The sequence below is a fragment of the Manacus candei genome, unplaced genomic scaffold (assembly GCF_025592945.1).
Source record: "Manacus candei isolate 608988 ecotype Guabito, Panama unplaced genomic scaffold, ASM2559294v1 h1tg000017l, whole genome shotgun sequence".
Lineage (NCBI taxonomy): Eukaryota > Metazoa > Chordata > Aves > Passeriformes > Pipridae > Manacus > Manacus candei.
The window spans coordinates 27,540,764-27,605,011 of NW_026138065.1; the positions used below are offsets into that span (position 1 = coordinate 27,540,764).

Below are 64,248 nucleotides of genomic sequence, written 5' to 3' on the forward strand. Positions count from 1 at the left end.
TGTTCGGTCATAGGTTGCACTTGATTATCTCCGAGATCCTTTCCAACCTTACTGAGCCTGTGATTCTGAGATTAAGGAAGCGCCGCCTCCGGCGCTGCCCCCCCGGCCCAGCCCGAGCCCCGCGGGCTCGCCGTTGCCATGGCGGCGGCGGGGGCGGGCCCTTCGCTCTCCGGCAACGCGCGCGCACCCGCCATTTAGGGGCGGGGCGAGCGTTACGCGCGGCGCGGACCCCGCAGCGATTGGGCGGGGCGGGGCGGGGCGGGCGTGACGCGCGGCGCGGACCCCGCAGCGATTGGGCGCCGCCGCTGGCGCGCGCGCGGCGCTGTTGGCGGGAGGCGGTGGCTGCGGGAGCACCGGCGGCGGCGGCGGCGGCGGCAGCGCAAGATGGCGGTGGAGCCGCAGCGAGAGGCCGTGTGGCCCGAGGGCGCGGGGGCCGACGCGGGCTTCGTGCGCGCCGTGCTCTCGCTGCCCGAGAAGCCCGAAACCACTGTGCGCTTCTTCGAGCGCGGAGACTACTACACGGTGCACGGCGCCGACGCGCGGCTGGCGGCCCGCGAGCTCTTCCGCACCCGCGCCGTCATCCGGCAGCTGGCGGGGGCACCGGGTGGGTGGGGGCGCGGGGGAGCCCCGGGGGCGCGACTCGCCTCCCCCGGGGCTGGCTGCGGCGGGGCGGGACCCGGGTGGCCGGAGGGGAGCGGCGGGCATGGTGGTGGCAGCTGCCCCTGGTAGCCCCAGGTAGCCCCTGGAAGCCCCGGTAGCCGGTGCAGCGGTGCCCCGTTCCCAAGGGCAAGGCCTGCGGGGTGTCACAGGGATCTGGTGGTGTCTTGGGCAATATGATTGCACGATATTTTCTGTACTAACTGAGGATGGGCCTCATAGCGTTCCATGGTGCAGGTGATGGGTAAATAATGGTTTATTATTTACCATTGAATAACGATGGCCTGCAGAAGTAAGTAACATTTTATTATGAATTGCAGAAGGCTTTCTCTGCCATCCACCCACTGATGCTTTTCATTTATCTCCTGGTGTATGACAGAGCTTGCAGATGTCGGATGTAAGAGCATCAAGATAAATTATCTTGTCAGAAGAGACAAACCTTAGTATTAGCCTTAATCTCGAGGAACACATGTTGCTAAATTATTGGCTTGTACTTTGCAAAATAAACCTCTTTGTAATGAATGAAGTTTTCTTGTGTGTGAGCAATGGCACTAAAACCAGAATGACGTTCTCATGCTCTTCACTTTTTATTGTGATGAGCTCACATTTAAAAAAAAATAAACCAAAGAAACTCCAACCCTTCCCCAAAACCACTAAGCTTGATGTGTCTTTCAGACTAGAAACACATGCATCAGTATTATTTTTGTATTCCATTCGAAAGTGATAATTTTGTAGGTATAATCATGTGGCTGTGAGCTCAAGTTTTAAACCCTTTAAAGTCTTATCCACCATATCCAGTTTAAAGTCAGAATAAAACTAGACTTTTTACTTTCAGAATGATTTCAAAGCACACATGAACATCAGCTGCCCCCCTGCTAGTGTATTATGCTGTCTCAACTGAAAAAATAAGAAAAATTGTGGGGTTTTGGATAGTTCTGCACTGTGAAAGAAAACCTAATTATGTAGAATTAGGTTTTTTACCTGTTTCAAAAAAAAAGTCTTACTAGATGTTTGAGGAAAGAAGAGGAAAGAAAATGAAAAAATCCTGTGTAAAATAAAACCATAAGATCCTATGGGTATGGAAAGTCACTATTTAACATCTTAAGGAAGGGCCTCAAATGTGAGGAAGGCATGCTACTAAAAAGAGAGATGTGATATTCAGTATCTATTGCTTGTACTTGGTATGTCATCCAGCTCTCATGTATCTGACACCAGTCTGAGTTAATTCCACTTCCCAATCTGGCAGAAAACTTAATGTGCTCACCTGAAATCCCAATTTGTTCAATAGTGGAACTACCTAATTCTGTGAGTAGGCTGCTGCTGGAGGTGGGGTGGTAGAAGTTGTGTTTCTCCTCTGGGCAGCTGTGTGGAAGTAAATTTGTTCAGCTGCATCATCTGCCTGGACACCTCAAGGAACAGAAGCAAGAAGGTTTTAAATTAAGCACTTCCTAAGTTAGATGTTCATGTAAAATATGAATGGTTTAGGTTTTTTTGAGAATATATTGTTTTTACAGGATATATTGTGATAAAAGGGAAGTGTCTTGCTGTCTTCTGAGTGTGATTAGGGTGACAGTCTGTTCTGTCAACAGAAGCTGCTTATCCAGGAAAGAAAAGATATTATCCAGAAGGAAAACCTGTAGCAGGCTTCTATCACTCATTAGATCAAAATGTGTAAACCAAGTCAAGAATATCATAATGAGAGGGGAAGGGTGAGGAGAACAGATCTCTTTGTATATATTACCATACAGATTTAGTGAAATTTGGAAGTGAACGCTGTTTTTATTTGGAGTTGGAGTATGCTTTCTTCATTAATTTTAACCAGCTGATTGTTTTGGGGTTTTGTCGTTTCATGGATTCTACGTGTTTGCTTGTTTGATATTAGAATAGTGGCTTTCCTGAAGGCCGTTCTCGGGGGTTTTGATTACAGAAAATAATTTTTATGAACAATTAATAAGTATCTTCTTTTTTATTTTCTTTTAGGAACTCAGAAACTTGAGAGTGTTGTGCTTAGTAAAATGAACTTTGAATCTTTTGTGAGAGATCTGCTTCTGGTCCGTCATTACAGAGTTGAAGTTTACAAGAACAAAGCGGGGAGCAAATCTGTCAAAGAAAATGACTGGTATTTAGCTTACAAGGTATACTGTTCAACCTTTCTTTGTAACTATGAGATGAAAGAAAAAAACCCCATTAATCTTTCCTAAGTTTCTCTGCTTGGAGTTTTGGGATTTTAACGGACCGACATGGGTGGTATGATGGTAAATCACTCATGTTTTTAATATGTTGGTTATATATCTGTTATATATCACTGTATTTTCTACTGATATAAGGCTGAAAGAGCTTGTTCTGTGTCTTTGCCATAGGTTGGGAAATAAAGGAAACACAAAGTACTTTGCTCTGTGTAGATGATACGTAAAATTTGAATAGTTAAAAAATAGAACAGCTATATATATTATATTAGTGGACTGTTCAGTACTTAGTTTTATGATTTGTTGTTCTTCTTAAAGACAAAAAAGAAAGTATGTGTATATACACACTCTTAAAAAAGTATTTTTCTTTTTCTAAATAGGGTTCTCCAGGAAATCTTGCCCAGTTTGAGGAAGTTCTCTTTGCCAACAATGACATGTCCACGGCCGTTGGGGTTGTGGGGGTTAAGCTGTCTACTGCTGATGGACAAAGAGTAGTAGGAGCGGGCTTTGTTGACACCACGCTGAGAAAATTGAGTGTTTGTGAGTTTCCAGATAACGATCAGTTCTCAAACCTTGAAGCTCTGCTGGTTCAACTGGGACCGAAGGAGTGTGTCCTACCAGGAGGAGACACTGCAGGAGAGATGGGAAAACTGCGACAAGTAAGAGAACCATGGTGGCTTACAGTCATACAAAACTTTGTCTAAAAGCCCATATTCTAATTTATTAGCTAGGCTCTATGGTTTGTGGGAAAATTAAGGACCAGCATGTTAACTTGAGGAAGTTTTGATTTACGCAAATGAAATGTATCATGTGTCTGTTGACTCACTTGATTTTGATCAGGAAAAGTTGTTCTAAAATCTTGTCTGTCATTCCTCTCTCTGCAGCCTAGCAGGAAATAAATATGTCTTCAGGGTTTGCTCCCATCCGTCCCCTGAATATTGAAGGTAATCGATAACTCTGTGTGTTTGTGAGCAACAGGTCGTTCAGAGGGGAGGAATCCTGATTACAGACAGGAAGAAGGCGGATTTCACAACAAAGGATATTGTTCAGGATCTCAATCGCTTGTTAAAATCAAAAAAAGAAGAACAAAAGAATAGTGCAGCACTGCCAGAGATGGAAAAGCAGGTGAGCACAGAGTAATGTTTAATGTTCCTTTGTTTTTTAGAAGTGGAGTGGTATGTGCACCTGATGTGACCTGATCTCCTCTACACTCTTGCTGAAGTGTTTAGCAATTCTGCTCAGCCTGAGTCTGTGTCAAAGCTGGATACCAGGTGGTCCTGGAAAAAATTGAGAAAACCCTTCACTTATCTCTTTAAAGTAGTAAGCTCTGGTAAGCAAATAGACTGCATAAGAGGTGCCTCCTGTTCACAATCCATCTAGCCTAAGGACTGAAATACAATTTGCATGATAGGAAAATTGGTATTTGAAAACAAAGTGATGTTTATGATAATATTTTTGTGTTGTCTTGTGGCTTAAGTATGTGATTTAATGCCTGCATATTTGTTCTTAGCTGCAAACAAGAGGCAGTTTGTTGAGATAAACATGCTATAAAATGCCCTTCACTGCAGATGCTCACTGCAGGTGTAAGGTTCACAGTTATACTCCCTTAATGTGTCATTTCACAGCAGATTAAAATTTTTTCAAGTGTGTTGCAGCTGAACAAGTCAGTCATGCTGCTGCCTTTCTTTTGTAGTGGCACTAGAGTTTGTAATGCCATGCAGCAAGTCAGATCAGATCCTTGTTCTGGCTGAAAAGTAACCCTGAGACTATGCCCTGAGATGATCCATGATATCTCATTTATCTGCAGCAACTTGTTTGTGTTCCTGAGCTGGAAACGTCCTGATAACAGCTTTGGAAAGCTGGCAAGGTGTGCACTTCACATTTTGTTTATCAGATTATGCAAATGTGGTCGTTGTTCTTGCACCTACCTAGAAAGACGCTGCAGTGCCATGGAACGACACTATGGAAATGAAGTCTTGTCAAACAGGATGAGTCTTTCATAGCCCTGCCAGAATTCACATGGCTCAAAGTCTTCCCCAGCTGTAATTTTCTAGGATCATTGATCAAATACTCTCAGATTCAGGAGTATTTCTAACTAGAATGTGGTGTGTTTTTTTAAAAAAACTCCAGGTTGCTGTTTCGTCCTTGTCAGCCGTTATCAAGTTTTTAGAGTTGCTGTCAGACGAGTCTAATTTTGGACAGTTTGAACTGACTACTTTTGATCTCAGTCAGTATATGGTTCTAGATAATTCAGCTGTTCAAGCCCTCAACCTTTTTCAGGTAAGAAATACATACTTGAGTTAGTAACTGTTGTACAGTTCCTTAGCTGCTTGCTAACTAACCTAAATGCCCAATTGCAACTCCCCAGATCCTGATTAATGGCAACTTGTGCATCTTAACTTCATTTTCATTTACTCCTGCTCAGTGTGTGATTTAAACATTTAGCTACTGTTACCACCTTTTTTTTGTTTTTGTTTCCTGTTAGTTTGTGTTAAATGTAGAAGTGAAGAACATCCAGGATGTACGAAGTGGCCACAGTGTACAGTGCAGTGGGAAAAGCCATAGCAGTACCTCATGGTTGTAGCTGCTGAGGTTAAGCAGTTGGGGGAATGCTGTGTCTTTCCTGGGGTTTAGTCAGAGAAGTTCACATCTCCAGTGGCAGGAGCAGATTTGGGGTGTGGGAGGGTAAGAGAGTTGTGTACTTTTGTGGTATGATAGGAAGTGCCAAAGCACAGTTGCTTTATACAGTAGTGCTGTTTGGGGAAGGGAACACAAGCTTGAATTAGATGGTTATAGAGGAACATGTAGCATATGGCAGGAACACTGCTGGTGGTGACAGGAAGGGAGGGCTGGCTGCAGGGCAATGAAGAGGACAGTACTTGAGAACATTCTGAAAACACCTTGTCATGCTAACTGGATGATGTCAATTTTACTTTTTTACACACATTTTCTACAAATCCAAACAGATTACCAGGCTCTTTCATACCTCCCACCATGTCTGTTTTTCTGCTTTGCCCCTTTTTATAGTTGTAGGAAAATGTGATGTGTTGTATCAGCTTTTCTCTTTTGTTTCCACATTAGTAAGGCTTGGTTAGTGATCTTTGCTTGGACCTAATCCACTTGTGTTTCAGATTTATAGGAAGAAATCACAGATAATGGTCCCCTGTTTACCTTAGAGTAATTTCTAGATGAAAACAGGGCATATATTCAGCATCTGAGCTGGCTAACCCTGGAGAGAGAAGTTCTGAGTTTTATTTGGGTTTTGTTCTTTATTTCCTGGTGCTGTGCCACCGTCTAGGGAATGAAGCGAAAATCATATCTCTTCTCCATATTTGGGAAGGTGTTCCAGGAAGTTCTGTTTTAGCTGCATTCCTTTACAAGTCCTTGCAGGTGTTACACATTTTGTGACAGGAAATCCAGTGCCATGTCTATCTCTAGGAGCTTTGGAGCCAACGGTTTGCCATTTAGCAGGAAGCTGCCTGTGGGGAGGTTTTTGGACAGTTTGAGTTGCCCTGTGAGGTGTGTAGGTAAATATCTTATGGTGCAGCAGATGCAGTTGGTTATATGGAACTGTACCTTGCAAATGGAATGTGCTGAAATAGGTAATTTGTGTATAATGTCTGTACTCTGTGACACCGTCTTATGTTCAGAAATTTTTCATGTGCAGTACTGTTCAGAAAACTGAAAATGGGCACATCCACTTTAGATATTAGATACTCCAGGGGCTAAATGTGTCAGTATTCCTTCTCACTGTGTTCATTTCCTGTTGTCAGGCTTCTAGTTCTACATCCAAATTGTTCACAGGCATCCAGACCTGCTCCTGGTTGAATACTTGCCTGCTATTTTAATTGCAGCTGTTCTTGTGTGGAGAGGGTTGAGATTTTAATTTCAAGTCAAGAGTTGAAACAACCTTGATCTTTTTCAATAATAAACAAAATTTTTCCTTCCTAGCTGTTTGTGCAAAAACCAAACAAAACCTCGAGAAAAATGCCCAAAACTCTGTCTTAGGTCCAGCTAATATTAAACCTAAACTATAGATAGTAAACTATGGCCTGAACAGAGCAAGTTTAGAAATGTTTTGTAGTACTCTGAAGATGATCTGGGGAAGCATGATAGTTGAATAGAAAAAAATCCACTGATCTGTTCCTAAGTAACAAGGTTGTGTGCCATTCATTGGGTGTCAATAAGCTTCACTAACTTTCTTTTTTTCTTTTCAGAGTTCTGTGGAAAATGGGAATACTACACAATCTCTAGTTGGTTTACTCAATAAATGCAGAACCCCTCAAGGACAAAGACTAGTTAATCAGTGGATCAAACAACCGCTTATGGACAAGAACAGAATTGAAGAAAGGTAACAGTATTATGTGTTTGATAGACTTACACAACTTAGTAACTATTTTATATAAGGCTCTTTCTTTTTAAGCACAAAATACTACAACCAAAGAACAATAGTGGTTGGAGGCTTTGGTGTGCTATCCTGTAATGCGTCGTAGTCAGAGCAGAATATATTTTTCCTTGAGATGCAAAGTGACAGGTTACTGTTAGATTAAATGCTTTTTACAATTATGTATTTTAAAGAGGAGGTACAATATGTTTAGATGATCGAAATGATTCAAATGATTCTGTGCCACAGGCTAAGGCAGTGTAGCAACTGCTTCCTAACTGTTGTTAATACTGCAAGTGCTCAGTCTGTGTAATAATATTTTGATGTCACTTCAAGTTTACCACTTAAAAAAAGAAACAAAACAGCAAAACACCCAAACAATTAAGCAGTAGTAATATCTTCCTATTTCCAGAAAAGAACCTACTTTTGGTTTGGCAGTAGGTCACTCTTATCATATCTTGCCTAGATATTGTGAGCCCAAGTACAAGGGGTCTTTTTCTTTCTTGCTCTTTGATCCTGCTGTCACTGTGTGGCTGCCCTACCAGTAGATAGCAGTATCAGTTGATAAGAAGCCTTAGAGAATCTGGCAAATCTCAGTCCTTCAGAAAGGAAAACTGCAAAGGTTCTATTCCTACTGTGTATGTTTGTCTTGGTTATGTTCACCATGCAAGTACAAGATTTTTGAACTCCTGCTAAATATAGCTGCATTCTTATGATCTAAAACCAAACTTCATGCAACTCTAGTGATCAGCAGGTTAATGCATTGCAAAAAGTGTATTAAAATGTATCTTGACAAAGCAGAAGAGGCTGGAAGACTGGATTTAACTTTGATAGCTTCTCTAACACTCATATTTTAAATGAGGCATTGCAGGTATGTCTGTGTATGCTGTTGGGCTTTGGCACAGATCCCTACTACCGAAAAAGAAATTTTGGCTTGGACGTGCTGATATTTAAATAAACTGTGTAGTAGTTGTTGTGGTTTAAGTCCAGCTGGCAACTAAGCACAGCCACTTGCTCATTAACATCAGAATGATAGTTTTCTCTCTAGATTTCTGGAGACTGAGTTATTCTGCTTGTCTTCAGCAAGTTTTTCTATTTTTCCTAATTGTTTGCAGAATGAAGTGTAGTAACTTGATCAGAACCCACTTAGAAATGTTGTTAATGTGACACTGAAATATTTGTTCCCGGGTTTATTGAATGCTACATCTTACCTCCTGCATGTGTTACAAAAGCTTTTATTGTTCTTGACTAAGTACCCAGGATCTTCTGCATCTGTCAGTTTTGGATCCTAAGATCTGATCCAAGTTTAATTTTAACCAATTTTTTGTTGGTTTTAAGATTTTGAAAGTTATAGCTCCCATTTTGTAATTTTCTTATGTCAAAGTAAACGTTGGAAATTTTAACTTTTGTGTCAGACATGTTTGCTCATTACTGTGCATCAGAAGTCTTACAAGTTTGGAAGAGATACACTATTTTCTTTATAAAGCTGGGGTTGAGTTGTAGCAGAAAATGTAACTTGACCTGTTCTGTAGAGTTAAGATCATCTCCACGTTTTGTGCTGCGATTCTGTATGGCTAATGTTGACTGTGTTTAGGAAAAGCTATATTTAAAGGAGGAGGGGAGTAATTAAATGGAGTTCAGTTCTTAGTGAAGCTTGGAAAGGTCAGTGTATCCAAGTGTTACGAAGTTGAAAGAAGTCCATTGATAACCTCCTGTATGTTGTCCAGCCATAGAGTCATTTGAGCTGTGATTTGTTAAAGGTTGTTTGCTTTAACCTTTACTTATGGGCACTGAGATACCATAGTCATACTTTTTCATTTTATTCTGCTGCATAGCTAAACTTGTCTGAATGCATCTTGCTTTGAGGTACTACTTTGAGAAATTTAAATCTTTGGGATAAAAGCAATGTCATTTAGTCATAAGCTGTTTGTTTGCCATCTTCCCAAACTTCATGTTTTTCAAAGTGAAAAACTGTTGGACTGTTCCTTTTTAAATCCAAAGGAAACAAGCATAAGAGAAGTTGTTAATGAGGCTGATGAGATGTATTGACAGATTGAAATATCTTCTGATAGATTTGCAGTTGCCAAGTTGTTTTCTAAAGGCTTTACAGTATATTGTGGCTGTTTTAAGGATTGCAAACCATAGTGGTGTTTTGAGAAGGAAATACCTGGACTGCTCTTCCTTTATGTTAACTTTGTAGTCAAGGGAAGCTACTGATGATTTCTTGGCTTGAAGTGTGCCATGCTGAAGGACCCCATTTAACTCTAACCAGTGCAAAACTTCTCAAAATAAGCAGAACTGCCCAAGCTGGACTGATGTTTGGTGACAGTGTTTTGAAGGAAGCTTCTTGTTTTGGTTGTATAGGAGGTATTTTAACTTGCCAATTCTACACTACTGGGATTTTCTGAAAGTTTAACTTTTTAAAAGAAGTTAGGCTGTTGTATTACTCCACTAAGACCTCCAGGTGGTGCAAGTCATCTTTTGGAGCTAAAGGAATCAACTTCTTTCTGTAGTTTGTAATCTGCAGTGTATTGTTAACCTCTATGGATAAGTGGAACACAGTGTTGCATCAGTAGTATGTATTAACCACTGATACAGTAACAACACAAATTAAAGTACATAGTGCACATGCTTCAGATAAAATGATATTTACTGGAACAACTCCTAATGAGAACTGAGAAAATTGGGGCTCCTGATACTTGCCTGTCTTGTAAGACTTGGAGTTCTGCCCTTGTCCACCTGGTTTTCCTTGATTAAGGAAATAATTATTAGTCATAAGTATACAAGATACAGCCCTATATCTTCCATGTGGTGTTCAGAAGGCAGGTACATGAAGTTCTTATTCCTTGTCTTGTAGTCAGCATATTTCTGAAATTAAAATGTAGTTGCAGAGACAGGAAGTGCAAATACATGTATTAATTACATAACACAGTTGACTGTAATACAGCAAGCAGCTTCAGTATGTAGTGTTTATTCTTCAGATACTGGAAAGTCTGAGAAATGTGGCACAGTGTAAAAGAGTACTTGTTCTGTTATGTCTTGAGGAGAGAGTTCATGCTGAATATATTTTATTTTTTTTCTGTTTTTTGGAAAAACTCTGACATTTATACACAGCATAAATAAAAGATTTCAGCTCACCTTTTTAGTCCTATATATATACTGTGGTTGAACCTCTTATATGCCTGTGTCCCATGGTAGAAGAGATGCAGGGGTCTCAGAGGAGTTAAAGGCTGTACTCAAACATCACTTGTTCTAATTCAAGCCTATTTTGAGCTTTTCTCCGGTGTTCCTAAATATCATGCTGCATGGGGGCCACATTGTGGAAATGGGCCCTGTCTCTAGCAGAGTCAGAAAGTAACATATTTGGGAAGCTTGAGGTGAATAAATAGCTAACAGGGTAAAAATTCAAATTTACAGGATGTTACCATGAATCAGTCTTGATTGATAATTAAAGTAACAGGTTGTTTAAAAACGAAAAAAGTTCCCCTAACTTGTTCCCTTGAGATGAGAAGAAGAAACATAACCAAAGGCCCTGGCTCTCTTGGAGGACTCAAGTCAGCCCCAGCACCTTCTGGGGTGGAATGTGATACTTGGATCTTTGCACAGGCTGGCAGAGTCGGCTGAGCTCTGGGAGGGGTCAGCAGTGCCCTGGCAGGAGTCAAGGGTGACCCTCCACTGGGCTCCACTGGTAAGAACAGCTCAAGGAACCTGATTGTTCACATCTACTTGGAAGCTGTGAGGCTGCATCTGGAGTAGTGTATCCAGCGTAGGGCTTTGCAGGACAGGATAGACAAAAGGAACAGGTCCAGCAGAGAGCCACTGAGCAGGTCCGTGAGCTGCTGCACGTGCGGTGAGTGGGGAGAGGCTGAGGGAGCTGGGTTTGTAGTCTGGTGAGGAGAAGACTAAGGGGCAGCTCTAACTGCTTGTTTCAGCTGCTGAGAGAGTGGGAGTCAGAGAGAAGGCAAAGCCAGGTGCTTCTTGCAAAGGCACAGCAAAACCATGAGACAAAACAGACACCAACTTCACCAGAGGACTCTCCAAGCTGAATAGAAAGAAAAAAGTCTCCCCCATGAGGATAGTCAGTCTCTCTCAGAGAGATGGAGGTATCTCTGTTCTTGTTCAGTGTTCAATTGAAATTAGCCTTGTTTTGAGCAAGGGCTGGACCTAGAGGCCTTGAGTTCAAGGGTAAATTGTTCTGCGATAGGTCTTCACTGCTTTTGTGTTCCTTTCTAACCTGTAGTTGTCCCTGCAAAGCATTGCAGACAGACTTTGTTGCTTTTTTCATTGTGGTTAGCAGCTCTGGAAGGACCTTCAGTACTTTTCTGAGTACAGGTCAGTACTTCTCCACAGCCACAGACTGATTTCAGGCAGCTGAATTAGTATGTGGTGGCCTGTGTCCTCAGTAAGGGAGGGGAAAATGTGACCAGCTTGGAGGTTTGTCTAAATGACCTGATTCAAATGCATTTTAGATGCTCAGAGTGCTCCTAATGCCTTTAAAGAAGCTTCTGAAATACAGGTTGAATCTGAACCAACTGGAAGACAGAAGTATGATTTCTTATTGTCATGGAGATCGTGATGCAATAAATACTTCGCATAAAAGAAGTTGTCATTCCAGTGACATGAAAATGGTGTTGGCTTCCAATAAGCCTCTAGAAATGTTAGAAAAATGTCACCTTTGTCATTCCAAAAGTTATCATTGCTAAGTTCCCTACAGAAATGTTTGGAGCTTGAAGCTCTCCGTGCTTCTCCTTTAACCCTCTCCCCTCCTTTCACCTGTGTTTACTATTTTCAAAACTGCCAGTTTACCTGTGTTTTCATTCGGGTCTGCTTGTGAAACTGAGGTTGACATTGAGTGCTGTCTAGAGACATTAAACAAAAGCTCTACTAGTCAGGCACGTGTCACACAGGCCATGTCTCTAGGAAGGAACTTCCATTAAAATGCCAGGCATTTGAAACCTTTTAAAAAGCTTAGGTTCTTGTGTTGCAAAAGACTTATTTTTAGTTTTCTTGTCTGACAAGCTGAAAAAAAGACTCCGAATTTCATGACACCTTCAGGTGTGGGAAAGACAAGGTTGGTGTTTGTATTCTGTACATTGACCAAATAATTTGTCTTCTAGGTCAGGGATCAGCAATCAGTGTTGCAAATCAGTAAATTACAGGTGGCATTCAGTGGTGCAGCACTGGAGCAGGTAGTCACAGTATCTTCTAGTCTCACCCACTTCTTCCTGACAAGTCCTCACTTGGTGCAAAATGAATAGAAGGATTAAGCTTTTAGTCAGTGTCTTTTGCATCTGAATTTTGAGGCTCGACAGAAATGAAAATTAAAATTTGATTGAAATGTCAAATTGGTTTTCGGACTTGTAAGACATAATCAAATTGCTATTTATTTAGGGAAATGTGAATCTGTAGCTGCCATACTGTTCTTTGTCTCTCAGCCTGCCATTAGAGGTGGATGGCATTTACTGCCATTGTTAACTTTTGCTTAGAATCTGTGTTTAAGTGTTCAGGACTGTATGAAAACTTTTACTGTGTACAGGTGCAAAGCTCTCAGGTTGGTAACAGTGTCCTTGGTAGTCACTATTTTGAACATTGTATACAGGAATATGGTATATTCTCTGTGAAAGAACAGTGGACACATTATTGTTTCTGCTCTGTTTAATTTATATGCAAAAACAGTAGGAAGGTGGATCTTAGGACACTGCAGTGGAAGCTCTTGGCAAGATAATTTTGTCTTGACTTGCAATTTAATTTCATTTCTCATGTATGAATCTTGTAGAAGTCTTTAATGTTTTGTTGACATACAGTTTTGAGTTTCTTCTGTACAGAATAAATGCAAATGAAGAAATATTTGGGTTTTTACAACTAAGAAATAGAACTTGTTCAGTATACTCTTAGTCTGCACAAGATTAAAGAAATGCACAGGTTAGCAATTCAAAAGAGTATTAGTGTTGATGGAGTAGTGTAATAAACTTAACCTCTTAATTTTAATAGTGTATGGCAACTTGTAAGGAATAAAGCACAAAAAAATAATAATAGAAACACCTTTCCTCAGCTGTCTCTAGTCTTTGAAGAGCATGCAGTAATATAGTTTTATCACGGGATTCAAAAATGCCATATTTAATTAAAAGGGAAGACTGGCAGAAAACCTCTGCAGCTTTAGGCAGTAGGCTGAGAAGCAGCCCCTGCTGCTTTTCATCCTGGGTTTCTCTGGAAGGTTTTGGGTGGAGCAGTTTCTCTATATGGAGCTTACAAACATGCCCATGACTGTATACTACTTGATGGGTTCTTGCTCTGTTGTCTTCACTGTTCTTTGTTATCATATAAGAAATGGAGGTTTATTAATAATTCTTAAAAGATGGGCATTTGTTTTCTAGAAGCCTAAATACTGTGTTGATTGAATGACAATGTTCAAAAAAAGAAAAACTGGTTGTTCTTGTCTTTATTCAAATTAGGATCTTTTTGCCCTCACGTCCTTGACACTTGCTCACACCAGCTGTTCTGTATGTAGGTTTCTTTGGTCTTCAGTGGTCAAGATTTGGTGTGAAGGTTTTTTTATTTCTTTTTGACTCCTATGCACTGTGCAGCAGCCTGTGGTACCGAGTTGTTTTGTAGATGGCTGACTGTCTGTAAGCACTTCAAATCAAAAGGTGCAGTCATACACCCCTGAGTGTGGATTGTCACCAGTTCCCTTGTTATTGGCACTGGCACTGGTGTTCCTGTAGCCACCTCATTTATCTTTTGATGGGGAGTTTATCATTCTTAAATAATCAAGGATATCATGCTGTATAGCATCTAATCCAATAAAACCAGGCAGTTGCCAAAAGGGGCAATCTGTACCTCCTCCTTGCTTTTTTTTTGGTCTCATATCTCCAGATTAATGTGATTTGGCTTGTTCATGTGATGAAAACTAATCCATGAAAAAGTGAGGGAAGTTGTCATCTAAAATAATCCTTTTGCTCCTCTGCAGCTGGTCCATGACCTGCTATCATCATAAACATGAGAAGATTAACATCTTCTTAAGTGCAGGTCAACTAATACCAAAAGCCTGTTGTTCAGATTTAATAACCTGACTTGTAAGTGTTTGCTTTCTCTTGGTATTTTGACTTTTTAGAGCCTATACTAATTAATTTATGTTGTGAGTTGGATTACCGAACTTGCTACAGGAGGATAGAATGGATATCTGCCTATCCTTGGACTGGAAAAGTGTCTGAATCTGTGAAATAGAGCTGTGCACTGGCATTGCTTAATAAACCTGCTGCTTTCCTGACAGATTCGCTCTGAAGATGCTATTCGACTATTTTTAGCTCCTACAGAAAGCAGACTATGAAAATTTTATGGAAAATAACATATGCATGGAAATAAATAAATAAAATCTTTGCTAACATTGGAAAGACAAAAACCATGTCTCTGACGAGTTTTTAGGTGATACTTGGAGAACCTTGGTTTATAAGTTATCCTCTTATCACTTCTGTCTGTGCAGTTCCTTGAGGGCAGGAGACTGTTTAGTCCAGCAGGATTGTGATGGGTTTTTGAAATTGGAAAGGATTTGCTGTGTAAAACATCTTGTATTCAAAATTCAACTTTGCTGATGGATCTTCTGGTTTTTTTTCTTGTATAAACGTGCATGTCTAAAGGTTGGTAACACTTTGGCATTCTGTGCAGTATTCCCCCTCTGTATTGCTGAGAAACACAGTTCGCAGCCTGTGAAGGGACAGATCTGTCCCAGTGTGAAGGGACAGATCTGTATTGGTACCATCAGGAGCACTGCCAGCCTTGCCCCATAAATGAAGGAAAGTGATTACTTTCTGCTTCTCTTACTTTTTGTTGTAGGGAATTTGTGTGCATGCCTCAAGAGTCCTGCAGTTCCTCACTTTGAGGTGTGTCCTGGATACAGGGGGCAAAGTGAAGCTCTGCTTGTTGTGTGATGCTGCTTTATTTGCATGTTCTTCAGCATGATGCCAGATACTCCTTTTCTTCAGAGTCTAAAAATACTGCTGTTGCAGCAGTCTGCTTCAGGAGCAAGGTCTTAATTGCATCAAGTGGTACCTTGCTGGCAAGAATTAGACCAAAGATTTTGTTTTTCTGCTGAAGAATTGTTTTCTTCTTTACCTTGCCTCATCTCCTGGGTTTAGCAAGTGTTTAAATGCTCATGCAAGAACAATGAATTATTGTTAACTTATTTCAGCGTACATAAGTATCTTGGGAGGAAAAAAACCCCAGTGTTACATTGGAGTTCACTGGTTTTCCTGACAATCCTGTTTTATATTTTTAATCTGAGTTTATTAGCTTGCCTCACAGTCGATTCATACAGCTTCCAAAGCTTTGCTTGGTTGTCACAGAAAATAGTTACTTTGTGCCTGGTACCCCTGTGATAATCTCAGGGCTTTAATTTACTATCTCTAAGCTTTGACATAATACTCAAATGGTACATTCAAGAATTCATGTAGGGTGGGAAAAAGTCTGTTGCTTCTCTAATAAATATTAATTTTATGTTATATGAGTATAACTGTTGTAGAGGAGTGTGAACTCTTGATTATTTGGAAGAATGCATTTATTTGAGTTAAAAGTTTGTCTTTAAATGAACTATCCTGAGGTTAGAAGTATCTAGTATTGTTGGTTTGGGGACTAATTAGGAAAACTAGAAAAGGCAGGAGACTGATATTTGGATGTGGCTTTCTCTTATATTACTTAATCTTTCAGGTTAAACAGCAGGGAGCCTGATCTGTCCAGCTGCTTAGTAGCATGCTCTGTGTACCCAGAGCTCTGGAAAGTGTGTACAATTTGATTTCTGTGGCTTTCGTAGGGTCTAAAGCTGCTCTTCAAGGGCTCTGTATTGCAAGGGATTACTTCAAAAGAGCTGCAAGAGCAGTCATCATATTTATGGCTGCTTCAACTTATATTTAAGATTAAAAGATGATAGTAGTGGCTTCAATTTGAAGAGATGCCCTGTTATAATGGAGTGAAGACCAATTTTTAATGCTTAATACGTCCTGAGGGCATCAGATGTGCCTTGAGATCCCTTGATTTAGTTAATTTAAAACTTGAGGGAGAAAGTAGGGCAGGTAGAAGAACAATGGGCAGCACTATTATCTCACACTTTTCATGGTGGCAGTACCAGTTTCTGCCATCTTAGAAGTGTTGGTGGAACTGTGGCTTGAGGGCATATTTTCTTAGACATCTTGAGACAACATCAGGATACAACTGGGCTTGTCCACAGCTGACAGGGCCACCCCAGGGCAAGGTGGTTCAGGGGAGCCAGAGGTGGAAAGCAAACACAGCCACAGCAAATGAAGATGTGTGTTTAAGGAGGGAACTGCAACTGGGAACATCACCCTCAGTGTTAACCTGAGGTGTCCACAGTTCCCTTTTCCAGACTACCATCTTTTCTTCGTCCATGCTCCGTGGCTTGCCTGTGTAAAGAGCAGGACAGCTTTCAAGCTCTACCACTGAGCCAGGTCTCTGTGACTGTTTTGTTCCTACAGGGAAGAAGTTTTGAAACTGTTTGGGTTTAGAACTGTGAATCATTGCAAAATCTTTTTAGAAGCTAGGGAGGTCATCAGAGTACAGGGATTGCTATAATCTTACTGGGATGACAGCATTGTCTTTGGAAGAACACAGACATTACAGGTAAACTGTGACATGCATCACTGTGGGGCTCTTTGTTCCTGGTTTGCTGTTGCTGTTAATGTATTATACAATTTCTTTTCATTGTTAGGAGCCTGTAATTTCACATCCCTCACATAAAACAGTAATGCACTTTGAATTCTGCATGGAGGATGTATGTGCACTGTTGTACTTCACTGTCATCTTCAAAGTTTTGTTGTGTAGGCAAGGTATATCTTTTAGTTTAGGGGTTTTTTTTGTTGTTTTTAGGTTGTAACAAGTTTTCAGGGAGGGAAGCTGTGAAGTGATTGGATAACAAAGAGGCATTTATAGCATGTTAACTGAGGAAACAAAACCAACTTTTTGCTATCATACCAGGAAGAAACAATAACAGGTCACACAATTTGGGCAAGAGCAGGTGGGAAACAAGAACAACTTGAGCCATTTAGCATGGAGGGGAATAGCATGAATGTGCAGGCTGCTCTTTTGGCAGACAGAGTAGGGAGAAGCCTTCCTTACTGGGGCACAAGCCTCTCTCCCCAGCCTGTTGGAATTGCCTGTGTTGTCTGCTTCTGAACTACAGGCACTTGTGCATACAAATTTGGGAGAGCTGAAAGAGATCTTGGGACACTCGCTCAGATGTCAGATTTTGGACCCTAATGATATTTTAGGGCCAAATTGGTACAATTTTGTTAGAACAACAGGAAGATTTTGACCCCTTGTTTGGGATGTTCTGTCTCATATGTAAGAAGTGCTGGAGAGGTGTGTATACAGCTCAGCCAGAGAGCAATGTTCTCAAAAGCCTGGATTCAAGTCTTGTGTTGTCGAAGTGCTGGAAGAACTGGTGCCTGTGGTGAGCCCCCTGCAAGGCTGTTCCTGTGGCTTGGGTAAAAGTTACTACCAGCTGGATGCTCACTGCCAGAAACCAGGGCAACTTCTCTCTATGCAGTTTCCAGTGTGAGCTGAGTGGGGATTGAGCAGATCACTGATCCTAAGCCTATGGTGTATGAGTAAAATAAAATGGCTTTTGATGGTATTAGTCTCTCTAAAGCTGCTGGTTCCTCATTCCTCAGGTTTTGTGTTATTTCAAATTGTTTACAGAGATTGCTCCAGTTTCATAAAAAAAGTCTTTTGTGCCTAACTTAGCACTTCAAAAAGCACGTGTGAGTTGCCTAAATATTTTGCATTGTTACTTCTTTGTGCTTGTCTGAGAAACTTGGAATGTTATTTTTATAAATGCATGCAGCAGCTCTGACTGTATTGGGCAAAGTGACTCAGGATGGTCAGTGTGATTTTTATGCTGCTAAGACGTGAGCTGGACTAAAGTACTTCTCTGTATCAGGCTTCAGAGATCTGATTTAGGTTCCCATGTGCCCATCTTAGGTGTCTGTCAATACTTCAAAGGCCTGTAAAACACACTGAGGTTCTCTGGCATGAAAAGAGAGCTTTGCAAATTTAAGGTGATATCTACTGCTTACCTGAGGCAGTGAACTGGACTTTGACTGATTTTTGTGAGAGAGATGATTGTCTAGGGAATGACTGGGTCACCAGGAGAAGTTTATAAAGGGGGCTTAGGATAGTGCATTGCTTTTTTCTGGCTGGAAAACACAAATGCTGTTATTAATCAACTACAGCAACTCGCTCTGGTATGGGCTTCCTCCAGGGTGTCAAAATCCCAAATGCTTTGTGTGGAAAAGAAAACCCAATTAGAACAGGTAGGATGGTGTTTTATATGTCTAGGTTAAGTATGTCCAGGGAGGATTTGCCTTGGCTACATTGGATTAAGAAGAGATCTGGGTTTGAAAGAAACCCGAGGGAAAACAAAGTAGTGGTACATAAAGTGTTTTTCCACTTTCCTTTGTATAAAGAAAATATGAAATTAAACTGATAGAACTGTGCATATTCTGAAATTTGTGGTGAGATGAAAGGCTCAGTATATCTTAAAGCACTCCTTAATATGTTGCTTTTGTAAGTGGTGTTTCTCGATTAAAATTTGCTATAATCAAGTTGAACAGGAAAGTTGATCTTAATCTGCTGTCAAGAAACCCTTTAGCAGGCAGAGAATACACATATGCACTCTTCAGAAGATGCAGCTGTTACATAAGGGAGTTACAACTTTAAAATCTTCTTAAAAGTCAGCTTCTCCTGTAAAAGAGTACATTCTTAATTTGATTTCAGTGTTAACAATTTTTTTTCCTTGTGTCACGTGGAGTTTTTAGTTAGTACATTTTTTTCCCCATGAAAACATCTACGAGTATTTGGGATTTTAAGTCACTACCCCTGTAGTAGTAATTAAATATATATTACTCATTATTAAATATATATTACTGATTTTTTATGGATCCAAGTTTCATGAAATGATAAAAAAACCTCAGAGTCCTTTTTCTGAGCAGAGGTGCTTGAGGGAAGTGTTCTTCCTCCTGCATGCACAGAGAGGCATGGAACTACCCAGGGTTTTGCAGGATGGTGGTGGAGGAGAAGTTTACATCTTAGATGCTTTATAAATGAGTGTATTGTACAGCTTATTGATTTGTTAGATTTTCTTTTTTGTGCTGGCTGATCCTGCTCAGGCATTAAAAATATTCTGTTCATTCAAACTGGTCTTTTATTTTCATATCTTAGTTTAGTTATTGTTTCTGCAAACTGACTTCTTTTCATCCTTCTATGAAATCTGTATACAAATCAGTCTTGATTAATGTTTCCCTATTAACTTAAACTTCTATATCTAGCTCTGTAAAAGTCTAGAAATATAATTAAGCCCTCCTGACAGTCTCTGTGTTGAGGCAGTATTGAGTGCAATTATCTTAAGATGGTGATGAAAAATGCTGCACAGCTGTAGCAAAAGAAGAAGGAATCTCTTCCAATGTCAAATGTGATGTCAACCTCGGTGGAACAGAAGCATTGTGTTGAGACTTGGGAAAGTGTGTGACATTTATTAGATTGAAAACAGATTTTTGTTGTCTTTTTTTTTGGTGTAGTGCATTAGTCTTTTGTCAATAGTAGGTTCAAGAGATGACCCTTAGTAACAGTAAAACTGGGGAAAGATGAAATGCTTTCCGTTGGATTCCAGTATATCCAGCAGACCCTTGGAGATAGGTGGGGTTTTTTTGTCTCTCTGTCACTCAGAGCACACTAAGCCTAATGTTACTTATTATTGCACAGAGTTCAAAGCTGATAAACAGCTGTGATTTTGCATAGCAGGAATGAAAGGTAGTTACAATTTCCAAGTTCAAGAAAAGCACTTGTGTTGATTTTCAGTTGTATTAGCGGAACTTTTGTTTACTGTTTTTGTGGTTTAGTTTGCAAACTTAAATAACTGTCTTGAAACAAAGATTTCATTTATGTTCTAATGTGGTTTCACTACTTATAGTTTTTTCTGTTATCTTGACTGTGCTGCCTTAGATCTGTGGTGGAAAGTTTTGCCCTCTTTTCCTTTCCCTTTTGGTTGTGTGGCAGAAACAAGTTATCCAGTGTTGTCAGCTGTTGTTTGATTACACTTTCTTGGATTCTTTTGTTTGTTTCTTTTTGTGTTTTCTTTTTTTTTTCCTCAGTTGAGCTTTATATTAAAAACAAACTGTCATTTGATTTCATTATTACTTATGAGCATTATTCATGGCTTATGGTTGCATTACCTTAATGTTACCCTTTCTGTTCAGCAACTTTGTATGTGTTCTTACCAACAAGAAATTGTTACGCAAAATGTGGTGTGAACACAAACCTGTCAGACATATCTTAGTGGTTGGCAACTGTAAGGGGGAAGATAGAACAGTGCTAGTAAGGTCATGAAATGTTAGTCTAATTATCATGGTTTTGGCAGAGGAAAATTGTTCATGCTGATCTGAGACTTCTTTGAACTTGTCATTGTTGTGGACAAAAGAGGAGGGGAAAAAAAATAAATTAGGGCTTTTAAAATGCCTTTGACAAGTCCTTTTCCAAGAGGCTGTTGAACAAGCTGAGGGAGTCATGTGATGAAAGTGAAGGGTCTGTTTGTGCAAAAGGCACAAGCAAGAAAAAAAAGTCTAAATCCTGATAGAGATAAGCTCAAGAGTCCAGAAGATACTCTTTAATGATCATTATAGCAGCTGTTCTGACACTTTTATAGGTGACACAAGTAAGGACCAAACTTTTAATGAAGACCAAACCAGGCCAACTGATTGGAGGGAACAGGAATGGTTTGGATTTTAATGAGAAAAAGTATAAACCAGTATGTATAGAAAGAATGAACATATTCTGGTTGTGTCTTACAGAGGTTTACATGGATTCAGGAAGGGTGTTGGGCATCTCTGTGTCAGGTTGAAGGCAAGTCTCTGTGCAGTTGGGTTTTAAAGATAAGGTACAGTGGCATTATATAAACTGTTGCTGCTGGTCTTTTCCCAGTGCAACATTTAGCAAGTTCCAAGAAATGATTCTATGTATATATATCCATACTCCAGTATTACTGATTGTGTAAAGACCTCTTGGAAGAGAAGCTAAGCGCTCTGGCTTTAAGCATAAGCTGTCAGAGGGCAAGATAGGATCTAATGTTGATGGTGAACTTGAATTTTGCACATTCTTGCATGTGTGAGATTAGCCTTCAAAATCAGAAAAAAAAAAAGTTTTTATACTGGAAAATTTAATGTTGAAATTGTGGAATAATCTGTAGTCTAAGCAGGTTGGATAAAACACCGAACTCTGGTTTCCTACTGCAGGCAAGAATAGTATTTCTCTAGATTAAAATTTGCTTTTTTAGTGGAAAAACACTCCTAATGTGTCTTACTTTCTTCCTAGTACTTTTTTTAAGTGATGAAAGGTTGTTTTAAACCAGAAATTTGTGGAGTTTTGCAGGTAATAGAACTTGAAGGTGTTTGCAACTAGTTCCTCTTTATGGATTGATGTGTGGTGGTATTGTGATAATTGAGAAGTGATAAATATGCTTACAAATCTTAAATATTACCTGAGAAGTGAGAGCATGTAACACCAGGATAGTACAGCCTCTTGTGTGTTTACCATGACTGTCGCTGCTAAAGACCAAGGAAGGCAACAATAACACATGGGTCTGCTTTGTGGAGAAGTTTTCAGTGAATCCCATTTTGTTTTTCCCAAAGGAATTGTTTCCAGATTACATGACTAAAAATGACTAAAAATGACCAAGTTCCTTAGTTTCTGTGAGGAGGTACAAGTTGGCAAGATGGTTCCTTCTGTAATCCCTTGGGGACGTTAGGAAGACATCCGGTTAGTGGGCTTATATTTAGGCTGTTAAGCAGTTGTATCAGGTGTCTTTGGTTTGGTTGGGGTTTTGTTTTGGTTTTGGTTTTGTTTTTTAATATTTAAAAGAAATCTGGTCTTTAGAAAACGTGTTTGATCACTGGTTGCTGCTGGTGCCTTAGAGAAGACAGTTTGTGATGTGAGTCGTAAGTCAGGTCTGCTTGGTAAAATGTAGGGATTTGTCATAAACACGGCAATGTATCTGCTGTGACAAGATCACATAATTCTTATTATTCCTCCAAACCTTCTTGACAGAAGCCTGAAAGCTAGAAATTGTGCTCAGAAACACCAACAAGGATTAGAATTGAAAATTACTTGGCTTTTATCATGTTTCTTTTACAAATCTTCTGCATTCTTGCAGTAGGTATCCCACGTATATTCTTGTCTACTTATCACACGCTCTGTGTACATGCTGAAACTCGAATTTATCTTTTGGAAGGAAAGCACTATTATGTGTTAGTAATGTCGATCTCTATATTTATTAAGGCAGTGGTTGAATGGGTAAATGTAGAGGTAGGATTCTTCTCTCATCTTTTTAATTGATTTTGTTTGGTATAATACAGAAGGTTTGTGAAGTGCTGGGGGTAGAATACTTTCTGCAACAGAAGGACATCCTTTTTGAATTTTTTGTATACAGATGTGTACCACTGCCTGTCCAGGGGGTCTCTGTCTCTTGTGTTGCCTTAGCCAAAACCTTGCTTTCTTGAGTGAGCCTTTGCTAATTACCTGAGGCAGTGTACCATGTTAACCCCTGTATACTGTTGCCAGCAACTGGCACTCTCTGCAGAACACTGCATAGTGTAATGTAGAGATTACTGCTTTCAAAATGACAAAAAAAATGTCATTTCCAATGCAGTTTGCAAGTGCAAATGTTACTGTAATTGAGACGAATGCATTTTTCTGCCAGTAAGCAAACCAGGAGGAATAATATAGTGAAAACTGTCCTTTCTTTGCTTACATGTCTCTACATGAAATTAACTTCCCTGCTGAAGCCAAGATATTGATAGATGACATGTTAATGTGATTAACCAGTAATGAGTACAGTATATAATGTGTGGAGGTCTCTGAAGGAGGCAGAACTCTTCCTTCCTATTCTGAAAGTATGACCGAAGAAGACTGGCCTCTCCAGAACAAACAATATCTGACTTCTTTGTTTAACTGCAAATGCAAAATATGTAGAGATGATGCAAAAAAACCAAAACAAGAAATGTATGAAAGTCAGTTACATTCTAGTGAAGAAATACAATTTAATGCTCTGTCACTTCTTGTTGAGATTTACACTTGCTTTCAGCAGTGAAAGAATATTTATTTCACTATTAAAAAAAAACACATAAAAAACCCCAGCCAAACAAAAAAACACCAACAAAAATAGCCAACCCAAAATGTCAGGGAGCTGCAGGAAGGGAAGGCAAGCTGGGAGTCAGTGGTGACAACAAGGCTGGCAGACAGTACAGACGTTGATAAGACTGCAGTCCCCCAATACCTGCCATGAGACAAACAGTAGTTTGGAAGTAGTTGGCATGGATTTACAAAGGCAAGATCATGCCTGGCTAACCCAATAGCCTTCTACAACAAATTGAGGTGGTTGGATAAGGGAAGAACAGTGAATGTTGCTTATCATGATTTCAGCTGTCACTGTCTCCCATTACATCTGATGAAGTATGGACTAGGCAAGTAGACTGTGTGGTGGACTGAAAACCATCTGAGCTGCCAGACTCAAAGGAGGGTGACCAGGGACATGAAGTCCACTTGGATGTCAGTCACTAGTTGTGTGTTCCAGGGGTCAATACTGGCACTATCCGTGGGAATACCCGGAATGTGACTGGGCACTCTCCCGGGCAGTTGACTTTAGCTGTGACCCTACTTTGAGCAGAGGTTGGAGTAATCAGTGTCCAGAGGTGCCTTCCAACCTTGAGGACTCTGATTCTGTGGTGCAGGGTTGCACAACTGCACAGTGTAAATGTTGGCCTTGACCACAGGAAGCTAAACTCTGCCAAGAGGGTTTTTTTGTAGTTAATGCCTCCTTTTTTCATAGACTACTGGAAGACTTCTTTTATGGTTCAGGGAAAGGATTAATCTCAGAGTTGATTCTGAGGGTTAACATACCTAATTGAATAGATGTTGGCATTTGTGCTCAAAACAGTTTCCCTTCAATGCTGTTCCTTAGAAACCCTAACTTTTCAAAACTACCGAAGCCTGACATAGGCTAAATATCCTTGCTTTCTCAGCTCATGGGTTGTCTTAGTTTCATTTGTTTTTTTTAAATCAGGCAAGTTGGCCAATGGATAAAGCCATAGGGAAAGTACAGATAGGAGCTGCCGGATAAGTGTTTTCATTCTCATTGGTGTCATAAAAGAATTATATATTATGCCATGCTAATCATTGTTATGAACTTCTTACTTAGGTTGAATTTGGTTGAAGCGTTTGTGCTGGATCCAGAGCTACGTCAGTGCCTTCAAGAAGATCTCTTACGTCGCTTTCCAGACCTCAACCGGATGGCAAAGAAATTTCAGAGACAAGCAGCAAACTTACAGGACTGTTACCGAATGTACCAGGCTATTCATCAAGTGCCTAGTGTTATAGAAGCACTAGAAAAACATGAAGGTAATACCACCCCCATCTGTTTTCAGTGTTTCGTATGGATGGATGTGTTTCTTTGCATGGATGATGCAAAGAAAGAGTGTGTAGATTTCCAAAAATGACTTTTTTTTCCCGTGTTCTTTTGTTGCAGGGATAAAGCTTAAACACATTTGAATTTGAAATGAGCTGAAATTCTGAAATGCCAGTCAGATACTTAATAATATACATAGCCAAATCCTTACATGAATAAGTGTTCCAATTAGTGTGTACCTGAAATACTAGAACTTGAATACTTGAATACTTGGGTGATGGTGTGGTAATCTTTGATCTGGATGTGTCTCTAAGAATTTCTGACCAATTGTGATCTTACAAAAAAGATAACATTCATACAATATTGTTGTCTTCCTTTTGAAGACATTTTGCACTTTGGGTTGTAATTAAACACAAAAAAATCAGTTTAAGCATTATTAGTATAATTGGAGTGGCTTTTTTTTTTAAATCATAGTGCTGTATTTGATACAAGTAATGTGGCAGAGTTTTGTCTGATCTTCATTAGTAGGAAGAGCAGTACTGTGACAGGCAATTCTAGAAAACATAAACGCTGCTATTTCTTTTTCTTTTCTGTGTGTAACCAAGAAAATGCAGGATAAGATCAGCATAATGAAGGGACGATTCAATTTAGCAATAGCAGTCCCAACCTGCCAGAAAGCATATTTTTGTAGAAGCCCATTAATGTTTGAAAATCTCTGTACATAAAGCAAGCACCAAAGCCTTAAAGAGAACTGTTATTTGAAATGGTATGGTTGCAAAAATTTCTCTCCTGTATTTGAGTAGGCAGTAAAGCTACCCAGTGTCTTATACTTTTCTGTACTATAGTTTTATGACTTCAGGTAATGAAACTTACCTTCTAAAATATTAATCTTAAAATAAATTAATTTTTAGTTGCTGGCTGTGTTATTTCCAAAAGCAGTTAAAATCTGAAGCTGAGAAGGAACTGGCAGATACAACTTTTTTGTTTGCTTTTGTTCTTAAAGAACTGTGCCACTCTTTAGCTGCCTCAGTCATGTCCCTTTGGCTTTTCCAAACAGGCTCTGCTTGTTTTAGCCTTGACATGGAACTCTTGGATTCCCATCTTAAACTGAGGTATTAGGTCAGAATGCTGGCTTCCTGTCTTTATTTCTTTTTCTATTAGTTGTCATTTGGATCAACAGAGTTTCTCTGTCATAACATTGGGGTAGGAAAACAATTCCATTTTTAGAAGTTTTGAGGAGCAAACTGTGTAAGGCAAACTGCTAAGCTCACCATATGGAAAAATTAATAGACTGCAAAAGGTTCTTGCTGTTCTACATGTGAATCAGTTGGCCTTAGTAGGGCAATCACCAGCAGTATATCAAAGATAATTTAAAATAGGCGACGTGTTATTTTTATTTTTCTTTGTGCTTGTACCACCTGTTTAAACTACATGAATGGTCGGGTAATTTTGAATGTATGTGACTGATTCAGAGTGGATCTGGTAATTTTTCTGTTTGTGACTGTACAAACAGTTTTAACTCATCAGGGGATGGGAAGCCAGAAAGATTTTTGACCATTCTGAGCATCTGCCAGTTTCTGAACTTCTTATCTCATGAATGGCTACGGGGAGATGGAGCAACTATACCATGAAGTGATCAGCAGTGATTGCCTTTCCCTCAGTGCAAAGCATTGCTAAATTGAGATCCTTGTTTTTATGGATGGTGAAACCTGAGGAGGGAGCTAATGAGTGAAGGTGACTTCTTCTGTTTTAGACATAAGAAATCAGCATAAGATGGGAAAGGACTCTGAGTCATCAAATCATTTTGCTATGGCTGGCAAAAGGGAGCAGCAGTTCATTACTCAAATTACTGGGGCATAAAATGTTGGTACTTAAAAGATTTTTGTCTTCAAGAAGCTACTGAAACATCTTCCTTCCTATCTCAAATGGACACTCTTTATCTTAAGGCTGTAAATATACAGGACACAGAAATCGGATGCTGGATTTCAGACGTATTTTTACCATTCTGTGTACAGTGACTTGAATCCCCCCTCCTCTGCTTTTGGAAATACCTTTTATTGCCTGTTTCAGTACTGTTCTTTCCAAGACTGTTGCACTGGTGTATTATAACCATGTTGTGATCAAAACTTGGCTGTTTCCCCTCCTTTCTCATATCCAGCTGATTATTCCCTTACTCACAGTGGAAACACATTTATATATCAGTGTCATCTTACTCCGTGTTAAATTCTACTTCATTTCTATTAGCCCAGTTTTTAAGGTCAGTTAGTGCTGATCTATTTCTGATTCATCTTATTCCAATATAATCTAATGCTATCTTCCATATTGTATATTTTAGTGGCTTTTATAAACAGCCTTCTTCTGTACAATAATATAAATTCACACATCTTTTAAAGATAAATGCTTGTCTAAGCCCTGGAGGGACTGTATTGCTGATGTCCTTTCAGCTCTTTCATCCTTTGCAAGTGGGTGATGTCCCCTTTATCTGCCTCCTGATCATTTCATGAATCATAGATCTTGCACCTTAACATCTCCTGTGACACCTTGCTGAATGCTTTAGAACAACCCAAATTAGGTCTGCAGATTTCCCTTTGTTTTAGGCATTCAGTATCTCAGAGAGGTGTTGCACTGTACGGGTATGATCTACCTCTAGTAAACTGTACTATATTTTATCCCAATTTCCATTGTTCTTTTCCTTTTATCCCAGTTTCAATTATGATATCAAAATGGCTGGTGCACTTAGTCATGAGATTTGTCTGTATTCCCTGGGTAGTGTCAGTTTGTTGCCAGACTAACTGTGTTTCAAGTCTGAAGGTTAGTGCTTGATTTTAATTTCTATACAACACTTTTAAACCATATTAATAGTCACGTTTTTCATGTGTGTAATAAACACTTCTCTGTACTTCAGTAAGTAAATTATGGTTTAAATTAAAAACTGTGCCTGGGAACAGATAGGCTCTGTGATCAGTATGCATCTGTGCTTTTGACTGTACATAGGTTCATTAGTCTTTCTCTCAATGGTTAGCTTATATACTGATAATGTTGAGTAGGTGCAAAAGTGGTTTTTTTTTACTATGCATCTTTTCTATGAGTTTATGAATGCATGTGCAAGACATGTTGAGTTTCATTTAGAATTTTTCAATGGTGTTTCTTGCTCATATTCTCTTAAAGACGGGTGTTATGCTTTTAAGAAAGGCGTACCCATATAGCTTTTAAAAAGCCTCACTATTTACTTACTCCACTATTTTACTTCCTTCAAATGCTGGATACTGAGTTTCAAGTTGGACTGAAAGTGTAAATAAATTTTGGAATGTATCAGTTCTAACCATATAATAAATATGTATAAATACATTGGTATTTTATTTACTTAACAAATTAATATATTTTAATTTTTGAATGTGATACTGTTCTGTGGTGTCTGAAGATGTACTCTTCAAACTTAAATAATGAAATGATATAATGAAACTTCCCTACTTAACTTACTCCTTTCAGTAAAAGAAATTCTACTTCAGGTTCAAACACAATCATTTTTCATTAATTCAGGAATACTGAAGATCATTTCATGGTGTGTGCCATGTACTCTGTCAGCTGGAGCATTGGAAACTGCTAAGTCCACTCTGAAGAGTGGATGTGAAGGTTTTCTGCTCTTCAGTCTCTTCCTTCTTTGCTGACTCCTTTTATTTTTTAGGTGTCTTCTTACTGGAGGAGAAGAAAATACTGAATGAGACCAAGCAAGAGATTTGGAATAAAAAACAAGCTGTACTTTATTTCATCTCTCTCTTAATTTTTAAGATTTTTATCAGCAGAAAACTCCATTTTTACAAGTTAAATAATCTCTCAATAATATATAATTTTTTTCTCCAGTAATAGAGACTAATCAGTTTAGAGCTTTAACTTTAAAAGCTTGAGAGAGTGGGGAAGCAAAAAGGCATGGAAGGAAAAGGAATCAAACCAAACTTTTTCTTTCTACTTGAATTACAGAGCTGAGAGAGAAGAGAGATTCCCTTGGGTAATCATGTCCTCACTATGTGACTTCTGTAAATTTGTATGGAAATTTTTCTTATGAAAGATTAGGACTTTTTTCCCTGGTCTAGTGAGAAATTGAGAGACTGTGGAATAGCCAAAGCTCAATTCTGTATTTCTCTGTTAATGTGCAAAGCCTTGCCTGCAAACATTAGAGGCAAATACCATAATTCTGTACATAATCCTATGACTCTAAGCTCCTAGTATTGGATTCAGTTTGAGACATTTTCTGTAAATCACATAGTCAATAATGCTAATCTTTCTGTGATTAAATCATAACTTGAAGTGGCTGCAAAGGTGTAAACATTTATTTCCTGTCAGAATGTTTTCAGAGCTGGCTGCTGGATGTAGGTACTTATTTGTAGGCCTGAAGAAAATACTTCTTTCACAAAATTGGCAATATTTGTGCATGTTAACTGTAAACTGCTTTTGGTGACTTCCAGCCAATATGTCACTTAGTGGCAGAGAGTATCTGTGCTAACAAAATACCTTGGAAGAGACTAATTTAATTTTGATAACTTCCTGTTTAGTGGAAACATCAGTGACTATAAAGATCTGGGGTTTTTTGTGGAAAACAAAATCAAATAACATCAAACACCTCGATTTCTATTTGCCTGTATTGTAATCTACCAAATATTCCCAAGTTTTGGTAATTTTGTCTTAAGAAAAGTTAAAAACTGAGTGTGGATGATAAGACCTACACTTTTTACTAAAGCCATTCCAGCTTTTTGTGTGCAAGAATTGGTAATGTCGAGACAGCAGGTTTATTTTCAAAGTGTTGTTTGTCTGTAGTCTTACTCATAGTAGAAGGGAATGAATACAACCAGTTAAGAACAAAGATGACAGAATAGGTACAAACTCGATCAGAATGTAGGTGGGATAATGCCAATTTAGGAAAAGGTACACGTATTCCAGTGAAATCATCACAGCCCATCTTAGTAAAAATTAACCAGCTATGTAGTTGTGTTTTTTACCTTGGATAAGTGAATTCTGGTAAATTTGTGGGGTTTTGTGAATGATAATTTTTCTTGTTTGTTCTTAACAGGAGCTCACCAGATGTTGTTGTTGGCAGTGTTTATAACACCCCTTAATGATATCTACTCTGACTTCTCAAAATTTCTGGAGATGATAGAGACAACACTGGATATGGAGAAGGTACGGGCTGGTGTGTGGGAGGGGTTTACTTGGCAATTAAAGTTTCTTATTGAACTTTGCAATCTGCTCTACACTCACTAAATTTAATTGATCTTCTATATTAAGCAGTTAGTGATAATTTATCTGTGGAATATATGAAGACTGTTATTAGTATAGCAGTTGAATATCAACAGGATATTCACCTGCTATCTGAAATTATCTAGCCAATGAGAAAAGGCTCTGTATACATGGATGCTGTGGACCTGAAACTATTTTTTCAAAACCTCATTAGTATTGAAAGTGGAGAAGTAATTTTGTCATTTCTCTGCTTCTTTGTATTTTTAAAGTTACTGTGATATGTCTCATATCTAGAATGTAGCCAGAATATGTTTATTACATATTTTTTTGTTTCTAAGAAGTTCATTAGACTTGGTGCTATTTAGTGGGATTAAGTCTTCATAACTAACAGTTTGCCTCTCTGAAAAATTATTGACTTAGGCTTAAAGACTGACTTTACTTTTCTCCCATTATATTTGTTAGAGAACTGATAAGATGGATTTTGAAATGGACATACTTGGTTAGAAATGTATTTAATGTTCCTCTCAGCAGGGTCTTTCAGTAATTTTGGTAAACTTGGGAAGTCTTTTAAGATTGCCATAAGTGTCAGTCTCAGTTGACTCTGGAAGGATGAAGTCTCTCTAACCTCGTTGTGCAAGGGCAAGGTGTCGAACTTGTGGAAACTGCAGTGGCTTTAAAATTTTGAACACGTGTACTTTTCTCCAAAGGCAGAAGCACTGCATTTTATCTCTTTGTATTGTGTTATGCATCCATCAGCTGCCTTCTACTGTTTATGGAAAGACTGTTTGATTGACATGTTGCTGTAATTTGTGATATATGGTAATGAAGAAATTTATAGCTTTATACTAGTTACAGACCATCTGTTGATGCGGTTCGTGTGCCCTGGGACTCTGTTTTCTTTAACTAACAGCTGTTCTAAGCCTTCACCCTTCACAGTCCAGCTCTTTAAACTTCTTTTCAGGTTCTACTTTAAAAATGTTTTGTTGTCCTAAACAGAATAACAAGTCAGTTATTTTTAATCAAGTACCATAGAATCTGTTATGTTGGATTTGATTTTTTCCTCCCCATCAAGATACTGGAAAATAGCTATAGATAAGCCAACACTGGTTTTACCAGGAGAATAACCCTCGTCTATATGAATGTTAAAACTTGCACTTTGACTTGAAATTCCCCCTTGATTTTTAGGGAGTTCAAACAAAACCAGCTCTATTCTGAGTGCAATTGAAGGATAGGTTGTCATAGCAACTAAATTATGTCAATAATCCATTCTAATATAAAAAGAAACATCTGAGTTCAAAAAGCGTGGGATGTGGTTATTCATTTACCTAGCTGTAATAAAAGTTGAGAAACTGTCACTTCCATTCTTGTCTTTCACAGAATCATAAGAGGCCTTTGAAAAACCCTCTATTCCAACCTCCTCCTCAACTTGGGGCAGCTTCAGTGTTTGTTGGTGCTTTCACTATACAGCCACCTGGCAGTGGAAGCATGGGGAAGAGAGAGAAAAAAGACGAAATACAACTTATTAAATCTGTGCCTCTGAAAATGTTAAGTTTAGAAGGAACTATGTATGCTTTTCAACAGAGCTGAGTTGAAATTGAGGAGGACTTTTGGTGATATTAAGTAGGTTCCTTCCATAACCTTTTGAATCTCCTTTGGGCAGGAATTACTGTTTCAGAAACTTCCATTTCCAAAGGCTTCTTGTTTTGAAATGCCCCATCCTTTTACACTCTGTCTGGATTAGCTGCAGAAGTCCAGGCTAGCATACAGATTATGTACATAACAATTTCATTTCCCCTGACTTCTCTTTTTTCTCTGCCTACTGCTCAGTTACTTGTTTGTAAATAAATAGGCAGGCAACTTCATTTCAGCAGAAGGGAGTCTGTTAAATTGGTATATTTTGATTGTGTAAAGTATATTATTTGAGAAAATGAGTGTTTGAGGTGTATTTGTTTTGCAGTTGAATCAGACACCAACTATCATAAATAACATTGCATTACAAAATTATACGTGTTTTAAAAATTGAATAAATGATTAAGTGAATTCATTTCACTGTGTATGATCAGGGAGGTAATTTTTTTTTATTGCCTCTGTTCATGTGATTTTTTTCTTGTTATTTTTCCCTAGGTGGAGAATCATGAATTTCTCGTCAAGTCTTCTTTTGATCCTAATTTAACAGAATTAAGTGAGAAGATGAATGAACTGGAAGAGCAAATGCAGTCCTTGTTAAAGACTGCAGCCAAAGAACTAGGTAGGGTTTGGAACTGCCTTTGATTCTTACCTCCTTTGTAAAATATTTTGCTATCAAGTGATGAAAACTGGTACAGAGGAGTTAAGGTATGTTTGTATTATTTTGTTGTTGGATTGGTGTGACTTTAGTTGTCGCAGTACAGTCTGTTGAAAACAGAGTGATTTTTGGTTTAGAACCTGACCTTTATTTTTTTTTGAAGACAGCATTCTGAAGCATTTCAGAAATTATCAAGTGTGTTGCAATGTACTGCAGAAGTCATTTTGTAGAACTGTAACGCATCAAACTCTTGGCTAAGTCTAGTTCTGTTTTGCATCCTTTGAGGACATGCATTGAAACTTTTCCCCCCCTCCTCTGTGCATTCTCCTGAGTGTCCATGCAGGACATGCTAGTTTTCTTTTTATGTTTCTTTGCAAAATGTAATGTATAAGCAAATGAGACATTTAGAGAATTGATTACCCTATGCAAAAAGTTCCATGTGCAGCTGATGAATCAGGCATTCAAAGAGCAACTTAACAAAACAAAAACCACCAACTTTTAATGCAAATGTGGCAAGGAAAACTGGCAACATCATTTTAGGTTACACCTTAAGGGCTTGCATATTTTTTGTAGTCTTGGTACTTTTTTAGTGTAAACAAGATACCTGGATGAAAAGAAGGAAAGAAAAGATTGTGTAGGGATGAGATGAGAAATCTCACCAGCAGAAGTATGTGTTAGTAGAAGGATCACAAGAGTACAGGTGCTGTGCTTGCAGCAGCAATGCAGAATGTCCTTGCAATTTGCTGTGAACATTTTTCACTTTTCTGGAGAATTCATAGCAATAAGTAATTGTGAGCCTGATTTGAATATGCAGTTTGAGAGCATATCAATGTAAGAGCAGAGAATGTATCAGTGTGCTCCTATTAGGTCTGGATATTTCTCATACCTGTACGGAATCAAAGCAAGTCTGCTGAATTGGCTTATGGGAACTGGGGAATAGTGAGCAGAAATAGGACAGGCTGCTGGATTTGTGATAATACAGTTGCTTTCTTTTTCTTTCTTTTCATCCAAAAGGTTTGGAAGCTGGCAAAAGTATCAAACTGGAGACAAATTCACAGTTTGGACATCACTTTCGAATAACTTGCAAGGAGGAAAAAGTTCTCCGCAACAATTCAAAATATACAATAATTGATACACAGAAGAATGGTGTGAAATTCACCAACAGGTATAAGGTCATCTTGGTGCTTTTTCAAGCCTATTGTGAAGTAATGGGATTGTTCCTTTTTAATTATACCGATGAACTGGTTTCCCTGCATCTTGAATGGCTGAATTTTCATGTTTTTAATTGGCTCACAGATTGAAATATTGAGCAAGACTGGCATGAAGGAAGAATAGTCATACAGTTTATGTTAAAAGCTGCATTCCCCATTGCCAACTGTTAGCTATTTTTGGTCCTTTGACTTGGGCTAATTCCTCCGTTTTAGCTGCAACAAGTAGCATAATTGCAGTCACTCTGAAGTGTTTATACAGACACTTTTACAAGCTGCAGTAGGGAAAGAGCTATTTATGTTTATCACCAAATATGACATGCAGCAATTTTGTTGGTGATTACCTTTTTTTTGTTCCAAGTCATGCTCTAATTTCTGTTAGTCCTATGTATTGAACATCAATTCAGTGCCTCTTTTGATAAAGCTATTTAAAAATTCCAGTCTTCAGGCTGATGCTGTTTCAATGTCTCCTTGTCTGGACAGCAGTTCTGTCACAGGTCAGCTGAGCAAAAAGTCTGTTTTTTCTTTGTTGAATTTTAACTCTTTTAAAGCATTCTAGAAGGAGCAAGGACTACATTGGTCATCTAATGTCTCTGTTCTTCAGTGTTTTTACTCAGAGCAAACTAAAGTAGAAAGTTAGATATGCAGAATTGGGTGATAATCTCTTATCTCTCCCTCAAAGCACATCTACCTTGGAAATTAGATCCTATCTGCAAGTTAGATGACATAGCCCAAGGCCTTGCCCAGGGGTCCATCCTTCAGGCATCCTTCACAGCCTAGCAGGGCACAAGTTCCAGTGCTGAATCACTCTTTGTGAAAACTTTTCTGATCTGATCTAATGAGAATTTTCCTTTCAGAAACTCGAGGTCTAAGAATCTCATCCTTTTGTTGTGCACCTCCAAGAAGAGTCTGGTGCCTCTTCCCTCTGGGCTGACTTCAGATTCTTAGCCTGGGCAGGCATCTCTGTCAGCCTGTCCTTGTGTGCCATGTGCTCCAGCTCTGTGTCTTTGTGGTGACCATCTGCTCCAGGTTTGATCTCTCTCACAGGGAAGAAGAAAACAGAGAGTGCTCTGCATATATGGCCTCACAAGTGCTGAATAGAGGGGAAGAATTACTTCCTTCAACATGCTGGGTCCACTCTTGCTAGTGCAGCCAGCATGGGCTTGGCCTTCTCTGCCTCAGGGCACACTGCTGCCTTGTGTTCAGCTTCTTGTCCATTGGGTCCCCCAAGTATTTAATGATTTTTTTTTTATTGTTTGGACTACAGTCTCTACTGTTACATGAAGTTATTTCATCCCAGGTGCAGGACTTTAACATTTGCCTTTGCTGAAATTGTTGTCCACCTATTTTTCAAGTCTGTAGGTATCCCAGTGAATGGCAGCCGTGTCCTCCCGCCTACTGACAGCTCTCCTTCCTGTGGTATTGTTCACAGTCTTTGAGAGTTTATTCAGATCCATCATTCAGGTTGTTAATCAAAACATAAATAGTATCAGCTCCGGTATCAACCCTAAGAAATGCCTCTGATAATCAACCACTAATTGGACTTCAGCCTTCTAACAAGTCTGTCAATGGCAGGTCCCAGAGAAAACTAATTTTTAAGTCTCCTGCATGTGCTACCTGGAAGGGTAAAAGCAGCAGAATTTAATGTATCATGCAGTCTGTTTCAGACAAACCCTGCTTGTACTGCTCTGTGTATAACTGGTCCTACTGGAATTAGCAGCAGAGAAGGGAGTTTACTGAGAGAGAGATCTTGATTGACAAACAAGTATGAGGAGCACTGCCTACAGGGGAAGGTTGGTTTCAAGACAGGGCTATTACCAGTAGTGACTGTTTTCTGTTAATCACTCACTTTCATAGTAATAAATCCTTTGCTTTGAAAAGGAGGGCAAACATATTGGTTCACACCAACCAATGTGTTGGTGTATTTCACACCAATTTACTTAAATGAACAAAGTGTAAACCTTAATTGCATTTTGTTTTAACATTTACTCGGAGGATATTTTTTAAAAACATCCCTGAAATTTAAAACAGCCTTTTCTGCTTCTAAATATATTATGAATCTAAATGTATGATGAAGTTAGGCTTTTCTATAACTGAGAAGATGGTACTTAGAACCTGTTCTGTGTCATCTGTTACTTTCCCTTAGGGAAGCAGCCCATGCATCACTAATAAAACAGACTTCTCTGTGCTTTCTTGAGTTATAGTTGCTTCTGTTGGTGGTGCTAGAAGCACAAGGCTGACTTCTGCTTATAGTGTGGGTACACTACTCGAGTGTGTTTCTTATTCAGTCTTGCAGACTATGTTCCTTGTTTGAGAGATGAGCTTGAGAAAACTAAAGACTTGTTTAAACTCTTGATTTCAGCTTGCCTTATTTTGGAGACTAGCACCTGTTCTTAGTGGCAGTAGTTCACTGAGGTTTTTACTGAATGAAATAAGGCAATGCCTTCAGCTCTGATAAGCCTGCTGTAGGACTCTGGGCTAATTACACAGTTGCTTAGCAGCAATTCTTCTCTACCAGTTCTATAATGTGCCACATCCCATAGCAAAATGGCCAGAAATTCAGCTTTAAGCGATAGTCCTTATCACATGGAGTGTCTATAACAAACAACTACTGGAAGATTTTGAAGAATCACGTGTTGATGCTAGAATTGGTGGTTTGGCCCTTGTAGGTGTTCTTTAACTTGGAATTAATATTGCAGATATCCTGGTGTGAACAAATTGTAGATTAGTTGCTTTGTGGTCCTTGTGCTGAACCTTGCTCTTCAGACCGGTGGGGGACAACTGGTATTGGCTCATAGATGAGGAGCCAGAAGTTTGGCATTGCAGGTGAAGACAGAACACCACGGCTTCTAAATATTATTGTTCTTTTCACAGCAAACTGAGCTCTGTCAATGAAGAATATAAAAGGAACAGAGAAGAGTATGAAGAGGCTCAGGATGCAATTGTTAAGGAAATCATTAGCATTGCTTCAGGTGAAAATGCCAGTTTTGATGGGTATCACAGTCTGGAATGCTGGGAGGACTTGCAGTTACTCTGAGAGCCTTCTGTAGAAAAGAACTGTAACATTCCCCACAGAATTAACATGAAAAGTGAGGTGTGGCTTTCAGACAGTTGTTGGAAGATTGAAATATGTTGTCTTCTGTGGCCAGACCCTTTCCTGGCATTGCTACAAATGGGCAGTGATGAGGTGTGTGCAAATGCTAATCCCATGGAAGGGACAAAAATAAGCCCATAAAGGCCACATCTGTCCTTCACCTACCTCCCTGACTCTGGGCACCTTCACCCAAATGGCAGAAGTGGTAAAGGACAACAGAGAACTGAGGGAGTGGGACCAGAGGTCTGTGAAGAATGTTGGTATGCAATATAAGATCAAGTTAGTCATTGCTTAAATGGTGCAATAAAAAAATCCTTGTTTTCATAAATAATTACCATATATTTTGCTCCAAGATTGCCTGCTGACAGAGCATTCTTTAGTATTCTTCACCAAAAGCAGAAGAGACACTGGGGAATTTGGGCTGCAGACTCCTGTACCTCATCCCTTTCACTGGAGAAAACCAAACACCAAAACTTAGAACTGTTACTGGGAATGCTGGGCCATCTAGTCTGGTTCTCTGGTATCACAGGCACTGTATCTCATAGACCTCTCTCTCCCATCATTCACATAAACATAGATGGTTGCTGTGCCTGAAGTGTCTGTACTGTGTCTGTGTTTGCCTGAGCATGAGAATGCAGTGTATTATGGAGGAAAGAAAGGTACTGGATTTCCAGCCATCTGCCACTGTGAGTGTTTGCCTCCTGTACTAGGATAAGCTGTTTCTCACCGTCTGGGTGTTGAGGGAAAATAGTCAACATGGCCTCAACTCTTCCCTGTCTTAGTCTGAAGAAGTCCCCTTAGTATTCAAGGCATGGGAACTTTAGGATTACATCTTGGACTCTCCCAGAAGGTGACTGCCACCATGAACAAAATTGTTAATGCAGATGAACTGATTTTATGGGCTCGCTACAGGCTTTAAGACACCTCTTCAGCAAGGGCAAAAAAATTGCTAAGTGTTGAATTTGTGTATCTCCCTAATCAAAACAGGTTATGCAGAGCCAATGCAGACGATGAACGACGTGGTAGCTCAGTTAGATGTGATTGTCAGTTTGGCTCACGTGTCCAACGGAGCGCCGGTGCCGTATGTCCGTCCTGTCATTCTGGAAAAGGGACAGGGGAGGATTGTGCTGAAAGGTGCAAGGCATCCTTGCCTCGAAATGCAGGATGAGGTGGCTTTCATCCCCAATGACGTTACATTTGAGAAGGGCAAGCAGATGTTCCACATTATTACTGGTAAATACTTCTGTTCTCTTTTTCTGTTGTTATTTACTTTATAAATGTCTTGAGTATTTCCAATAATGATGTTTTTTTTAAAAAACCTAACCAACAATAAGCAAAACAAACCAGCAATTTAATAGAACTCTGTCAAAACAATTTCTCTAATCAACAAACAGCTAGCAAAGTACTTTTCTTTCTGAATGGGGAATAAGATTTAGCTCTGTAAAAGAAGAGAGGGTGTTTGTAAGCTACTGTTGTTTATTATATTAAAAAAAAGAAAGTGTCCATAATATTCTTGTGAAATGTTACCTTTGATTACGAATATTCTACGTGTTTCTGCACATACAGGCATATTTCTCATCATCCAAACTAATATTAATGGATTTGGTTATTGTGATTGTAGTTATGGTGCACTCTTTGTAGAAGGCAATCACTAATTTCGAAAGAGTCATTCATGAAGAGAGAGGCTGCTAGGACAGTAGAAAAGAATTTAGTCCTTCTTTAATGTTTTCTTTGCCTTAGTGAATGTAACTCCACAAACCAGGCAACCTCAGGAGCTGGAGAACCTGAAACTGCTTAAGTGATTTGGAAAATTCCACTGGGCATCAATTGTACTGTAGCCACATAGGCATCTTTTGTAGGCAAGATTTTAAGCAGCCTCTTCATTAGTGTTTTCTTTGTTAAGTATTAAGGTTGATTTTAAATGCAAAACATGTTTCAATGACGGTACCATTTTTTACCCTTTTCTCTGGTGTAATTAAGATAATTTTACTATGCAGGAAAACGTTTTTAGTGTTTATAGATTTAATTGAATCTTAATTTCCATCCATATGTCCTTGACATACATTCTGAGTAGCAAAGATCTGAAATTAGAGAATGATTAACGAACACTTCTAAGATAATCAAAAAGCAAAATGAAAATCTGAAAAAATTCATGGTAAGACACTTGTTTTTCTGGTTAGCAAAAGCATAAAATTGGTTTTAATGATCAGTTTTCTGGAAAATAATTTTTATTTCATTTATACTTCATTACAATTAACTTATTAATATCTGGGTTTGCTGATTTTAAATCACCCATTAGCTTGTACCCACTCTATATCTAAGCTGTTTCATTTTTACAGGGAAATTTTAGTTGTCTTTTGAGGTGAAAACAAATTAATATTATTCTTGAGCAGCAATACTGATGACTTTAAAGGTTTAGGTATATTTTAGATGACTGCTTGTACTCCTGAAAAGTCCTAAAACTTATGCTCTCTGATCACTTTTCTTTTCGAAAAAGCACAGTGAGTAAGATGAACAAACCAGCCTTGTTAGTACTGGAGCCACTTGTTGCACCTGTTAGACAAGTTTGCTACTTTTTCCTGGCAAGAGAGTTATAAGTTTAAACATTCTTTGTTTTAATTTAGAGCCTGTTCTTCTCTAAAAGAACTGTTGAATTGTAAAAAGTTGATGTTTTTTTAATTATTTTTTGCAAAATTTCTTCTCTAGGACCTAACATGGGGGGAAAATCAACCTACATCCGGCAGACAGGAGTGATTGTTCTTATGGCCCAAATTGGGTGTTTTGTTCCGTGTGACTCTGCAGAAATAACCATTGTGGATTGTATCCTGGCTCGGGTGGGAGCAGGAGACAGTCAGCTGAAAGGCGTGTCCACTTTCATGGCCGAAATGCTGGAAACTGCTTCAATCCTTAGGCAAGTCCTGTGCTTATTTGGTTGTGTTGGTTGGGGCTGATGGGGAAGGATGTGCTCTAAGAAAGATGCATTGATGTTTTTCTTTTGTGTAGAAGAACCTCAGTGGAGGATCTCAAGGCCTTTTTGTCTGGTTCATAAGTTCTTCAAGTTGCCTTCTGTTTATTTCAGTGGTCAATACAGAGCTGCTACCGGGAGGCCAAAGTCTGAACGGGACAAAGGAACCAATTTGGAATGATCTGTGTGACACTGTGTTTGCACTTTATTTGTATGTTGTTATGTAAATAGGAAAGGTCTTTTGCTTCTTCATAACTTGTGATACTCCAATATCCTGAACTCATGCTGTTCTCAAGCATTATAAAATGCTCTTGTGTTTTTAGGACAGCATCTGAAAACTCCCTGATAATTATTGATGAGCTGGGAAGAGGAACTTCTACCTACGATGGCTTTGGCTTAGCATGGGCTATCTCAGAATACATTGCTACCAAAATCTGTGCTTTCACTATGTTTGCTACACATTTTCATGAACTGACAGCTCTTGCTGACGAAGTGCCAACAGTAAATAACCTACATGTTACTGCTCTGACCACTGATGACACACTGACGATGCTTTATCGTGTCAAGGAAGGTAAGACTCTGTATATGGTGAATCAGGGTAAACTTCATTTTGCCCTGAGAGAGGAAAAAGTCTTAATGGGGGGAATAAATTAATGTCATACTTCAGGCTTTGGGTTTATAATAGACACATTCTTCTCTATCCATAGAGAGTGTGTATGGCAGGACCTCTGACCATGTGTGAACACAGTTGGTGATGATGTTGATGATTATTTGTTAAGACTTCTAGGTTATTTCTGCCACTCAAGTTGGTGCTTTTGAGTCACTCCCTTTTCCTTTTTTAAGGACCAGAGGGAATGGTTCCAAAGGGTTATTTTCTGTTTTCTTAAATCAGCCATTTTAACGTGCTGGTTGGAAATACTTATGTTCCTTAAACTGTTCTTTTAAAAGAAATGAGTGCAACTTTTATGTACTGGCAATTTTTAATAATGTCTATTTCATTGTGGTAAGATTTAGTCTTATGTTGCCCAATTTATGCACTAGTTTGATGTAGGAAAAATCATATGGTTTATTTTTAGCAAATGGCATCATAGTGAAACAACAAGTAGCCTGTTTTGTTAGTGTAAAATCAGTTAGATGTATTTAATTAAAATCCTTTAGTGGATCCAGTTATTCCTTCAGTGTTAAAATAAACAATTTTTTATTAGGCATAAATTTAATCTATTCACTGCAGAAAGCAGTTCCTCCTGCTTCTCTATATCCCCAATCATTTCTTGTTCCCTTCAGCAGGAGCCTGTATTTATGCTACATAAAGGAGGGCTGTGTAACTGTGGCTTGCAAGGTGTGCTCGTTTATGGCCTTCTAATTTAGTTGTCAACCCTACAGTGATTTTTTTATTGTTCTCGTTAGAGCATTTCAGTCAGGTTGGCAACCTCTGGACTGATATTTTGATTTAAAATGTGGGCAGAGTACTGTTATTCTATATTCTCACTTAAAAATACCTCTTAATTTTCCTTTTTTGAGTTCCACAATGAAGGAATGAGTTAGATGACTCTCAAATAGGTAGAACATGGCTCCTGTAGAGCACTCTGGCTAGACTGGATCTGATCAACAGCTTACCTTGTGGAGTGGTTTTGTCTCAAAAAAGGAATAATTATTTGAGGAGTTAGGCTGTTAACTTTACTAAAAGAATTACTCAGTATCATCCATCCTTGTTAAGGCTAAGGAGCTAGTCCATGTCTCATCTCAAATCCTGGAGACTGATGTTTACTTAATCTTTTTTGTTAAGGATTTAATCTTACTGGTACAATTGCTGTACTACATTCCTCATTTTAAAAGCTGTTTTGTTATTCTGACATATCAAACACTTGCTTTTGCTTACCTTGTTCATCCTAATAACTCTGCTATTTGTGAACAGTGCATGTTCAGTATGTGTTATCTTGGCACTCTCTCCACTGTTTCCTCATTTTTTTAGCCAGTTTAGGACTTTTCAGTTCATTCCTTCTGGCATATATTGTTCTGAAATGTAATTAGTATGCTGCCCAGCTATCAAATTTTACTGAGATGCTTTTAAAGATATTTTTTATAATCTTCACAGGCTATCACCATACTATTAAATGTCCTTAGATAATTGGTAAATGTGGTTTTATATCCTGATCTGAGCCTCCCTGGAGTGGTACCATGCAAGTTTTGCTCCTATGACATTACTAATTCACTATTTCTTACTCATTTCTTCTGGTTTTAAATCCATGAAATTACTTCATTTCTTGCCCTTTGATTACATGTATGACCATTTCTAATTTGGTATTCCCCTCTGGCTATAATCTTCCAATTAGATTTTGGATACTTTTCTGTAAGATTAGGAGACTGCTCTGAACAAGGGGAATCACAGCAGGACCAGAAGTACTGCTCTCCTCTGGTTTTACTGAGAGTCTGCTTACAGCTGGGTAGATTAGCTCTGGCTGCCACAGCCTTGCTTCTTTTAACCCTGAGTCCTTGCCTATTTTGGGATCTTTATTCCTTAGAAATGCTCTTGGTTCATGCACTTTTCCAGGCTTCTGAGTATTAGTCCAGAGTGCTGTGGTCCTGGCACCCAGCCTTGCCCATGGAGAGGCAGTGTCTGTGGTTCTTCTGCAGCATATGTCGAGCTCCTTCCACCAAGTGACGGTTCAGAGCCCTCTGAATGCGTTGCTCAAGTCAGTGCTTAGAAGATGATTTAGTGTGGCATGGGAACTGAAGAAAAATATAGTAATAAGCTGCTGCAAGCACACATTGAAACTATGAGTGGTTTTGGTGCAGCGGGAGCTGGTGATGTACATTATCTTCAAACAAGCCTTCTTTATTTAGATGCCTTATTTTGAGCACGTTGGTTGGGGAGGGAATTAATATACACTGTATCAAAACCTTCTACCTTCTACATCCTTTGGAATAGCAACTCTTACGATAAAATCCCCTAATACTCCCCAGATAGCTGGGTGAATTTTCTTTCTTCAACCCACTCCTTTTGTTTTTTATACCTGTATTAATGCAACTATTCTGGTCCTGATAAAAATTCTAGAAGCCCAGTTTCATATTTTTCTTGAATCATCTTTGCCGTTTTTAGTCATACCCACCTTTTCTCTGTATGTGCAATGTCTTTTCATTCCATCCGTTTTCTTGGAGGTGCTATTGAGTGTAGAGGCACAATAGTTTGTATCTATCTAATATCTATCTATCTACCTGTGTATGTATGTATGTATCTATCTATCTATCTACAGAAGAGATACAACATTCTGAAGTCTTCATCTTAAAATACCTGGTCTAAAATCGGATCTCTCTCACATAAGTTTTTGCATGTAGTGTTGTGCTCTTTCCCTTTTGGAAGTGTTAAGTTGCTCTGACAAGGATGTGAGTAGAGGCAGCTTGGATACAGCTGTGTTTTGAAACAAATAACAGGTTTCATGTCATTTGAAATGCATAACTAAATCTGAACTGTGTGACAAGGAACTTTTTATACAGTATGTTCAACCCTGTCTTCATGCTTCAAGAGTGTGAGAAGATCTCTGAAAGAGGAGACACAGAAAGTACTGCTCTCCAGGTCTCTGCTCAGGATTCTCTGAGTGAGAACCGAGTTAGCTTTGTGTCTGGGAAGGTGTGTGTTTTTAGTATAAAATCAAGGAGACTAGTTTCTGCTTAAAAATGGTAGTCTCCTTTTGAGAAGTTTAAGAGATTACAAGGTTACTAAAACAGAAAAAAATCTAAATGCTAAGTTTTCCTTTACCTCTTCTTTGGATACCCAGTATTTAATAGATGATTAGTTAACTGTCATTTTGCATGTGTAATTCATTTATTCATAACTCTTGGCTGGAGACCAGAATTAAAAGGATGTAGTAATATTTGTGGGGTGCCAAATGGAATTATGATAATGTAAACTAATGAAGTTGACAGATTTTGAAAATTGTTTTATGTAACCATATATAATTTAGATATTTTGAGCAATTATGAGAACTTTTCTTTCTCAACCAAGTGTTATAAACCATGTATTAATTAAAATAAGTGTAAACTCAAAGTTGAAAGGTTTTGATATAATTAGAGGGGACTCCTGGAGACTGAGGAGTTATGTGCTACAGATGCAAAGGAGAAAAGAGATGTTTGAGAATGCAACATTTTTAATATTTATGCATACACACACATATATATTTATATAAATAACTAATTTATATTATATAAGTGTGAGAGATATATATTAAAAAAGAGGCAAATTGCTATATACTGCAGACTGTGCTGAAGTGCCTTAATAAAAATCATTATTCAATGTCATTCAAGTACTAGAGGGAAATTCTTTCTGCCTGAAGAATTTTCCATTTCTTCCTGAAGCACTTTGGAGCTCTGCAATTACTGCTCTAAGAGAGCTTAATTAAATAAGAGCATATTCTTTAGTCTGTGTTATCAGGTTTAGTTCAAAAGGTAAATCAGAAAGTGTTGGGGAGAACCAAATGATGATACACACTTAATTCTTCAGAACAGAGAACTATTACAAGCTTGTTCATATAATTTCTATGTAGCCATATTATCTTTTGAGCACTGTTAACTCTTGGGTTATTTCTCTGCATCCAGGTTTTTGTGACCAGAGTTTTGGAATACATGTAGCAGAGTTGGCAGCTTTCCCAAAACATGTGATAGAAAGTGCAAGAGCGAAAGCCTTGGAGCTGGAGGAGTTTCAGAACATTGGCAAGTCCAAGGACTCTGAAGGAGAGCCATCAGCCAAGAAACCCTACAGAGAGAGAGAGGTTTGCTATCAGAAATGTTTTTTAAAAGTTTTTTTGCTGGAATAGCTGAAGCAAAATAGTTTAAGGATTCAGATTCCCCCAGCGCTTGAGGATAATTACCTTTAATACATTTTTCCATAACAAAATGTTTTAGCTATGAAGTTTATAAGAATTGAAGAGATGTTCAGGGATAGTGGGTTTTGATTTAGATTCATTTCAACTTAACATAGGCAAGAATTTTATCTAAAGATGTAGTTGTGAGGTTGAAACTCATTTTTTTTCTTAAAGAATAGTGATCACCAGTTAGTATGATTGGTGAACAACTGGGGTCATACAAGGGACCATGTCTCTGCCTGACCTTTGGAGTTTTATTTATGCTGTGAACCAAGCCAGAATTTTGTGTTCATCACTTTTGTTGACTGTGCAAAGTTTCTTGGGACTTAAGACAAAGCTTTATTATAACTGTGTAGATTATTCTTAGCTCCGTAGTTGGATTGCACCTGGTTTTGCTCCCCCTTGTTTGAGAACTCATTAGTGCCAATTTCTTAAAGCTCAATGTGCTCAGATCTGTTCACATCACAGAAAAGCTGAGTACACAGCTTTCTCCTTTGTGCCTTTCTGTGTCCCATCAGTACTAAGACATCTCACAAGCTGATCATATCAAAGGACCTGGAATGTCTGATTTACAGATGTTATGAAGTTCTTCCCATTTCACATGAGAGAATTTTAGCTTGGCTTTCTCTACTCAACTGGGAAGTAAAATCTTCTTGGCTTTGCACAGTCTTTGAGCACAGGTTGAGGAAACCCACATCTCATCATAGATCTGATCATGTCTACATTGTATAATACAATTGTATAATGTTGACTGAACTGTTTTTTCTCCCTTTGCCTTTTTAAAGAAGCTTCATTAGCAGGCAGTGTGAAAGAAAACAAGGGCTTGCAGGAAGCTTTCTCAGGATATCCTGTGTCATCTTGTTGCTGGATTAAGAATCCTTCCAGTGACATCTGTGGCAGCCTTCTAGGAAATCCGTGTGCTGCCTTATGGCTTGCATTGGTTTTCACCAATGCAGGTCCTCCTTGCTATGTGCATAGAAATATGCTTATAGATCTTAGTTCTGTGTCCCAGCAGTCAATCTGAAACTTCACAGCCTTGCACCTCATTTATCTCTTCTTGGCAATCTTGGTAATACTCCAGTGTACAGAAGCCTTGAAGTGTTAGTCCATATCCAAAGCACTTTCTACATTTAAAAAGCCTTTGCTTTAGACAGAGTCTGTTATCTGTTACTTTATTTTCAATTTCGGAGGTCAACTGCATTTGTTCCTGACTCAGTAAGTGGATCTGATGTTGTAGATGAATGATCTCTGTTTTGTTGTACTTTTACTGCCAGGAGATTTTCTTTCCAGCTACCTCAGTTGCTCCACTATTACCTTTCCTTTGTCAGTGTGCTAGATTGTCATGGTGAAGAAATTTTTAGATTAGTTGGACCTGGCTGCACGGTCATACGTTGATGTAAATTAAATTGCCACAGCAAACACTTGTGACAAATACAGCATCATGTTTTATTCTTGGATGTTTCAGTAATACATAATATTTCATAAACTCTCTAGGCAATAGAATGGCAGAGCTTTAGATGTCTCACCCAGGCAATTTATCTGCCTGGGTTGACATCACATTTAGAGGGAAAAGTGTGCTATTACATTTCTGAGTGCTTTGGAGACTTGTGCACTGAAAACTGCATTAACCTTAAATGATAGGGGAAAATTAAGAAAACCTTTTAGTAGAATTCTAAAATACAGAGGACTGGACAAAATTCTGTATTGTGGGCAAATTGTTTCCAATACAGGGATTCTGAATACTGTTCGCTGAAATGTTTGTTCTTGCCATTCAAGTCAGATTGTTTAGAAGTTCCACTTCGCCTGTTTGTATAAAAGCATATGCATAAAGCTTAATTATCATCTGTTCTCCTTGGTGACGGCCACTCTCCAGTTGCTTGGTTACAATTTGTTCTTTCCTTTTGCATATTGAAACATTGCTTTTGATTTACAGTCCCCCCTAAAAGTAACTAGTTTGGGTAATATGGCCATTCTTATGCTGTTGTTGCTGGCAATCCTCACCTCATGTGGCTGCACACTGGGATTAAATGTGGAACATATATAGGACATCTCAATGTTAAGTACTGTACTTCTGCTGATCAACTGATGCTTTTTGCTCAGGGATTGAAAGGGGAAAGAACTCCTGATGCCAGTATAACTGGATTGTTCTGGTGTTGAAGACTTGATAGCAAGTGCAAAAATAACCATGTTTTTTGCCTGCACCGAGTTTCTCCTGATGAACAGTGCTTTGTATCTTTAGGGAATTTGCAAAAATCCTGCTTGCAATCTAAACATTCTTTCTGTTTTCTTTTACTTCTCTTCCCTCCATTTCAGGAAGGTGAAAAGATAATTCAGGATTTTCTTTGTCAAGTGAAAGCATTGCCCCTGACAGACATGTCAGAAGAAGACATCAAAATCAAGCTGAAACAGCTGAGAAATGATGTGCTGGCAAAGAACAACAGTTTTGTGAATGAAATAATTTCTCGAATGAAAGTTACATCATTATAGGTGTGAGAACAGCATACAGCTCTTGAAGCCTGTTTTGCATTGAAAGAACTATAATTTTCTTGTCTTGTAGCTTTTATACTTTATGATACTTGTACTGATGTATGTAGGCATTTTTTTTCTTGGATTGTAATTATTTTGTAAAAAATTCTGAGCACATTATGTGCCAGATTCCTGCTTTAGTTGTGACCACTGTACTCTTCTAGAAGTTTTCAATAAAGTGCTTTTTCATACTGAGAGAATTATTGGTGGCACAAACAGAATGCGTAGTATTTTACCAGAAGTGTGCTAGAAAGTGTAACAGTTGAGGTAGCATACAGCTACCACAGCCTTAAAAAACAACAGTGCATACACAGAATTTTTGTCCCATACCATGATTCTTTTCTGTGGGATGCAATTATATTAATTAATTCATCAAAGATTTAGTAAGGCTGTGTTAGTGCTCCATTAGAAAAAAACCCCATCTAATCTAAGTGTGCCCAGGTGGCCAAGAAGGCCAATGGCATCCTGGCTTGTGTCAGAAATAGTTTGGCCAGCAGGACCAGGGCAGTGATTGTCCCCCTGTACTCGGTACTGGTGAGGCCGCACCTCGAATCCTGCATCCAGTTCTGGGCCCCTCACTACAAGAAGGACATTGAGGTGCTGGAGCAGGTCCAGAGAAGGGCAACAGAGCTGGTGAAGGGTCTGGAGCACAAGTCTTGTGAGGAACAACTGACGGAGCTGGAGGTATTTAACCTGGAGAGAAGGAGGATCATGGGGGGACCTTATTGCTCTCTACAGCTCCCTGAAATAAGGGTGTAGTAAGGTGGGGGCTGGTCTCTTCTCTCAGGACAAAAAGAAACAGCCTCAAGGTACTTAAGAGATGTGTAGACTTAGGGACATGTTTTAGTACTGGGCTTGGCAGTGCTGGCTTAATGGTTGGACTTGATGACCTTACAAGTCTTTTCCAACCAAATGTTTCTATGGTTTTCCAGAAATCTTTTACATGTGTCCTTGCACAGAGCTGAGGAGGGGTGGGATGGATAGGATTTTTTTTTTGTTTTCTCTGTGGATGGTAATGCTTGACTCACATATACTGTGGGCCTGCTCTTTATGCCTGAGTGGTGATAAGTCTTGCATATTTTGGTGGGTTTGTAATGAAAGCAGAGGCTGGAGTGAAGTTACAGTTTAACTGTAACTTCTGAGTTGGTCGTGATTTATGAGGTCTGTCTACAAGGTAAGAATGCATTGATTTTTATCTGATGTACTTCTCTCATTGAGACAGTTTGAAAGCATGCTGGTAACAAGTTTATTTTCTCCTTGAAATTTAGCATTTTAAATTGTAGCTCAAGAGCACTACCTATATTTAAAACTGTCAGTGTTGAAAGACTAATGGGAAAAGGTGTTTATCGCATGAGATGATAGGAATAAAATCATGCTGAAGATGCTGGGCACACTTGCTGTGTTCAGAGATTGCATCAGTGGGTGTGTGCTGAGGACAGCAGTGCTGCTGTTAAAGCTGTGTTGGATTAATATGTTGCAGTGGTCTGCATTTAAACATTCCAACAATAGTCATAGAAGAGGTGTGGTGTTCAACTTACTGTTGGATAATACTTGTTTGAAGTTAGGCTAGAACTGGGACGTATTAGATCTCCTTCTTAACAGAAGAACTAAAGGCTTGTTTGAGAGGTTTGAATGCTGCATAACACCTTTTTGGTCTTAAAATTAAAATGCATTCTACTTAAAAAGACAAAAATAGACTTGCACTTACAAACAGCACAGTTGATGCATGGTCTGGAAAAGTGTACGAATGGAAAAATCTGTTACATAAAGTAATGAAAAATATAGCTGGGTTTGCAATTTGATTGGTTCAGGCACAAGCTATCCAAAAATACAGCATTATACATAAAATAGACAATGAGAATCAATTTAGAGGATCAAATACTGCAGTGACACACCACAATTTGTGTTGGATCAAGTGGCTTTAACCATTGCTAGAAACAAGCAGTTCTTGTGAGCAACTGGAATGGCTGGTACTTACAGCCTCATCCTGCATGTGCTGAGATCCCTGTGGTCTGATCAGAGATGCCCCTTGCTCAGTGCCCTGTCCATAACTGTGGGACAGGCATAAAACTGTCACTGTTTACCTCTCTAGGAACTTCTCTGTTTTCCCCTTGACCCTGTGTGAGCCTTCAGTGTCTACAGCACTCTTAGCCAAGGAGTTGGTTGGAAAAGACTTCTAAGATCATCAAGTCCAAATGTTGGCCCTCACTGAGCTCCCACTTGCAATAGGGACCACTTCTGTGCTTTGAACCTGACTCCCAGTTTTATTCAGTCCCTCTTGTTTGTGTTCTTTGTGTCCCCTCTTTCCACTCTGGACACGGTGCATCAGTTCAGCAGGTGCAGTATGCTGAGGAAAGGCTGCTTTTATTTTTGTATTGCAGTTGGAGGCTGATAGAACTGTTCCTGAGTAACCAGATTTGCCCATCTGAGGGTGAGAGCATTACCTGTGTGTTACTTGGGAGTGATGGGGTACCCTGACTGGACCAGCTCCGTGCAGCACCTTCCCCTCTGTGATTCAGAAAGGGAGTTGTGTATCTGCAGCAAAAATGATTCAGTTTTTCTCGTGCCCTTCAACACTCAGAAGGACGAAGTGTAAAAGTTAATGGGATTTTAAAACTAATCTTTTGAACTGTCTTCTCTTCTACACTACACTTCCCCCTCCCTCTGAGTGTACTGCTGCTGCCGGATATAGGCAAGAGGAGATCAGGCAGGGTTAACTCTCCATATGTCAGTGCTGCTTTCAAACTGGGTTACAGGTAGTGTGATTTCATGTGAGCAGGCGGATGGCTATTTTTGCTAGTTCCAATTTAGCTTTTTGTTCAGAAAAATACCTATGAGACAGGAGCAATTCCAGAACTTGTCTGCTTATTTCAGAGTTGTGCCAAGGATTCAGAGACTGTCAAAGCTTCAAAACAAAGTTATGTGGCTACTGAGGAGCAGTGAGGCCACGTACTCTCAGCCTTGAATAAAGATGCAAGTTTCTCTTTGCTCATTCACTTGAAAAAGCTTGTCCCTGAATGCTTGCTGCAGGCAGGTGGTGTTTTTAGACTGTGCCACTCCTGTTCATCTAGAAAAGCCTTTATAAAGAAAACTGCATTAGGTGGGGTAAAACAAAAGAGGGCACATGAACAAACACTGAAGGAATTATTTTCCTTTGATTGTTTTACCACCCTTTTAGTGAACAGGAGTTCAAAGTTCAACCAGATTGGGTGCAGGAACACCTGGTAAACAGCCTGATGAGAAAGTGCTGGGTTTACCTCTTGGGTTATGCAGGTGAGATGGCAGTCAACAGGCTCCAGTAAGGACTGGGGGACTTGGGGATCAAGCTCACAAATCCAGAGAAGGCAGCCTGCTGGCTCTGGACTTGGCTGTGCCTGTTCTAACTTGCAGCTGTGTGCGTTCATCTCAAGTAATAATGCAGTCACTAAATGGCTCTTTGTCTCTTTCCTCCACTGGAGCTGAGGTGGTTTTGGAATCCGAAATGGCAGGAACATGACTGAGTCCTTGCCCACTGGCAGCTGCACTGGCACTGGTTTAAGGAGACTAGTCCTCAGAGAAAGCTTAGGATACCTGCTGGTGAGAAATGGGTCCATTAGTGGCCTGGCTTTGTTAAGCGTAATGACTTTGCACTAGCTCTTAGTAGATGTAGCTGGTCTGGGTTGATAACCACTCTAAGTGACTGGGAGTGCTCATGGTCCAACTTTTCTGGATTTAGGGAAGCCTGTGCAAGAGCTCACTGCTGTGCTGGAGGAGATGCTGCCTTTGCAGCTCAGCTGAGGTCTGAGATTGTGTGAGAAGTTTCATCTTATTTGGTGTGAGATTAGGGTGACAGTTTAAACTGGTTTTAATGGCATTTGATGAGTTTTCTAACACACAAAAAACACATAGGCCGAGCAATTTCTATGAATACAAAAGTGTGACAATTGGCCTTACTATTCTGCAGTGTGGCAGATTTATTTGAAAAATCGAGGAAGAGCAGTTGCTGCTTTGCATCTGAAGTAGTGTGAGGTTGTGCATTGAATGTTTTGCACCTTGCTGACCTGGGAACAAGGAAAACAAGTGGCCTCAGGAGCCTGAAGCCTTAAAAGATAGTGGAAGAGGGTGCTGTCATTTCTGTGAAATGGCTGCAGATGAAACTTGCCTCTTGATGCTGCCTGTTTGCTGAAAAAGCCTTTTTTGCAGTTGTGTCTCAGATATTCCTGTTCCTCTCCCAGCCTTGCAGCTGCCTTTCCCAGCCTGTTGCTTTTGCTCTCCCTGCGCCTGCCAGGCTCCTGCACTGTTTCCATACACGGAGGAGCACCTTGCAGTGCTACTTTTATGTGTGTGTGTCTCTCTCAGCTGTCAGCAATGCTTTTTACCCTTTGCGTGGGGTGGGAGAGGGGTAGATATATCCCTGCACGTCCTGCTTTCCCAGTCAAATTGAGAGGGACCAAACTCTGCTGTTGAAGAGGGAAGTGACAGTTTCTAATCATTCTCAGTGGCAACTGGGACTTACCCTCCTGACATGGTGTCCAGCAGCAGTGCCTGTAGCTAAGGGAAACAATACTGTAAAGCAGATGGCAGGTTGTGTTTGCTCCAGCAGCTGCAGGGAGTAGCACTTTCCTAGAGGTGAGAAATGTATTTGCCTTTTCACCACTGTGGAAAAAGGTGCCTTGGCACCTGGTTTGAGCTGCTGGATGCTTGTGGCAGTTTCCATAAGGGTGTAATCGTTCTGTCTTCATAGGGACGATTGGAAAGCTGAAAACAGCTGTGCTGAATAACATGAGCCAAGGGAAAAGCTGAGAGTAAATAGCCTGTGCTTATGAGAACATTCCCCCTGCTGATCCACCTGGTCCTGCTGCACGCATCAAAGTCGTTGTTTGTCAGGGCAGTGCACTCTCATGAGGGGCAGCTTTAGTATGCTCTTTTTCCAAAAATTAGGCAACTGTTCCTACATGGGTTGCTGTGGGCTCTGGCAGCAGGCCTGACTGCCCTGGCAAACAGCAGACCTTTAGCTTGTTCAGGGAGGGCTGTGGCAGGTCACGCTGGCAGCCTGGTCCCATCTCCAACCTGCTGCTGGATCATGCAGTGCAGGGAGGCAGGAATCTGATCAGCACTCCTAAAGTGTCTTTGCCAGCCTGAAGTTGCTGGTTTATGCCCCGAGGAACATGAAAATTTTTCATGTTGAGATTTTGAAATATAATCTTGTTTTCTACTTTTCTACTCATCTTGTCTTCTACTTGTGTCTTTGTGCATAGAAGTGGCACCAAACTTCAGGACAGTATCCACCGCCGTGGACTTTTGACTAGAGGTTGTCAGTCTTTTTAGCATGCCTGCTGGTTCCCCTTGCGTGGCCATTCCCACACCACTGTGATGCTTCTGACAGCAGGCAGTCCAAGCTTTTAAACCTCTCTGCATCCTCCTGACCCCATCCAGAGCTGCCTGGGGACCTGCTCTCCCTACACAGGTGCATCCAGGCTGGTGCTGTAGGGAGCCAGACTGAGCCCAGCGTACCGGGCCACGTTCTGTACCTGCTCTCCAGGGTCTTTGGCTTCAACAAAAAACATTCTACAAAGGATCAAAAATGTAGCTGTCAGAATAGGGTCCCAAGCCTTGCAAGGAATGACAACCTGGGTTACCATGGTGCGAGCCTTGTGGGTTTTAGGTGATTGTGGGAAATGCCGTCCAGAAGCAATTCTCTTCTGCCTGGATATTTTCAGTAATTTTTTCTAATGCTGTAGGTTGTTGCTGACCTTCACGTCCCTTTCTTTCTCAGGGTCTCAGTGTAATGGCAAGTCGTTTTCCTTATGCTTTGATGTGCTAATGAAGAGGGTAAAAATAAACAGTAAGCTTCATATCCATGTTCAACACCAAAATTACCAGCAAGATGATTCTGACGCTCATTTTAGTGCAGATAATTTGGCTGTAGTCTTTTGTTCACCATGACCTGGAAAGGCAGCGTAGGAGTTTTGATTTCTATACCTAGCGATTGCTCCTCTTTTCACCTTGGGCGGTAACAGATTTTTCAAGCTTTTACTCTCTTTCCACTTGCAGCCGGTCATCTTTCATATCTTCATTCTGCTGTGACATTTATCATTCAATTCAGGGATGCTGGGATGCAGCACAGCAATTCACTCGCACATTAATAGCAATCAGTGACATTAAAAGGTAAAAAAAAGCCTGCTTACTTTGTGCCTGTGCTATATAACAGGATGTGTATTCAGGTGCCAAAGGCTAGTGATGTAGGTGTGGGAGAACAAGGAGGTGCCTGTGAGTTGTGTTAGATGCTCCCTCTCTGTGTGGATGTACATCCACACTGAAACTCGAGTAGCCCCCAGGGTTTAAAACCAAAACTGAACCAGCTACCTAACCTGCTAGCTGTGCCCATCGAATGTGCCATTTTCACACAAGTCCCAACCTTGACTTGGCAGCTTTGCTGCAAGGGGTGCCAGTCTTCCAGGGTGCCAGATGTTGGCACACCATCAGCAAGGGTGAGAGGGCTTGGGAGGGGGGTTCAGTAGGTATCTTGATACCCCAGCCAGGAGTCAAAGCACCTACTTCTACCTCCTTCCGTGCAGTGAGCACCCGAAATGCCAGCGCGGTTACTTCATTCAGGCTACTGTGACAGTAGCCTGAACACTGCAAAACCAAACAACTGGAACAGATGGCATAGCATAGCCTGGCTGTGAGGCAGCTTTGCACTTCTCCATGCTGGCACGAAAGACTGAGATGGCAAGAGTGACTGCAACAGCTGGGAGCAGCTACCTGGGGTAGCTCTGATAGTGCTGAGTCCATAGCGTTGCCTCCTTTGGCCCAATTTGAGTGCACCCTGGTTGCTGGACCTGGTAGAAGCCCTGGTCCCCAGCACAGGTTGTCCCTTCTCTGAAAGTGTTCTGGAAGATGCTATTTCAGCGGTCCTTTGGCCACTGCCATTTTGTTCTGGTTATTCCCTTCAATTTAAATAAAGTCATCTGAGACCAAAAATGCCTGTTTGAGGTTTCCCCAGAAAATGAGTAGCACTTGCTAAGCAGGCAGTGGACCACCATCACTGTGAAACACTTGCATGGCTGGGTAGCTTGCTTAAAATATTTGGTCTTCTGAGGAGGAAGTGTGCCCTCCCCAAACACTGATGATGCTGAAGGCAATGGGTGGCCTGTGCTCTGCAGCTCCCGTGGGACCCCAGCTGAGGCCTGCCCATCCCACTGCAGCAGAGCCCACTCACAGTTCAGTAACACAGCAGATGGAGCAGAGCTAAACTGGTTCTATCAAACCTGAGTCTTATTCCTAGTCATCTGACATACAGTTTCACCTACAGTAGCATTTTAATGGCTTTTTTTTTTTTTGACTCCAGGAAAGAAATCAATTTCCAAAAGGGAAGTCTTGAAGAAGCCCCTCTTTCTGTGCTACTGGGGCTGAATTTCAAGCATGATATGTGATGATACGACACTGGTTATGAGAAAACCGCAGTGCTGTTTATCTTTCTGCTGTAGAGAGACACAGGATTAATTCTCTGTAATCTCTCTTGTAAGAGATGTGCTCATTCAGTGTGAATTAGAGGAGCTGCATGAAGTAAATGCTTTTTTTTTGCCCTGAGATTAGACTGGCTGTTGATTTGGCCCATGAATCCACACTAATGCTGTTGTACTCTTAGTAGTTCTCAATGGTTTAATGTCTCTCATGAGTGTAGTTTGTAGATAAAAGTGTAATTTTCTTACTGGAAAACTTTAGAAGCTGATGAGTATCTTACCCATTAGTATTGCAAAGTTCAGTTTTACTGTTTTTTTTTTAAGAATGAGAACTGGTCTCCATCAGTGACTATATGCTCATTCATCCTGTGCACATGAGAGGAAATAAAACCATCCAAAGACTTCGCTGCACCTCCCACGCATCCTGAGTAATGCACTTCTTAGGATCTTTTCCTATTTCTCTTATCAAAGGACATCAGGTAAGGCATCAAGGCTGCTTTAAGATATTTTATGTGAACAAGACGTTTTTTTGAGGGTATGGTAACCAGCGCAGTAATCTGACATTTCCAGATAATGCCTAAAAACTTGGGTTTTGGCTCTTCCAAGAGGACAAAGGGGACATGAAGGGTGCCTGGTACGAACTCCAAGAGCTGCTGTGCCTGCTCTGGGCCAGTCCCATTATGAGGGGAAATTTAGTCTGGAAAATGGATTACAACACATCTGGTCTATAAGGAACAGGCAACCATTAATGCCTTTCACAGAGTGCTCAGAGAAACCTCCATACCCATCAGTCAGGGTGGTTTTGGAAAACCTTCTCATGGTCACAGGAGTCAAGTCTGCAGCCTTGTCTGCCTTTGTGATGGTGTTGGATACCTTTGGTTGCTGAAGCAAGGGATGCTCTTCTTTGCCTTTCATGCACTTGAAGTGTATCCCGAAACACAGTGTGCTGCTTTGCACTGTATCATGCACATGTGCAAATGGACAGTGTAAATTCCTCTGGTTTTAGTACTGTAGAATTGGATAGGGAAACAGGGAGGAAGAAGGAGCCTGTCCCAGAGGAGCATTTATGTAAACTGCAGTGGTACAAATGGAGAACAATAGGGTTTTCACTTCAGATACCACAGTCTGCTTGATTTTGCTGTTATGTGAGTTAGTGAAAAAACTTGCATCGATTTGAATAGAGCAGGACGAGGTCACTGTGAGTCTGGGTGATGTTTCAATTCTCACTTCCTCAGGTAGTGAAAACAAAAGCCCTGAGCCCTTTGAAGCTGAGTGGGGTCCTAAACCTGAGGGCTGTGGTGTGGGGCTGCAGCACCCCTGTCCAACTCTGGCTGCAGAGGACCAGTGTGTGGTCAGCACAGAGACCACCACTGAAAGCATCTCAATTAGACATCAGTCTTTAATTAGTCACCAGGAGAGCTGCTGTATACCAGACCCGTTTGTATTCACTGCGCTCTCATCTCTGTTTCTCCCAGACTTTGTGACTATCACCTGTCTTCTCCATCTCATTGTTGCCTGTCTCTCTTCATCTTCCCTTCCCCTCTGTAGTGACAGCACAGATATTGGTTGGGAACAGAGGCTGGTGATGAGGGAAGCACGTGCTAAGGAGGGAGTCAGTCCTCTGTGGGAGAGGGACAGACTGTGATTTTTGGATGCCCTTCACATGCTGCTCTAAGAAGGCCACACAAACAAACAAACAGAAGCTGTTTGCACTCAGAAATAGTCCAATTTCTCCTTTTACAAAAATATATACACTAGCAAAGTCTTTCAGTTCCAGCTATGGAGGAAAGTGGCTGCAAAGATTGATGCCCTTGAACATGTGAAGGCAGAACACCTTCAGGACTCTAATGGCAGAAAGTTTGATACAATCAGGTTGTGTTGTGCCTGCTGAAAATTCAGCTTTCTAGAAATGCAATCAAGGAAAATTTAAGCTTGAGATAATGTTTGAAATAGGCAACCTGAAGGCTGTGTTAATACACAGGGGTTAGCCTGTTCCTCAGATGCCTTTGCGTTCTCCCAGTGGGTGGGGTAGAGAGGAAAGCTGGCAGGAAACCTTTGATATTTTAGGAAACTTGCATGGCCTGTTAAAATCACTTATAATCACCTGTTAAGATGTAACAGTAATATCAGCATGGCAGTATGTTGTGTGCTTATGTAAGTTCATATAAATGCCTCCTCATGTTTAGCCCACGTTGACGCTCTTGACCAAAAGTTAGGAAACACTTAGAAAAGTTAATATATGTTTAAAATATATAAAAATTAATATAGAGATAAGAATGTAATAAATTAATGTTTCTAGGGACAGCTTTCTGAAACAAATCATTTTTCCCCCCATTGTTCTGCACCCTTTGTTAGGCCATGTAAAAACATCCACGAGAGCAGACAAGTTGTGATGAGAAGGATGTGAGACCCTATGGCAGAGCATGAGCTCAGCTGTGGTAAAGCCCAGGCTGGGCTCTGCTTGTGGCAGTTTCAGAGAGACAAGCTAGAAACCAGCCTAACGGAAATAAAAGTTCTCAGCTTCAAGGTACCCCAAAAGTCAGCAGATCCTATTTTAAAGTGGACTGAGCAGCCAAAAATTTGATGCTGGAAAAACTGTTCAGAAAGATGATGGGTTTTATCCAGTTCGCGGTGGAAAAGTACATGAATGTGGACAGGCATCCTCGCTGATGTCCTGAAAGGAAACAGGCTCTTTGCTTCCCTCCCGAAGCAGAACCAGTCACTGCTGTGGGTGGCAACACCTTAAATAAAATCATTTGGGTGTCACCCTCACCTCGTCACTCAATGCCTCTCTGGGGAGAGCAGCAGATGTTCTAACCTGTACTTTTAGTGGTTTGCAACTCTGTGCACTGTCCAGATGGAAATTCCCATCAATAATATATTGGGATTTGAATGACTAAATTTGCCCAGCAGTGGGGGATAAAAATCCCCAGGGGGGCCTATCACTTCCCTCTCCCTGAGGTGATTCCACAGACTGTGGTATTTAACTGCAGCAGGGAAAACCTTTGTGGTTTGAATTGAACACCACACTACTCAAAAGGCAAATGTTTGTACTCAGAGTCTTTCCTCACAGTCTCAACATGCACCTTGCAGGTGTTTTAAGAGCGCCCACAACCAGTTTCCTGCCTGCATGACAAATGCTGACTGATGGCTCCCACACTCCCAGAGCTGCCTCATGGTCGTGTTAAACACCAAAGGGGTACACTAGAGACACACTGGAGGGTACAGGGCTGATGTTAATAACACCTAGCTGCAGTTTCTAGAGTTTTAAAAGATTTGAGAGCAAAGATGACTGACAGTGCTGAATGATGCAGTGAACATGAACATATCCTCTCCTGACTATATGGAGTGCTACTGGTGCTAACTTGAGCGTATCAAAGTCAGCTCTGGTGCTGAGAAACCTTTTTCTTGACCCTGGACATCTGTGAGTACCAGCAGTGTCTTGGAATGATTTGCTTTTTGGAGGTTGCTACTCTTCTGACAGGTTGTGCAGACCCTCTGTGTCATGGCATCAGATTTTCATCAGAAGTGGGAGATGTGGGGATCGTTCCCACTGCTGAGCCAAAGGGCTGAAGAGCAAAGAGGAAATGTACAAGAAGAATAGGATGAGAGGAAATGGCATCAAGTTACACCAGAGGAGGTTTAGATTGGATATTAGAAAATATTTTTTCATTAAAAGGGTTGCCAAGTATTGGAACAATATTGGAACCACGTCCTGACCAGGGAAGTGGTTGAGTCACCATCCCTGGAGGCATTCAAAAGCGATGTAGATGTGGCACTCAGTGACATGCTTGAGTGGTGGGCTAGGCAGTGCTGAGTTAAGGCTTGGACTTGGTGATCTCAAAAAGGTCTTTTCTAACCTTAATGATTCTGTGAATCTATGATTCTATGAAAGAGTTGCTGCAAGCAGCAGTGTCACCCTGAACACCAGGCTCCTGCCAACCCACTATCCCTCCTCTCGTCCTGTCGGGCAAAGACAATTTCTTTAAAACCCTTTAATAAAATTACATTCTTTAAAAAAACAGCTTTTGAATCTCCTCTGCTGGAGTTGTTTTGTATTTATTTGCTTGAAGGGCATCCAGGAGCGCTTCTTTGGGCACCACTGCCAAACCATCTTCTGCTTGCAAATGGGATGGATGCTGGCAGTACTCTGGATGCTGCACCAGGGCTGACAGTGGAGCTGAGTGTTGCTGCGGCTGGTCTGTAAAACCCTCGGGCTTCTCAGCCCCAAGAGCTGTGCCTGGGGCCTGTGGCACTGCAGGTGATGCAGGGGCTCAGGAGTCACCTTGCCAGGGAGGCCTGGGCACGGTGGTGGCACCTGTTCCCCCGCTCAGAGTCCTGAGGTGGCCTGCAGGTCTGACCAAAGTGAGAGAAAGGAAGGTGAGAGATGGCTAAAACATCCCAGCTGATGCACTGAGACCCCCCATGGTGTTCCCATCCCTCTCTATGGATCTGTGCAGAAACAGCCCTGGGAGAAGGGTCTGCTGGACAGCCTTCGAATGCAGCCCAAATTTCCCCAGAGGCACCTGGGTCTCCCCCCACTTGGCTTAAGGGAGTCTAAATATCAGGACCTGCACTGGTGTGTGTATGATGCCAGGGATCCCACGCATTGCAGTGCACAGGGAGTTATCCCCCACCTGCATTAGCTGCTGCCTCTGCCTGTGTAAGGTCCTATTTTCTGCTGTGGAGATGCACAGAGTGTGTATGAGCCCTCTCTGATGGTATGTGCTGGCTGCAGCCATCATCAGCATCTCTACAGAAAAGCAAGCAAAAGCACCTGTGATATGAGGCAGGATTTTGCACTGGCTATTTTTCCACTTGTCTTGGAAAATAAACTGATGTGCTCCAGCAAGAAAGTGCTTATGATATTTCTGTGGACTTCCAGCAGAGTCTATGGCTCCATATTTCTCTGTTGGCTCTGCTCTTTTGTCAAAAAAGAGTGAACAATCCCTCACAGTTGTTTTCACTTGCACTTTTGAGGTGATATTTTTACAGCAAAGCAATGTAGGTCAAAATGCATTCAGGTTGAGAAGTGATAAAAAAACTTCTAAAAAGTTAGCTCATTGACTTTTTAACACTTAGATATAAAGCAAAAAATAAAGTAATTTTTAGGATAGCTTTTAAAATTGCTGAGAGATGCAGCTGTCTTTTCACTGGCAGTTTCAGAACCTAGAGCTATACTTTTTTTAGACTACTTTCATAAATGGATATTTTGTTACAATACCACCCAGATGAGCTGCTTTCTGACTCCTGCTTCCTGATACCTGCATGATGGGATGATTTCTCCCCATCAGCTTTTTACATGGCAACATCTGCTTTCAGTTATTTCATGTGCCTTTAATAATAATACTCTCAGTGCTGTGGCCTGATGTCTGATTTTACCACCTTCGAGTGCACAAGGGAGCTGGTTTGGTGAAAAATTCAGAAACTGCAGAATACTCTCCTTTTCTGTTGGAGCCAAGGTGCTCAAGATTTGTGGGGTTGGGACCCTGAGCATCTTCAGAAGAAACCACATAGAAAAATGTGCTGCCTACAACACTGGTCTGGGGCTCAGGGGTCTGCTGTTGATTCCTGTACTGGTCTCTCATGTTGTGATGGACAAGTTCTTTCACTCTGTGGTGTCTGAGGCTCTGTGTATAGAATCACAGAATCGTTTAGGCTAGGAAAGACTTGAGACCATCAAATAATGTATATGAGATGATGATGCCAAAACCTTCTCATTCAGAGGCTTGTGGATAAGCTTACAGCTGGTCATGAGATGCTTGGAAATCACCAGCAGTAGAGAAACCAGCAACAGAAGGGAGCAAAGATGGAGTATCTGATTCATCCACAGGCTTCTCGTTATTGAGGGTTTAGAAAAAAGGTAATTGCACTTCAGATGGAAACAGTGACTCAAAAATTATTCTTGATGGTTCACTTTTTTCACTAAAGGGCTGTGGATACAAGCTTCTAACTGCCTATAACGATTTTTAATATAAGGTAATTTCTGCTTAAATGAACTTGCAGATCTCAAGGATAATGCTAACATTTATCATCATCTATTGGATCTACATAGGGCTATATCACCTCTTCAGTAATAACACAGATGATGCTCATGAGAGGTTGTGTAATTGTACCTGCATTTTGGAAGATGAAGGATAAAAATAAATCTTGGTACAAATCAAGATTTTACTTGTCATCATGAAGAGCCAAGAGTAAAGATTCAACATGATTATATGGGTATGAACAGTCTCATCCAGTATTGACTTGTTCGGTTTCGATTGCTGATGGTTTTTACCATCAGATTTCAGTAATGAGTGTTTCTCTCCCTGTATAATTCAGATGAATGGGTTTGATTTTGCATTGCAAATGCAGCTGATGTAATGAGACAGGGAGTTGTTGTAGCTCCTGGCACGGACATGTCTCTGGCCAAGAGTGCAGGAGAAGAATTCAGACCCTGTCTGACCAGGCAGGAGTGAGCTAGGGAGAGCCCAAGGCATGTGGATAGAGCAAAGGGACCCCTTCATGTTATCCCAGAGGAGTCCTCCTGGGTTTGGTCCCTCCATTGAGTTCATCACTTATTTTGCTATATCATGAAGCTGCAGTAGTGTGTTAGGCTCAACAGTTTTTCTTTCCTGGACATCACAGGTTAGTAGAAATTCCTCCCTGGGAAGATACTATCACATTCCCACATATTTCCTAATGAAAGAGCAGAAACTTGGAGTCACTTGTCGCGTACAGTTTCTCCAGGAAGGGGTAGGGATGGCCACTGGTCTGTGGCTCAGCAAGGGTGGAGGGTTTATCTTATTAGGAGACAGAAGAGCTGAGGAATGGCACAGAACTGGTCTATCAGTATCCAACTGCCTCTAGTGCACATGCCTGCCCCCAGTGTAATACATGGTAGGAGATAAACCATACTGAAAGCAAAGAGGTGCAACTAGGTGGCCACTCTTAGCACGGCAAACCCAAGCACATTAGTTATGGATGCACTAGATCCATTCACTTCTCTGGTTTACCAGGAGCATAAGAAGGGAGAGTATTTAGCAGTATTTTGCCAGCTGATTGACATTTGGGCGATGATGGATATATGGGCATAAAACTTTGCCCAACACACACCATCCGCAGCTGTCGGGGTGAGGGAGGGGGGCTTCCTCTCCTGGTTCTGCAAATATGCTTAAAGAGAAAGTGTCCCCAGTTGTTTGCCACTGCTCCAGGGCTGAATCACTCAGGAAGCCATCTCTCTTGATGTCGACATGATCTGTGTGTTAGCGGTAAAAAGAAGTTTTCATGCAGAGGACTGCACAGGAAAAAAGACTTCCCTGCAAGCCCATCTGTCCCAAGGCATGCAAATATGTTGCTCCAGCTTCTGCTGGCCAAGGTTACAATAAAACAAAATAACACTGTGAGGGAAAGCAGTTTGTAACTCTGAGGAGGTGAGTCTCGAGGCCAACTCTTCTCGATTGTGGTGACTCCTAACATCTTTTTTATGAGAGTCTCTCTCACGTGCTCACTTGTCCATTTGAGGACACAGCAGATGATCTCTCTCCCGGAGAGGGACCTTAAGTCTGTGCAAGATCTCATGGGTTGCAGGAGGACCAGCAGGCTCCAAGCCAATGCAGTGGTATTGCTGTGACACTGAAATGCCAATAAATTCCAAAATAAAGGGTTTGATCACAGCATTAAAAACTTCCCACATGAACCATTTTGAATGACTGGAGGGTGACAATCTAAATATAAATCTTAATTTTTTTTTAAACACTGGTTTGAGGCACAGAAATACAGCTTCGGTTGACTTTCAAGAGGAGTCTGTGGGAACATCTGACAGCAAAATTAAGTTATATGTTTCTTGTGGGAGTTTGTTTCCTACAGAAACTGCAAACCACTCGTTTCCCTGGCACTTAGATTTTTAAACCTGTAATCCTAACAGGATATGAACTGTTTTCAATTACCCCCAGTGATGGTATTTCATCCTCCAAAGGAATCGCCTGGGGAGTGGAGGGGAACAGGGACATTTAGTGCCAACGTGAGGGTGTGATTTATTTTTAGAACCTGTGTGGTGATCAGCTCAGCCAAGGAAGTTTTGTCACCGATTTCAGCAGGTCACGAGTTCACACATAGCTTTTGAATTAGTTTGGGAGAATAAAGCAGTGGGAAGGAAACGGAAGATCTGGAAGCAGACAGAGGAATAAATGGGGTAAGAGACCAATTAAACTGGATAAAAGCAAAGAGACAAACAGAGGGCATGGTGAGGGCTTTAATGACTTCTATAGCACATTTCAAGGGTATTTCAGGTGAAATCTTTTTGGATCACTCATTTAAATAGCGTCATTTCCACCAAAATAACTGGTTACATGACCAGGGTGAGGTGGATTTTAACCTTTATGTAATCTTCCTACATAAATGTAATAGTTGCACAAAATGTACTTTTAGGATACGGTATAAAGAGAATCACAGAGTCATAGAAACAGTTAGGATGGAAAAGACCTCTGAGATCATCAAGTCCAACTTTTGACCAATCACCACCTTGTCAACTAGACCATGGCAATAAGTGCCACAGCCACTCATTTCTTGAACACCTCCAAAGATGGTGACTCCACCACCTCCCTGGGCAGTCCATTCCAATGTTTCACAACCCTTTCTGTGAAGAAATTCCTCCTGATGTCCAGTCTGAACTTCCCCTGGCACAACATGAGGTTATGTCCTCTCAGCCTGTTGCTGGTTGCCTGGGAGAAGAGGCCAACCTGCACCTGGCTGCAACCTCCTTTCAGGGAGTGGTAGAGAGTGATAAGGTCACCCCTGAGTCTTCTGTACTCCAGGCTAAACAACCCCAGCTCCTTCAGCCTCTTCTCACAGGACTTGCCCTCTAGACCCTTTGCCAGCTTTGTTGCTATCAGCTTCTGGACTTGCTCCAGCACCTCCAAGGTGTCACAGTGTGTTTCTTTGTGTGTGATCAGATGCCCACTGGAGGTGGAAGGACAATGAAACTCAGTCCCAGGAAAACCCAGCAACAGTCATCTTAACTCAGTGAAGTTTGTAGCTTGGTGGCTGGAACCGCTGAAAAACCTAATACATGATTAAACCCCAAATCCCACTGCACGGGGTCTAATGAATCACCTGTAACTGCCTCACCATGTACACACCAGGCCTTGTGCAGGGCCCTGTCCAGCACACTCACTTCTCTCCAAATTAAGATTACACCTTTAGTCACATCTCAGTTAGGTGGGAGCAGGATGGAGGTGTCAGAAATGCACATGTGCCCACTGTGGGGTATGCTGGAAAAGAGGGAAGCCAGTGTGGCACAGTGGTGACATGCTGCCAGACAGCCTGAAGAATCAGCCAGCACCAGTATATGCATGTGATAAAATCCCACAGACACATTTGGGGATTTGAGGTAGCCCCATCATCTCAGTAAACACCTAGTAGTGTAGCATAATGTAAATGTAAACATAAACATAAATATAAATGCAGGCATTATGAGAGGGCTGAATTCTCCTTGCAATAAATTGGAGTAAGGGCTATTTTTACCCTCCTGCCTCTGGAGAGGGTTTTGGGGGGCCTGTAGGCAGACATATGCTCTGGCTGGGTACTGGCAGCCTCCTGCTACACACCAAGGCTGGGTGCTTTCTCAGTGGCCTTTTGCTTACACCAGGATGAGGCCCTCGAGAGATCTTGAGAGCAATTGTTGGAGCTGCTGGTGCTGCTCATCCAGGTGAGTTTCCTCTTCCCCTCAATTTCTTTGCTGCCTTCTTGGAGAGCAGAGCTCAGTGCCTCTTGTTTTCCCATCAGGAAATGAGCTGAGGTAGTGGTGGTTCCTCGTGGTTCCCCAGGAAAGGATACATTTGGAAACCAGTAAGGTAACAGAACAGTAACATCAAAATGGAGAGGTGTAGAAAGTGTAATTGTTACTTAAAAAAAAAAAAAAAGTATTTGTGGAAAATATGAGTATTTACCAAATTAGTAGAATTTTCCCC

General features: G+C 40.5%; 1 protein-coding gene across 1 annotated transcript; it reads left to right on the top strand.

The window, feature by feature from the left end:
- The first annotated feature begins 245 nt into the window (after positions 1-245).
- On the top strand, positions 246-47,053 carry MSH2 (mutS homolog 2). The gene is made up of 16 exons (XM_051783580.1): positions 246-604; positions 2,638-2,792; positions 3,224-3,502; positions 3,822-3,968; positions 4,974-5,123; positions 7,061-7,194; positions 24,479-24,678; positions 29,751-29,860; positions 32,042-32,165; positions 33,216-33,366; positions 36,284-36,381; positions 37,491-37,736; positions 39,210-39,414; positions 39,792-40,039; positions 44,062-44,234; positions 46,641-47,053. The coding sequence occupies exons 1-16, from the start codon at positions 385-387 to the stop codon at positions 46,812-46,814; spliced, it is 2,814 nt and encodes a 937-aa protein (XP_051639540.1). The 5' UTR covers positions 246-384; the 3' UTR covers positions 46,815-47,053.
- The last annotated feature ends 17,195 nt before the right edge of the window (positions 47,054-64,248 follow it).

Excerpts from the sequence above, each read along its gene's own strand:
- MSH2 (XM_051783580.1), top strand. The coding sequence starts at position 385 with ATGGCGGTGGAGCCGCAGCGAGAGGCCGTGTGGCCCGAGGGCGCGGGG. Across the intron at positions 5,124-7,060 it reads AAGCCCTCAACCTTTTTCAG|AGTTCTGTGGAAAATGGGAA; the intron begins GTAAGAAATACA and ends TTTTCTTTTCAG. Across the intron at positions 33,367-36,283 it reads GGTGTGAAATTCACCAACAG|CAAACTGAGCTCTGTCAATG; the intron begins GTATAAGGTCAT and ends TTCTTTTCACAG.